Source organism: Leptonotus elevatus, unplaced genomic scaffold (assembly GCF_054856555.1).
Source record: "Leptonotus elevatus isolate MCC_2025b unplaced genomic scaffold, RoL_Lele_1.0 HiC_scaffold_24, whole genome shotgun sequence".
NCBI classification, from domain to species: Eukaryota; Metazoa; Chordata; class Actinopteri; order Syngnathiformes; family Syngnathidae; genus Leptonotus; species Leptonotus elevatus.
Genome location: NW_028233631.1, coordinates 538,528 through 610,616, shown reverse-complemented (window position 1 = coordinate 610,616; position 72,089 = coordinate 538,528).

Genomic DNA, 72,089 nt, shown 5'->3' with positions numbered 1-72,089 from the left:
TCATCTTCATTTTGCTAAAATACACTAATGACAGCAAAAAGTTTGAGTCTACAACATTTAGTTAAGGTGTGAGAGCCAAAATGAACTTTTTATGGCTTTAAATGCATTTTCAGCCTGATTGTACACTTCAGGTGAAAATGTCAAAATCTTCAAAATGAGCAAAAGCACAATGAAATTAATGCTTGAATCATCTTCATTTTGCTAACATACACTAATGACAGCAAAAAGTTTGAGTCTACAACATTTAGTTAAGGTGTGAGAGCCAAAATGAACTTTTTATGGCTTTAAATGCATTTTCAGCCTGATTGTACACTTCAGGTGAAAATGTCAAAATCTTCAAAATGAGCAAAAGCACAATGAAATTAATGCTTGAATCATCTTCATTTTGCTAACATACACTAATGACAGCAAAAAGTTTGAGTCTACAACATTTAGTTAAGGTGTGAGAGCCAAAATGAAAATTTTATTGCTTTAAACGCGTTTTCAGCCCCTAATTGTACACTTCAGGTGAAAATGTCAAAATCTTCAAAATGAGCAAAAGCACAATGAAATTAATGCTTGAATCATCTTCATTTTGCTAAAATACACTAATGACAGCAAAAAGTTTGAGTCTACAACATTTAGTTAAGGTGTGAGAGCCAAAATGAACTTTTTATTGCTTTAAACGCGTTTTCAGCCCCTAATTGTACACTTCAGGTGAAAATGTCAAAATCTTCAAAATGAGCAAAAGCACAATGAAATTAATGCTTGAATCATCTTCATTTTGCTAACATACACTAATGACAGCAAAAAGTTTGAGTCTACAACATTTAGTTAAGGTGTGAGAGCCAAAATGAACTTTTTATGGCTTTAAATTCATTTTCAGCCCGATTGTACACTTCAGGTGAAAATGTCAAAATCTTCAAAATGAGCAAAAGCACAATGAAATTAATGCTTGAATCATCTTCATTTTGCTAAAATATACTAATGACAGCAAAAAGTTTGAGTCTACAACATTTAGTTAAGGTGTGAGAGCCAAAATGAACTTTTTATTGCTTTAAACGCGTTTTCAGCCCCTAATTGTACACTTCAGGTGAAAATGTCAAAATCTTCAAAATGAGCAAAAGCACAATGAAATTAATGCTTGAATCATCATCATTTTGCTAAAATACACTAATGACAGCAAAAAGTTTGAGTCTACAACATTTAGTTAAGGTGTGAGAGCCAAAATGAAGTTTTTATTGCTTTAAATGCATTTTCAGCCCGATTGTACACTTCAGGTGAAAATGTCAAAATCTTCAAAATGAGCAAAAGCACAATGAAATTAATGCTTGAATCATCTTCATTTTGCTAAAATACACTAATGACAGCAAAAAGTTTGAGTCTACAACATTTAGTTAAGGTGTGAGAGCCAAAATGAACTTTTTATGGCTTTAAATGCATTTTCAGCCTGATTGTACACTTCAGGTGAAAATGTCAAAATCTTCAAAATGAGCAAAAGCACAATGAAATTAATGCTTGAATCATCTTCATTTTGCTAACATACACTAATGACAGCAAAAAGTTTGAGTCTACAACATTTAGTTAAGGTGTGAGAGCCAAAATTAACTTTTTATGGCTTTAAATGCATTTTCAGCCTGATTGTACACTTCAGGTGAAAATGTCAAAATCTTCAAAATTAGCAAAAGCACAATGAAATTAATGCTTGAATCATCTTCATTTTGCTAACATACACTAATGACAGCAAAAAGTTTGAGTCTACAACATTTAGTTAAGGTGTGAGAGCCAAAATGAACTTTTTATTGCTTTAAACGCGTTTTCAGCCCCTAATTGTACACTTCAGGTGAAAATGTCAAAATCTTCAAAATGAGCAAAAGCACAATGAAATTAATGCTTGAATCATCTTCATTTTGCTAAAATACACTAATGACAGCAAAAAGTTTGAATCTACAACATTTAGTTAAGGTGTGAGAGCCAAAATGAACTTTTTATTGCTTTAAACGCGTTTTCAGCCCCTAATTGTACACTTCAGGTGAAAATGTCAAAATCTTCAAAATGAGCAAAAGCACAATGAAATTAATGCTTGAATCATCTTCATTTTGCTAAAATACACTAATGACAGCAAAAAGTTTGAGTCTACAACATTTAGTTAAGGTGTGAGAGCCAAAATGAACTTTTTATGGCTTTAAATGCATTTTCAGCCTGATTGTACACTTCAGGTGAAAATGTCAAAATCTTCAAAATGAGCAAAAGCACAATGAAATTAATGCTTGAATCATCTTCATTTTGCTAACATACACTAATGACAGCAAAAAGTTTGAGTCTACAACATTTAGTTAAGGTGTGAGAGCCAAAATGAACTTTTTATGGCTTTAAATGCATTTTCAGCCCGATTGTACACTTCAGGTGAAAATGTCAAAATCTTCAAAATGAGCAAAAGCACAATAAAATTAATGCTTGAATCATCTTCATTTTGCTAAAATATACTAATGACAGCAAAAAGTTTGAGTCTACAACATTTAGTTAATTTGTGAGAGCCAAAATGAACTTTTTATGGCTTTAAATGCATTTTCAGCCTGATTGTACACTTCAGGTGAAAATGTCAAAATCTTCAAAATGAGCAAAAGCACAATGAAATTAATGCTTGAATCATCTTCATTTTGCTAACATACACTAATGACAGCAAAAAGTTTGAGTCTACAACATTTAGTTAAGGTGTGAGAGCCAAAATGAACTTTTTATTGCTTTAAACGCGTTTTCAGCCCCTAATTGTACACTTCAGGTGAAAATGTCAAAATCTTCAAAATGAGCAAAAGCACAATGAAATTAATGCTTGAATCATCTTCATTTTGCTAAAATACACTAATGACAGCAAAAAGTTTGAATCTACAACATTTAGTTAAGATGTGAGAGCCAAAATGAAGTTTTTATTGCTTTAAATGCATTTTCAGCCCGATTGTACACTTCAGGTGAAAATGTCAAAATCTTCAAAATGAGCAAAAGCACAATGAAATTAATGCTTGAATCATCTTCATTTTGCTAACATACACTAATGACAGCAAAAAGTTTGAGTCTACAACATTTAGTTAAGGTGTGAGAGCCAAAATGAACTTTTTATGGCTTTAAATGCATTTTCAGCCCGATTGTACACTTCAGGTGAAAATCTCAAAATCTTCAAAATGAGCAAAAGCACAATAAAATTAATGCTTGAATCATCTTCATTTTGCTAAAATATACTAATGACAGCAAAAAGTTTGAGTCTACAACATTTAGTTAAGGTGTGAGAGCCAAAATGAACTTTTTGTTGCTTTAAACGCGTTTTCAGCCCCTAATTGTACACTTCAGGTGAAAATGTCAAAATCTTCAAAATGAGCAAAAGCACAATGAAATTAATGCTTGAATCATCTTCATTTTGCTAAAATACACTAATGACAGCAAAAAGTTTGAGTCTACAACATTTAGTTAAGGTGTGAGAGCCAAAATGAACTTTTTATGGCTTTAAATGCATTTTCAGCCAGATTGTACACTTCAGGTGAAAATGTCAAAATCTTCAAAATGAGCAAAAGCACAATGAAATTAATGCTTGAATCATCTTCATTTTGCTAAAATACACTAATGACAGCAAAAAGTTTGAGTCTACAACATTTAGTTAAGGTGTGAGAGCCAAAATGAACTTTTTATGGCTTTAAATGCATTTTCAGCCTGATTGTACACTTCAGGTGAAAATGTCAAAATCTTCAAAATGAGCAAAAGCACAATGAAATTAATGCTTGAATCATCTTCATTTTGCTAACATACACTAATGACAGCAAAAAGTTTGAGTCTACAACATTTAGTTAAGGTGTGAGAGCCAAAATGAACTTTTTATGGCTTTAAATGCATTTTCAGCCCGATTGTAAACTTCAGGTGAAAATGTCAAAATCTTCAAAATGAGCAAAAGCACAATAAAATTAATGCTTGAATCATCTTCATTTTGCTAAAATATACTAATGACAGCAAAAAGTTTGAGTCTACAACATTTAGTTAAGGTGTGAGAGCCAAAATGAACTTTTTATTGCTTTAAACGCGTTTTCAGCCCCTAATTGTACACTTCAGGTGAAAATGTCAAAATCTTCAAAATGAGCAAAAGCACAATGAAATTAATGCTTGAATCATCTTCATTTTGCTAAAATACACTAATGACAGCAAAAAGTTTGAGTCTACAACATTTAGTTAAGGTGTGAGAGCCAAAATGAAAATTTTATTGCTTTAAACGCGTTTTCAGCCCCTAATTGTACACTTCAGGTGAAAATGTCAAAATCTTCTAAATGAGCAAAAGCACAATGAAATTAATGCTTGAATCATCTTCATTTTGCTAAAATACACTAATGACAGCAAAAAGTTTGAGTCTACAACATTTAGTTAAGGTGTGAGAGCCAAAATGAACTTTTTATGGCTTTAAATGAATTTTCAGCCCGATTGTACACTTCAGGTGAAAATGTCAAAATCTTCAAAATGAGCAAAAGCACAATGAAATTAATGCTTGAATCATCTTCATTTTGCTAAAATATACTAATGACAGCAAAAAGTTTGAGTTTACAACATTTAGTTAAGGTGTGAGAGCCAAAATGAACTTTTTATTGCTTTAAACGCGTTTTCAGCCCCTAATTGTACACTTCAGGTGAAAATGTCAAAATCTTCAAAATGAGCAAAAGCACAATGACATTAATGCTTGAATCATCTTCATTTTGCTAAAATACACTAATGACAGCAAAAAGTTTGAATCTACAACATTTAGTTAAGGTGTGAGAGCCAAAATGAACTTTTTATTGCTTTAAATGCATTTTCAGCCCGATTGTACACTTCAGGTGAAAATGTCAAAATCTTCAAAATGAGCAAAAGCACAATGAAATTAATGCTTGAATCATCTTCATTTTGCTAAAATACACTAATGACAGCAAAAAAGTTTGAGTCTACAACATTTAGTTAAGGTGTGAGAGCCAAAATGAACTTTTTATGGCTTTAAATGCATTTTCAGCCAGATTGTACACTTCAGGTGAAAATGTCAAAATCTTCAAAATGAGCAAAAGCACAATGAAATTAATGCTTGAATCATCTTCATTTTGCTAAAATACACTAATGACAGCAAAAAGTTTGAGTCTACAACATTTAGTTAAGGTGTGAGAGCCAAAATGAACTTTTTATGGCTTTAAATGCATTTTCAGCCCGATTGTACACTTCAGGTGAAAATGTCAAAATCTTCAAAATGAGCAAAAGCACAATGAAATTAATGCTTGAATCATCTTCATTTTGCTAACATACACTAATGACAGCAAAAAGTTTGAGTCTACAACATTTAGTTAAGGTGTGAGAGCCAAAATGAACTTTTTATGGCTTTAAATGCATTTTCAGCCCGATTGTACACTTCAGGTGAAAACGTCAAAATCTTCAAAATGAGCAAAAGCACAATAAAATTAATGCTTGAATCATCTTCATTTTGCTAAAATATACTAATGACAGCAAAAAGTTTGAGTCTACAACATTTAGTTAAGGTGTGAGAGCCAAAATGAACTTTTTATTGCTTTAAACGCGTTTTCAGCCCCTAATTGTACACTTCAGGTGAAAATGTCAAAATCTTCAAAATGAGCAAAAGCACAATGAAATTAATGCTTGAATCATCTTCATTTTGCTAAAATACACTAATGACAGCAAAAAGTTTGAGTCTACAACATTTAGTTAAGGTGTGAGAGCCAAAATGAACTTTTTATGGCTTTAAATGCATTTTCAGCTCGATTGTACACTTCAGGTGAAAATGTCAAAATCTTCAAAATGAGCAAAAGCACAATAAAATTAATGCTTGAATCATCTTCATTTTGCTAAAATATACTAATGACAGCAAAAAGTTTGAGTCTACAACATTTAGTTAAGGTGTGAGAGCCAAAATGAACTTTTTATTGCTTTAAACGCGTTTTCAGCCCCTAATTGTACACTTCAGGTGAAAATGTCAAAATCTTCAAAATGAGCAAAAGCACAATGAAATTAATGCTTGAATCATCTTCATTTTGCTAAAATACACTAATGACAGCAAAAAGTTTGAGTCTACAACATTTAGTTAAGGTGTGAGAGCCAAAATGAACTTTTTATGGCTTTAAAAGCATTTTCAGCCTGATTGTACACTTCAGGTGAAAATGTCAAAATCTTCAAAATGAGCAAAAGCACAATGAAATTAATGCTTGAATCATCTTCATTTTGCTAACATACACTAATGACAGCAAAAAGTTTGCGTCTACAACATTTAGTTAAGGTGTGAGAGCCAAAATGAACTTTTTATGGCTTTAAATGCATTTTCAGCCCGATTGTACACTTCAGGTGAAAATGTCAAAATCTTCAAAATGAGCAAAAGCACAATAAAATTAATGCTTGAATCATCTTCATTTTGCTAAAATATACTAATGACAGCAAAAAGTTTGAGTCTACAACATTTAGTTAAGGTGTGAGAGCCAAAATGAACTTTTTATTGCTTTAAACGCGTTTTCAGCCCCTAATTGTACACTTCAGGTGAAAAATGTCAAAATCTTCAAAATGAGCAAAAGCACAATGAAATTAATGCTTGAATCATCTTCATTTTGCTAAAATACACTAATGACAGCAAAAAGTTTGAGTCTACAACATTTAGTTAAGGTGTGAGAGCCAAAATGAACTTTTTATTGCTTTAAATGCATTTTCAGCCCGATTGTACACTTCAGGTGGAAATGTCAAAATCTTCAAAATGAGCAAAAGCACAATGAAATTAATGCTTGAATCATCTTCATTTTGCTAAAATACACTAATGACAGCAAAAAGTTTGAGTCTACAACATTTAGTTAAGGTGTGAGAGCCAAAATGAACTTTTTATGGCTTTAAATGCATTTTCAGCCCGATTGTACACTTCAGGTGAAAATGTCAAAATCTTCAAAATGAGCAAAAGCACAATGAAATTAATGCTTGAATCATCTTCATTTTGCTAACATACACTAATGACAGCAAAAAGTTTGAGTCTACAACATTTAGTTAAGGTGTGAGAGCCAAAATGAACTTTTTATGGCTTTAAATGCATTTTCAGCCCGATTGTACACTTCAGGTGAAAATGTCAAAATCTTCAAAATGAGCAAAAGCACAATGAAATTAATGCTTGAATCATCTTCATTTTGCTAAAATACACTAATGACAGCAAAAAGTTTGAGTCTACAACATTTAGTTAAGGTGTGAGAGCCAAAATGAACTTTTTATGGCTTTAAATGCATTTTCAGCCTGATTGTACACTTCAGGTGAAAATGTCAAAATCTTCAAAATGAGCAAAAGCACAATGAAATTAATGCTTGAATCATCTTCATTTTGCTAACATACACTAATGACAGCAAAAAGTTTGAGTCTACAACATTTAGTTAAGGTGTGAGAGCCAAAATGAACTTTTTATGGCTTTAAATGCATTTTCAGCCCGATTGTACACTTCAGGTGAAAATGTCAAAATCTTCAAAATGAGCAAAAGCACAATAAAATTAATGCTTGAATCATCTTCATTTTGCTAAAATATACTAATGACAGCAAAAAGTTTGAGTCTACAACATTTAGTTAAGGTGTGAGAGCCAAAATGAACTTTTTATTGCTTTAAACGCGTTTTCAGCCCCTAATTGTACACTTCAGGTGAAAATGTCAAAATCTTCAAAATGAGCAAAAGCACAATGACATTAATGCTTGAATCATCTTCATTTTGCTAAAATACACTAATGACAGCAAAAAGTTTGAATCTACAACATTTAGTTAAGGTGTGAGAGCCAAAATGAACTTTTTATTGCTTTAAATGCATTTTCAGCCCGATTGTACACTTCAGGTGAAAATGTCAAAATCTTCAAAATGAGCAAAAGCACAATGAAATTAATGCTTGAATCATCTTCATTTTGCTAAAATACACTAATGACAGCAAAAAGTTTGAGTCTACAACATTTAGTTAAGGTGTGAGAGCCAAAATGAACTTTTTATGGCTTTAAATGCATTTTCAGCCCGATTGTACACTTCAGGTGAAAATGTCAAAATCTTCAAAATGAGCAAAAGCACAATGAAATTAATGCTTGAATCATCTACATTTTGCTAAAATACACTAATGACAGCAAAAAGTTTGAGTCTACAACATTTAGTTAAGGTGTGAATGCCAAAATGAACTTTTTATGGCTTTAAATGCATTTTCAGCCTGATTGTACACTTCAGGTGAAAATGTCAAAATCTTCAAAATGAGCAAAAGCACAATGAAATTAATGCTTGATTCATCTTCATTTTGCTAACATACACTAATGACAGCAAAAAGTTTGAGTCTACAACATTTAGTTAAGGTGTGAGAGCCAAAATGAACTTTTTATGGCTTTAAATGCATTTTCAGCCCGATTGTACACTTCAGGTGAAAATGTCAAAATCTTCAAAATGAGCAAAAGCACAATAAAATTAATGCTTGAATCATCTTCATTTTGCTAAAATATACTAATGACAGCAAAAAGTTTGAGTCTACAACATTTAGTTAAGGTGTGAGAGCCAAAATGAACTTTTTATTGCTTTAAACGCGTTTTCAGCCCCTAATTGTACACTTCAGGTGAAAATGTCAAAATCTTCAAAATGAGCAAAAGCACAATGAAATTAATGCTTGAATCATCTTCATTTTGCTAAAATACACTAATGACAGCAAAAAGTTTGAGTCTACAACATTTAGTTAAGGTGTGAGAGCCAAAATGAACTTTTTATGGCTTTAAATGCATTTTCAGCCCGATTGTACACTTCAGGTGAAAATGTCAAAATCTTCAAAATGAGCAAAAGCACAATGAAATTAATGCTTGAATCATCTTCATTTTGCTAAAATACACTAATGACACCAAAAAGTTTGAGTCTACAACATTTAGTTAAGGTGTGAGAGCCAAAATTAACTTTTTATGGCTTTAAATGCATTTTCAGCCCGATTGTACACTTCAGGTGGAAATGTCAAAATCTTCAAAATGAGCAAAAGCACAATGAAATTAATGCTTGAATCATCTTCATTTTGCTAAAATACACTAATGACAGCAAAAAGTTTGAGTCTACAACATTTAGTTAAGGTGTGAGAGCCAAAATGAACTTTTTATGGCTTTAAAAGCATTTTCAGCCTGATTGTACACTTCAGGTGAAAATGTCAAAATCTTCAAAATGAGCAAAAGCACAATGAAATTAATGCTTGAATCATCTTCATTTTGCTAACATACACTAATGACAGCAAAAAGTTTGAGTCTACAACATTTAGTTAAGGTGTGAGAGCCAAAATGAACTTTTTATGGCTTTAAATGCATTTTCAGCCTGATTGTATACTTCAGGTGAAAATGTCAAAATCTTCAAAATGAGCAAAAGCACAATGAAATTAATGCTTGAATCATCTTCATTTTGCTAACATACACTAATGACAGCAAAAAGTTTGAGTCTACAACATTTAGTTAATTTGTGAGAGCCAAAATGAACTTTTTATGGCTTTAAATGCATTTTCAGCCTGATTGTACACTTCAGGTGAAAATGTCAAAATCTTCAAAATGAGCAAAAGCACAATGAAATTAATGCTTGAATCATCTTCATTTTGCTAACATACACTAATGACAGCAAAAAGTTTGAGTCTACAACATTTAGTTAAGGTGTGAGAGCCAAAATGAACTTTTTATGGCTTTAAATGAATTTTCAGCCCGATTGTACACTTCAGGTGAAAATGTCAAAATCTTCAAAATGAGCAAAAGCACAATGAAATTAATGCTTGAATCATCTTCATTTTGCTAACATACACTAATGACAGCAAAAAGTTTGAGTCTACAACATTTAGTTAAGGTGTGAGAGCCAAAATGAACTTTTTATGGCTTTAAATGCATTTTCAGCCTGATTGTACACTTCAGGTGAAAATGTCAAAATCTTCAAAATGAGCAAAAGCACAATGAAATTAATGCTTGAATCATCTTCATTTTGCTAACATACACTAATGACAGCAAAAAGTTTGAGTCTACAACATTTAGTTAAGGTGTGAGAGCCAAAATGAAAATTTTATTGCTTTAAACGCGTTTTCAGCCCCTAATTGTACACTTCAGGTGAAAATGTCAAAATCTTCTAAATGAGCAAAAGCACAATGAAATTAATGCTTGAATCATCTTCATTTTGCTAAAATACACTAATGACAGCAAAAAGTTTGAGTCTACAACATTTAGTTAAGGTGTGAGAGCCAAAATGAACTTTTTATGGCTTTAAATGAATTTTCAGCCCGATTGTACACTTCAGGTGAAAATGTCAAAATCTTCAAAATGAGCAAAAGCACAATGAAATTAATGCTTGAATCATCTTCATTTTGCTAACATACACTAATGACAGCAAAAAGTTTGAGTCTACAACATTTAGTTAAGGTGTGAGAGCCAAAATGAACTTTTTATGGCTTTAAATGCATTTTCAGCCTGATTGTATACTTCAGGTGAAAATGTCAAAATCTTCAAAATGAGCAAAAGCACAATGAAATTAATGCTTGAATCATCTTCATTTTGCTAACATACACTAATGACAGCAAAAAGTTTGAGTCTACAACATTTAGTTAATTTGTGAGAGCCAAAATGAACTTTTTATGGCTTTAAATGCATTTTCAGCCTGATTGTACACTTCAGGTGAAAATGTCAAAATCTTCAAAATGAGCAAAAGCACAATGAAATTAATGCTTGAATCATCTTCATTTTGCTAACATACACTAATGACAGCAAAAAGTTTGAGTCTACAACATTTAGTTAAGGTGTGAGAGCCAAAATGAACTTTTTATGGCTTTAAATGAATTTTCAGCCCGATTGTACACTTCAGGTGAAAATGTCAAAATCTTCAAAATGAGCAAAAGCACAATGAAATTAATGCTTGAATCATCTTCATTTTGCTAACATACACTAATGACAGCAAAAAGTTTGAGTCTACAACATTTAGTTAAGGTGTGAGAGCCAAAATGAACTTTTTATGGCTTTAAATGCATTTTCAGCCTGATTGTACACTTCAGGTGAAAATGTCAAAATCTTCAAAATGAGCAAAAGCACAATGAAATTAATGCTTGAATCATCTTCATTTTGCTAACATACACTAATGACAGCAAAAAGTTTGAGTCTACAACATTTAGTTAAGGTGTGAGAGCCAAAATGAAAATTTTATTGCTTTAAACGCGTTTTCAGCCCCTAATTGTACACTTCAGGTGAAAATGTCAAAATCTTCTAAATGAGCAAAAGCACAATGAAATTAATGCTTGAATCATCTTCATTTTGCTAAAATACACTAATGACAGCAAAAAGTTTGAGTCTACAACATTTAGTTAAGGTGTGAGAGCCAAAATGAACTTTTTATGGCTTTAAATGAATTTTCAGCCCGATTGTACACTTCAGGTGAAAATGTCAAAATCTTCAAAATGAGCAAAAGCACAATGAAATTAATGCTTGAATCATCTTCATTTTGCTAAAATATACTAATGACAGCAAAAAGTTTGAGTTTACAACATTTAGTTAAGGTGTGAGAGCCAAAATGAACTTTTTATTGCTTTAAACGCGTTTTCAGCCCCTAATTGTACACTTCAGGTGAAAATGTCAAAATCTTCAAAATGAGCAAAAGCACAATGACATTAATGCTTGAATCATCTTCATTTTGCTAAAATACACTAATGACAGCAAAAAGTTTGAATCTACAACATTTAGTTAAGGTGTGAGAGCCAAAATGAACTTTTTATTGCTTTAAATGCATTTTCAGCCCGATTGTACACTTCAGGTGAAAATGTCAAAATCTTCAAAATGAGCAAAAGCACAATGAAATTAAGGCTTGAATCATCTTCATTTTGCTAAAATACACTAATGACAGCAAAAAAGTTTGAGTCTACAACATTTAGTTAAGGTGTGAGAGCCAAAATGAACTTTTTATGGCTTTAAATGCATTTTCAGCCCGATTGTACACTTCAGGTGAAAATGTCAAAATCTTCAAAATGAGCAAAAGCACAGTGAAATTAATGCTTGAATCATCTTCATTTTGCTAAAATACACTAATGACAGCAAAAAGTTTGAGTCTACAACATTTAGTTAAGGTGTGAGAGCCAAAATGAACTTTTTATGGCTTTAAATGCATTTTCAGCCTGATTGTACACTTCAGGTGAAAATGTCAAAATCTTCAAAAAGAGCAAAAGCACAATGAAATTAATGCTTGATTCATCTTCATTTTGCTAACATACACTAATGACAGCAAAAAGTTTGAGTCTACAACATTTAGTTAAGGTGTGAGAGCCAAAATGAACTTTTTATGGCTTTAAAAGCATTTTCAGCCTGATTGTACACTTCAGGTGAAAATGTCAAAATCTTCAAAATGAGCAAAAGCACAATGAAATTAATGCTTGAATCATCTTCATTTTGCTAACATACACTAATGACAGCAAAAAGTTTGAGTCTACAACATTTAGTTAAGGTGTGAGAGCCAAAATGAACTTTTTATGGCTTTAAATGCATTTTCAGCCTGATTGTATACTTCAGGTGAAAATGTCAAAATCTTCAAAATGAGCAAAAGCACAATGAAATTAATGCTTGAATCATCTTCATTTTGCTAACATACACTAATGACAGCAAAAAGTTTGAGTCTACAACATTTAGTTAATTTGTGAGAGCCAAAATGAACTTTTTATGGCTTTAAATGCATTTTCAGCCTGATTGTACACTTCAGGTGAAAATGTCAAAATCTTCAAAATGAGCAAAAGCACAATGAAATTAATGCTTGAATCATCTTCATTTTGCTAACATACACTAATGACAGCAAAAAGTTTGAGTCTACAACATTTAGTTAAGGTGTGAGAGCCAAAATGAACTTTTTATGGCTTTAAATGAATTTTCAGCCCGATTGTACACTTCAGGTGAAAATGTCAAAATCTTCAAAATGAGCAAAAGCACAATGAAATTAATGCTTGAATCATCTTCATTTTGCTAACATACACTAATGACAGCAAAAAGTTTGAGTCTACAACATTTAGTTAAGGTGTGAGAGCCAAAATGAACTTTTTATGGCTTTAAATGCATTTTCAGCCTGATTGTACACTTCAGGTGAAAATGTCAAAATCTTCAAAATGAGCAAAAGCACAATGAAATTAATGCTTGAATCATCTTCATTTTGCTAACATACACTAATGACAGCAAAAAGTTTGAGTCTACAACATTTAGTTAAGGTGTGAGAGCCAAAATGAAAATTTTATTGCTTTAAACGCGTTTTCAGCCCCTAATTGTACACTTCAGGTGAAAATGTCAAAATCTTCTAAATGAGCAAAAGCACAATGAAATTAATGCTTGAATCATCTTCATTTTGCTAAAATACACTAATGACAGCAAAAAGTTTGAGTCTACAACATTTAGTTAAGGTGTGAGAGCCAAAATGAACTTTTTATGGCTTTAAATGAATTTTCAGCCCGATTGTACACTTCAGGTGAAAATGTCAAAATCTTCAAAATGAGCAAAAGCACAATGAAATTAATGCTTGAATCATCTTCATTTTGCTAAAATATACTAATGACAGCAAAAAGTTTGAGTTTACAACATTTAGTTAAGGTGTGAGAGCCAAAATGAACTTTTTATTGCTTTAAACGCGTTTTCAGCCCCTAATTGTACACTTCAGGTGAAAATGTCAAAATCTTCAAAATGAGCAAAAGCACAATGACATTAATGCTTGAATCATCTTCATTTTGCTAAAATACACTAATGACAGCAAAAAGTTTGAATCTACAACATTTAGTTAAGGTGTGAGAGCCAAAATGAACTTTTTATTGCTTTAAATGCATTTTCAGCCCGATTGTACACTTCAGGTGAAAATGTCAAAATCTTCAAAATGAGCAAAAGCACAATGAAATTAAGGCTTGAATCATCTTCATTTTGCTAAAATACACTAATGACAGCAAAAAAGTTTGAGTCTACAACATTTAGTTAAGGTGTGAGAGCCAAAATGAACTTTTTATGGCTTTAAATGCATTTTCAGCCCGATTGTACACTTCAGGTGAAAATGTCAAAATCTTCAAAATGAGCAAAAGCACAGTGAAATTAATGCTTGAATCATCTTCATTTTGCTAAAATACACTAATGACAGCAAAAAGTTTGAGTCTACAACATTTAGTTAAGGTGTGAGAGCCAAAATGAACTTTTTATGGCTTTAAATGCATTTTCAGCCTGATTGTACACTTCAGGTGAAAATGTCAAAATCTTCAAAAAGAGCAAAAGCACAATGAAATTAATGCTTGATTCATCTTCATTTTGCTAACATACACTAATGACAGCAAAAAGTTTGAGTCTACAACATTTAGTTAAGGTGTGAGAGCCAAAATGAACTTTTTATGGCTTTAAATGCATTTTCAGCCCGATTGTACACTTCAGGGGAAAATGTCAAAATCTTCAAAATGAGCAAAAGCACAATAAAATTAATGCTTGAATCATCTTCATTTTGCTAAAATATACTAATGACAGCAAAAAGTTTGAGTCTACAACATTTAGTTAAGGTGTGAGAGCCAAAATGAACTTTTTATTGCTTTAAACGCGTTTTCAGCCCCTAATTGTACACTTCAGGTGAAAATGTCAAAATCTTCAAAATGAGCAAAAGCACAATGAAATTAATGCTTGAATCATCATCATTTTGCTAAAATACACTAATGACAGCAAAAAGTTTGAGTCTACAACATTTAGTTAAGGTGTGAGAGCCAAAATGAAGTTTTTATTGCTTTAAATGCATTTTCAGCCCGATTGTACACTTCAGGTGAAAATGTCAAAATCTTCAAAATGAGCAAAAGCACAATGAAATTAATGCTTGAATCATCTTCATTTTGCTAAAATACACTAATGACAGCAAAAAGTTTGAGTCTACAACATTTAGTTAAGGTGTGAGAGCCAAAATGAACTTTTTATGGCTTTAAATGCATTTTCAGCCTGATTGTACACTTCAGGTGAAAATGTCAAAATCTTCAAAATGAGCAAAAGCACAATGAAATTAATGCTTGAATCATCTTCATTTTGCTAACATACACTAATGACAGCAAAAAGTTTGAGTCTACAACATTTAGTTAAGGTGTGAGAGCCAAAATGAACTTTTTATGGCTTTAAATGCATTTTCAGCCTGATTGTACACTTCAGGTGAAAATGTCAAAATCTTCAAAATTAGCAAAAGCACAATGAAATTAATGCTTGAATCATCTTCATTTTGCTAACATACACTAATGACAGCAAAAAGTTTGAGTCTACAACATTTAGTTAAGGTGTGAGAGCCAAAATGAACTTTTTATTGCTTTAAACGCGTTTTCAGCCCCTAATTGTACACTTCAGGTGAAAATGTCAAAATCTTCAAAATGAGCAAAAGCACAATGAAATTAATGCTTGAATCATCTTCATTTTGCTAAAATACACTAATGACAGCAAAAAGTTTGAATCTACAACATTTAGTTAAGGTGTGAGAGCCAAAATGAACTTTTTATGGCTTTAAATGCATTTTCAGCCCGATTGTACACTTCAGGTGAAAATGTCAAAATCTTCAAAATGAGCAAAAGCACAATGAAATTAATGCTTGAATCATCTTCATTTTGCTAAAATACACTAATGACAGCAAAAAGTTTGAGTCTACAACATTTAGTTAAGGTGTGAGAGCCAAAATGAACTTTTTATGGCTTTAAATGCATTTTCAGCCCGATTGTACACTTCAGGTGAAAATGTCAAAATCTTCAAAATGAGCAAAAGCACAATGAAATTAATGCTTGAATCATCTTCATTTTGCTAAAATACACTAATGACAGCAAAAAGTTTGAGTCTACAACATTTAGTTAAGGTGTGAGAGCCAAAATGAACTTTTTATGGCTTTAAATGCATTTTCAGCCTGATTGTACACTTCAGGTGAAAATGTCAAAATCTTCAAAATGAGCAAAAGCACAATGAAATTAATGCTTGAATCATCTTCATTTTGCTAACATACACTAATGACAGCAAAAAGTTTGAGTCTACAACATTTAGTTAAGGTGTGAGAGCCAAAATGAACTTTTTATGGCTTTAAATGCATTTTCAGCCCGATTGTACACTTCAGGTGAAAATGTCAAAATCTTCAAAATTAGCAAAAGCACAATAAAATTAATGCTTGAATCATCTTCATTTTGCTAAAATATACTAATGACAGCAAAAAGTTTGAGTCTACAACATTTAGTTAAGGTGTGAGAGCCAAAATGAACTTTTTATTGCTTTAAACGCGTTTTCAGCCCCTAATTGTACACTTCAGGTGAAAATGTCAAAATCTTCAAAATGAGCAAAAGCACAATGAAATTAATGCTTGAATCATCTTCATTTTGCTAAAATACACTAATGACAGCAAAAAGTTTGAGTCTACAACATTTAGTTAAGGTGTGAGAGCCAAAATGAACTTTTTATGGCTTTAAATGCATTTTCAGCCTGATTGTACACTTCAGGTGAAAATGTCAAAATCTTCAAAATGAGCAAAAGCACAATGAAATTAATGCTTGAATCATCTTCATTTTGCTAACATACACTAATGACAGCAAAAAGTTTGAGTCTACAACATTTAGTTAAGGTGTGAGAGCCAAAATGAACTTTTTATTGCTTTAAACGCGTTTTCAGCCCCTAATTGTACACTTCAGGTGAAAATGTCAAAATCTTCAAAATGAGCAAAAGCACAATGAAATTAATGCTTGAATCATCTTCATTTTGCTAAAATACACTAATGACAGCAAAAAGTTTGAATCTACAACATTTAGTTAAGATGTGAGAGCCAAAATGAAGTTTTTATTGCTTTAAATGCATTTTCAGCCCGATTGTACACTTCAGGTGAAAATGTCAAAATCTTCAAAATGAGCAAAAGCACAATGAAATTAATGCTTGAATCATCTTCATTTTGCTAACATACACTAATGACAGCAAAAAGTTTGAGTCTACAACATTTAGTTAAGGTGTGAGAGCCAAAATGAACTTTTTATGGCTTTAAATGCATTTTCAGCCCGATTGTACACTTCAGGTGAAAATCTCAAAATCTTCAAAATGAGCAAAAGCACAATAAAATTAATGCTTGAATCATCTTCATTTTGCTAAAATATACTAATGACAGCAAAAAGTTTGAGTCTACAACATTTAGTTAAGGTGTGAGAGCCAAAATGAACTTTTTGTTGCTTTAAACGCGTTTTCAGCCCCTAATTGTACACTTCAGGTGAAAATGTCAAAATCTTCAAAATGAGCAAAAGCACAATGAAATTAATGCTTGAATCATCTTCATTTTGCTAAAATACACTAATGACAGCAAAAAGTTTGAGTCTACAACATTTAGTTAAGGTGTGAGAGCCAAAATGAACTTTTTATGGCTTTAAATGCATTTTCAGCCAGATTGTACACTTCAGGTGAAAATGTCAAAATCTTCAAAATGAGCAAAAGCACAATGAAATTAATGCTTGAATCATCTTCATTTTGCTAAAATACACTAATGACAGCAAAAAGTTTGAGTCTACAACATTTAGTTAAGGTGTGAGAGCCAAAATGAACTTTTTATGGCTTTAAATGCATTTTCAGCCTGATTGTACACTTCAGGTGAAAATGTCAAAATCTTCAAAATGAGCAAAAGCACAATGAAATTAATGCTTGAATCATCTTCATTTTGCTAACATACACTAATGACAGCAAAAAGTTTGAGTCTACAACATTTAGTTAAGGTGTGAGAGCCAAAATGAACTTTTTATGGCTTTAAATGCATTTTCAGCCCGATTGTAAACTTCAGGTGAAAATGTCAAAATCTTCAAAATGAGCAAAAGCACAATAAAATTAATGCTTGAATCATCTTCATTTTGCTAAAATATACTAATGACAGCAAAAAGTTTGAGTCTACAACATTTAGTTAAGGTGTGAGAGCCAAAATGAACTTTTTATTGCTTTAAACGCGTTTTCAGCCCCTAATTGTACACTTCAGGTGAAAATGTCAAAATCTTCAAAATGAGCAAAAGCACAATGAAATTAATGCTTGAATCATCTTCATTTTGCTAAAATACACTAATGACAGCAAAAAGTTTGAGTCTACAACATTTAGTTAAGGTGTGAGAGCCAAAATGAAAATTTTATTGCTTTAAACGCGTTTTCAGCCCCTAATTGTACACTTCAGGTGAAAATGTCAAAATCTTCTAAATGAGCAAAAGCACAATGAAATTAATGCTTGAATCATCTTCATTTTGCTAAAATACACTAATGACAGCAAAAAGTTTGAGTCTACAACATTTAGTTAAGGTGTGAGAGCCAAAATGAACTTTTTATGGCTTTAAATGAATTTTCAGCCCGATTGTACACTTCAGGTGAAAATGTCAAAATCTTCAAAATGAGCAAAAGCACAATGAAATTAATGCTTGAATCATCTTCATTTTGCTAAAATATACTAATGACAGCAAAAAGTTTGAGTTTACAACATTTAGTTAAGGTGTGAGAGCCAAAATGAACTTTTTATTGCTTTAAACGCGTTTTCAGCCCCTAATTGTACACTTCAGGTGAAAATGTCAAAATCTTCAAAATGAGCAAAAGCACAATGACATTAATGCTTGAATCATCTTCATTTTGCTAAAATACACTAATGACAGCAAAAAGTTTGAATCTACAACATTTAGTTAAGGTGTGAGAGCCAAAATGAACTTTTTATTGCTTTAAATGCATTTTCAGCCCGATTGTACACTTCAGGTGAAAATGTCAAAATCTTCAAAATGAGCAAAAGCACAATGAAATTAATGCTTGAATCATCTTCATTTTGCTAAAATACACTAATGACAGCAAAAAAGTTTGAGTCTACAACATTTAGTTAAGGTGTGAGAGCCAAAATGAACTTTTTATGGCTTTAAATGCATTTTCAGCCAGATTGTACACTTCAGGTGAAAATGTCAAAATCTTCAAAATGAGCAAAAGCACAATGAAATTAATGCTTGAATCATCTTCATTTTGCTAAAATACACTAATGACAGCAAAAAGTTTGAGTCTACAACATTTAGTTAAGGTGTGAGAGCCAAAATGAACTTTTTATGGCTTTAAATGCATTTTCAGCCCGATTGTACACTTCAGGTGAAAATGTCAAAATCTTCAAAATGAGCAAAAGCACAATGAAATTAATGCTTGAATCATCTTCATTTTGCTAACATACACTAATGACAGCAAAAAGTTTGAGTCTACAACATTTAGTTAAGGTGTGAGAGCCAAAATGAACTTTTTATGGCTTTAAATGCATTTTCAGCCCGATTGTACACTTCAGGTGAAAACGTCAAAATCTTCAAAATGAGCAAAAGCACAATAAAATTAATGCTTGAATCATCTTCATTTTGCTAAAATATACTAATGACAGCAAAAAGTTTGAGTCTACAACATTTAGTTAAGGTGTGAGAGCCAAAATGAACTTTTTATTGCTTTAAACGCGTTTTCAGCCCCTAATTGTACACTTCAGGTGAAAATGTCAAAATCTTCAAAATGAGCAAAAGCACAATGAAATTAATGCTTGAATCATCTTCATTTTGCTAAAATACACTAATGACAGCAAAAAGTTTGAGTCTACAACATTTAGTTAAGGTGTGAGAGCCAAAATGAACTTTTTATGGCTTTAAATGCATTTTCAGCTCGATTGTACACTTCAGGTGAAAATGTCAAAATCTTCAAAATGAGCAAAAGCACAATAAAATTAATGCTTGAATCATCTTCATTTTGCTAAAATATACTAATGACAGCAAAAAGTTTGAGTCTACAACATTTAGTTAAGGTGTGAGAGCCAAAATGAACTTTTTATTGCTTTAAACGCGTTTTCAGCCCCTAATTGTACACTTCAGGTGAAAATGTCAAAATCTTCAAAATGAGCAAAAGCACAATGAAATTAATGCTTGAATCATCTTCATTTTGCTAAAATACACTAATGACAGCAAAAAGTTTGAGTCTACAACATTTAGTTAAGGTGTGAGAGCCAAAATGAACTTTTTATGGCTTTAAAAGCATTTTCAGCCTGATTGTACACTTCAGGTGAAAATGTCAAAATCTTCAAAATGAGCAAAAGCACAATGAAATTAATGCTTGAATCATCTTCATTTTGCTAACATACACTAATGACAGCAAAAAGTTTGAGTCTACAACATTTAGTTAAGGTGTGAGAGCCAAAATGAACTTTTTATGGCTTTAAATGCATTTTCAGCCCGATTGTACACTTCAGGTGAAAATGTCAAAATCTTCAAAATGAGCAAAAGCACAATAAAATTAATGCTTGAATCATCTTCATTTTGCTAAAATATACTAATGACAGCAAAAAGTTTGAGTCTACAACATTTAGTTAAGGTGTGAGAGCCAAAATGAACTTTTTATTGCTTTAAACGCGTTTTCAGCCCCTAATTGTACACTTCAGGTGAAAAATGTCAAAATCTTCAAAATGAGCAAAAGCACAATGAAATTAATGCTTGAATCATCTTCATTTTGCTAAAATACACTAATGACAGCAAAAAGTTTGAGTCTACAACATTTAGTTAAGGTGTGAGAGCCAAAATGAACTTTTTATTGCTTTAAATGCATTTTCAGCCCGATTGTACACTTCAGGTGGAAATGTCAAAATCTTCAAAATGAGCAAAAGCACAATGAAATTAATGCTTGAATCATCTTCATTTTGCTAAAATACACTAATGACAGCAAAAAGTTTGAGTCTACAACATTTAGTTAAGGTGTGAGAGCCAAAATGAACTTTTTATGGCTTTAAATGCATTTTCAGCCCGATTGTACACTTCAGGTGAAAATGTCAAAATCTTCAAAATGAGCAAAAGCACAATGAAATTAATGCTTGAATCATCTTCATTTTGCTAACATACACTAATGACAGCAAAAAGTTTGAGTCTACAACATTTAGTTAAGGTGTGAGAGCCAAAATGAACTTTTTATGGCTTTAAATGCATTTTCAGCCCGATTGTACACTTCAGGTGAAAATGTCAAAATCTTCAAAATGAGCAAAAGCACAATGAAATTAATGCTTGAATCATCTTCATTTTGCTAAAATACACTAATGACAGCAAAAAGTTTGAGTCTACAACATTTAGTTAAGGTGTGAGAGCCAAAATGAACTTTTTATGGCTTTAAATGCATTTTCAGCCTGATTGTACACTTCAGGTGAAAATGTCAAAATCTTCAAAATGAGCAAAAGCACAATGAAATTAATGCTTGAATCATCTTCATTTTGCTAACATACACTAATGACAGCAAAAAGTTTGAGTCTACAACATTTAGTTAAGGTGTGAGAGCCAAAATGAACTTTTTATGGCTTTAAATGCATTTTCAGCCCGATTGTACACTTCAGGTGAAAATGTCAAAATCTTCAAAATGAGCAAAAGCACAATAAAATTAATGCTTGAATCATCTTCATTTTGCTAAAATATACTAATGACAGCAAAAAGTTTGAGTCTACAACATTTAGTTAAGGTGTGAGAGCCAAAATGAACTTTTTATTGCTTTAAACGCGTTTTCAGCCCCTAATTGTACACTTCAGGTGAAAATGTCAAAATCTTCAAAATGAGCAAAAGCACAATGACATTAATGCTTGAATCATCTTCATTTTGCTAAAATACACTAATGACAGCAAAAAGTTTGAATCTACAACATTTAGTTAAGGTGTGAGAGCCAAAATGAACTTTTTATTGCTTTAAATGCATTTTCAGCCCGATTGTACACTTCAGGTGAAAATGTCAAAATCTTCAAAATGAGCAAAAGCACAATGAAATTAATGCTTGAATCATCTTCATTTTGCTAAAATACACTAATGACAGCAAAAAGTTTGAGTCTACAACATTTAGTTAAGGTGTGAGAGCCAAAATGAACTTTTTATGGCTTTAAATGCATTTTCAGCCCGATTGTACACTTCAGGTGAAAATGTCAAAATCTTCAAAATGAGCAAAAGCACAATGAAATTAATGCTTGAATCATCTACATTTTGCTAAAATACACTAATGACAGCAAAAAGTTTGAGTCTACAACATTTAGTTAAGGTGTGAATGCCAAAATGAACTTTTTATGGCTTTAAATGCATTTTCAGCCTGATTGTACACTTCAGGTGAAAATGTCAAAATCTTCAAAATGAGCAAAAGCACAATGAAATTAATGCTTGATTCATCTTCATTTTGCTAACATACACTAATGACAGCAAAAAGTTTGAGTCTACAACATTTAGTTAAGGTGTGAGAGCCAAAATGAACTTTTTATGGCTTTAAATGCATTTTCAGCCCGATTGTACACTTCAGGTGAAAATGTCAAAATCTTCAAAATGAGCAAAAGCACAATAAAATTAATGCTTGAATCATCTTCATTTTGCTAAAATATACTAATGACAGCAAAAAGTTTGAGTCTACAACATTTAGTTAAGGTGTGAGAGCCAAAATGAACTTTTTATTGCTTTAAACGCGTTTTCAGCCCCTAATTGTACACTTCAGGTGAAAATGTCAAAATCTTCAAAATGAGCAAAAGCACAATGAAATTAATGCTTGAATCATCTTCATTTTGCTAAAATACACTAATGACAGCAAAAAGTTTGAGTCTACAACATTTAGTTAAGGTGTGAGAGCCAAAATGAACTTTTTATGGCTTTAAATGCATTTTCAGCCCGATTGTACACTTCAGGTGAAAATGTCAAAATCTTCAAAATGAGCAAAAGCACAATGAAATTAATGCTTGAATCATCTTCATTTTGCTAAAATACACTAATGACACCAAAAAGTTTGAGTCTACAACATTTAGTTAAGGTGTGAGAGCCAAAATTAACTTTTTATGGCTTTAAATGCATTTTCAGCCCGATTGTACACTTCAGGTGGAAATGTCAAAATCTTCAAAATGAGCAAAAGCACAATGAAATTAATGCTTGAATCATCTTCATTTTGCTAAAATACACTAATGACAGCAAAAAGTTTGAGTCTACAACATTTAGTTAAGGTGTGAGAGCCAAAATGAACTTTTTATGGCTTTAAAAGCATTTTCAGCCTGATTGTACACTTCAGGTGAAAATGTCAAAATCTTCAAAATGAGCAAAAGCACAATGAAATTAATGCTTGAATCATCTTCATTTTGCTAACATACACTAATGACAGCAAAAAGTTTGAGTCTACAACATTTAGTTAAGGTGTGAGAGCCAAAATGAACTTTTTATGGCTTTAAATGCATTTTCAGCCTGATTGTATACTTCAGGTGAAAATGTCAAAATCTTCAAAATGAGCAAAAGCACAATGAAATTAATGCTTGAATCATCTTCATTTTGCTAACATACACTAATGACAGCAAAAAGTTTGAGTCTACAACATTTAGTTAATTTGTGAGAGCCAAAATGAACTTTTTATGGCTTTAAATGCATTTTCAGCCTGATTGTACACTTCAGGTGAAAATGTCAAAATCTTCAAAATGAGCAAAAGCACAATGAAATTAATGCTTGAATCATCTTCATTTTGCTAACATACACTAATGACAGCAAAAAGTTTGAGTCTACAACATTTAGTTAAGGTGTGAGAGCCAAAATGAACTTTTTATGGCTTTAAATGAATTTTCAGCCCGATTGTACACTTCAGGTGAAAATGTCAAAATCTTCAAAATGAGCAAAAGCACAATGAAATTAATGCTTGAATCATCTTCATTTTGCTAACATACACTAATGACAGCAAAAAGTTTGAGTCTACAACATTTAGTTAAGGTGTGAGAGCCAAAATGAACTTTTTATGGCTTTAAATGCATTTTCAGCCTGATTGTACACTTCAGGTGAAAATGTCAAAATCTTCAAAATGAGCAAAAGCACAATGAAATTAATGCTTGAATCATCTTCATTTTGCTAACATACACTAATGACAGCAAAAAGTTTGAGTCTACAACATTTAGTTAAGGTGTGAGAGCCAAAATGAAAATTTTATTGCTTTAAACGCGTTTTCAGCCCCTAATTGTACACTTCAGGTGAAAATGTCAAAATCTTCTAAATGAGCAAAAGCACAATGAAATTAATGCTTGAATCATCTTCATTTTGCTAAAATACACTAATGACAGCAAAAAGTTTGAGTCTACAACATTTAGTTAAGGTGTGAGAGCCAAAATGAACTTTTTATGGCTTTAAATGAATTTTCAGCCCGATTGTACACTTCAGGTGAAAATGTCAAAATCTTCAAAATGAGCAAAAGCACAATGAAATTAATGCTTGAATCATCTTCATTTTGCTAAAATATACTAATGACAGCAAAAAGTTTGAGTTTACAACATTTAGTTAAGGTGTGAGAGCCAAAATGAACTTTTTATTGCTTTAAACGCGTTTTCAGCCCCTAATTGTACACTTCAGGTGAAAATGTCAAAATCTTCAAAATGAGCAAAAGCACAATGACATTAATGCTTGAATCATCTTCATTTTGCTAAAATACACTAATGACAGCAAAAAGTTTGAATCTACAACATTTAGTTAAGGTGTGAGAGCCAAAATGAACTTTTTATTGCTTTAAATGCATTTTCAGCCCGATTGTACACTTCAGGTGAAAATGTCAAAATCTTCAAAATGAGCAAAAGCACAATGAAATTAAGGCTTGAATCATCTTCATTTTGCTAAAATACACTAATGACAGCAAAAAAGTTTGAGTCTACAACATTTAGTTAAGGTGTGAGAGCCAAAATGAACTTTTTATGGCTTTAAATGCATTTTCAGCCCGATTGTACACTTCAGGTGAAAATGTCAAAATCTTCAAAATGAGCAAAAGCACAATGAAATTAATGCTTGAATCATCTTCATTTTGCTAAAATACACTAATGACAGCAAAAAGTTTGAGTCTACAACATTTAGTTAAGGTGTGAGAGCCAAAATGAACTTTTTATGGCTTTAAATGCATTTTCAGCCTGATTGTACACTTCAGGTGAAAATGTCAAAATCTTCAAAAAGAGCAAAAGCACAATGAAATTAATGCTTGATTCATCTTCATTTTGCTAACATACACTAATGACAGCAAAAAGTTTGAGTCTACAACATTTAGTTAAGGTGTGAGAGCCAAAATGAACTTTTTATGGCTTTAAATGCATTTTCAGCCCGATTGTACACTTCAGGGGAAAATGTCAAAATCTTCAAAATGAGCAAAAGCACAATAAAATTAATGCTTGAATCATCTTCATTTTGCTAAAATATACTAATGACAGCAAAAAGTTTGAGTCTACAACATTTAGTTAAGGTGTGAGAGCCAAAATGAACTTTTTATTGCTTTAAACGCGTTTTCAGCCCCTAATTGTACACTTCAGGTGAAAATGTCAAAATCTTCAAAATGAGCAAAAGCACAATGAAATTAATGCTTGAATCATCATCATTTTGCTAAAATACACTAATGACAGCAAAAAGTTTGAGTCTACAACATTTAGTTAAGGTGTGAGAGCCAAAATGAAGTTTTTATTGCTTTAAATGCATTTTCAGCCCGATTGTACACTTCAGGTGAAAATGTCAAAATCTTCAAAATGAGCAAAAGCACAATGAAATTAATGCTTGAATCATCTTCATTTTGCTAAAATACACTAATGACAGCAAAAAGTTTGAGTCTACAACATTTAGTTAAGGTGTGAGAGCCAAAATGAACTTTTTATGGCTTTAAATGCATTTTCAGCCTGATTGTACACTTCAGGTGAAAATGTCAAAATCTTCAAAATGAGCAAAAGCACAATGAAATTAATGCTTGAATCATCTTCATTTTGCTAACATACACTAATGACAGCAAAAAGTTTGAGTCTACAACATTTAGTTAAGGTGTGAGAGCCAAAATGAACTTTTTATGGCTTTAAATGCATTTTCAGCCTGATTGTACACTTCAGGTGAAAATGTCAAAATCTTCAAAATGAGCAAAAGCACAATGAAATTAATGCTTGAATCATCTTCATTTTGCTAACATACACTAATGACAGCAAAAAGTTTGAGTCTAAAACATTTAGTTAAGGTGTGAGAGCCAAAATGAAAATTTTATTGCTTTAAACGCGTTTTCAGCCCCTCATTGTACACTTCAGGTGAAAATGTCAAAATCTTCAAAATGAGCAAAAGCACAATGAAATTAATGCTTGAATCATCTTCATTTTGCTAAAATACACTAATGACAGCAAAAAGTTTGAGTCTACAACATTTAGTTAAGGTGTGAGAGCCAAAATGAACTTTTTATTGCTTTAAACGCGTTTTCAGCCCCTAATTGTACACTTCAGGTGAAAATGTCAAAATCTTCAAAATGAGCAAAAGCACAATGAAATTAATGCTTGAATCATCTTCATTTTGCTAACATACACTAATGACAGCAAAAAGTTTGAGTCTACAACATTTAGTTAAGGTGTGAGAGCCAAAATGAACTTTTTATGGCTTTAAATTCATTTTCAGCCCGATTGTACACTTCAGGTGAAAATGTCAAAATCTTCAAAATGAGCAAAAGCACAATAAAAATAATGCTTGAATCATCTTCATTTTGCTAAAATATACTAATGACAGCAAAAAGTTTGAGTCTACAACATTTAGTTAAGGTGTGAGAGCCAAAATGAACTTTTTATTGCTTTAAACGCGTTTTCAGCCCCTAATTGTACACTTCAGGTGAAAATGTCAAAATCTTCAAAATGAGCAAAAGCACAATGAAATTAATGCTTGAATCATCTTCATTTTGCTAAAATACACTAATGACAGCAAAAAGTTTGAGTCTACAACATTTAGTTAAGGTGTGAGAGCCAAAATGAACTTTTTATTGCTTTAAACGCGTTTTCAGCCCCTAATTGTACACTTCAGGTGAAAATGTCAAAATCTTCAAAATGAGCAAAAGCACAATGAAATTAATGCTTGAATCATCTTCATTTTGCTAAAATACACTAATGACAGCAAAAAGTTTGAGTCTACAACATTTAGTTAAGGTGTGAGAGCCAAAATGAACTTTTTATGGCTTTAAATGCATTTTCAGCCTGATTGTACACTTCAGGTGAAAATGTCAAAATCTTCAAAATGAGCAAAAGCACAATGAAATTAATGCTTGAATCATCTTCATTTTGCTAACATACACTAATGACAGCAAAAAGTTTGAGTCTACAACATTTAGTTAAGGTGTGAGAGCCAAAATGAACTTTTTATGGCTTTAAATGCATTTTCAGCCCGATTGTACACTTCAGGTGAAAATGTCAAAATCTTCAAAATGAGCAAAAGCACAATGAAATTAATGCTTGAATCATCTTCATTTTGCTAAAATACACTAATGACAGCAAAAAGTTTGAGTCTACAACATTTAGTTAAGGTGTGAGAGCCAAAATGAACTTTGTATGGCTTTAAATGCATTTTCAGCCTGATTGTACACTTCAGGTGAAAATGTCAAAATCTTCAAAATGAGCAAAAGCACAATGAAATTAATGCTTGAATCATCTTCATTTTGCTAACATACACTAATGACAGCAAAAAGTTTGAGTCTACAACATTTAGTTAAGGTGTGAGAGCCAAAATGAACTTTTTATGGCTTTAAATGCATTTTCAGCCCGATTGTACACTTCAGGTGAAAATGTCAAAATCTTCAAAATGAGCAAAAGCACAATAAAATTAATGCTTGAATCATCTTCATTTTGCTAAAATATACTAATGACAGCAAAAAGTTTGAGTCTACAACATTTAGTTAATTTGTGAGAGCCAAAATGAACTTTTTATGGCTTTAAATGCATTTTCAGCCTGATTGTACACTTCAGGTGAAAATGTCAAAATCTTCAAAATGAGCAAAAGCACAATGAAATTAATGCTTGAATCATCTTCATTTTGCTAACATACACTAATGACAGCAAAAAGTTTGAGTCTACAACATTTAGTTAAGGTGTGAGAGCCAAAATGAACTTTTTATTGCTTTAAACGCGTTTTCAGCCCCTAATTGTACACTTCAGGTGAAAATGTCAAAATCTTCAAAATGAGCAAAAGCACAATGAAATTAATGCTTGAATCATCTTCATTTTGCTAAAATACACTAATGACAGCAAAAAGTTTGAATCTACAACATTTAGTTAAGATGTGAGAGCCAAAATGAAGTTTTTATTGCTTTAAATGCATTTTCAGCCCGATTGTACACTTCAGGTGAAAATGTCAAAATCTTCAAAATGAGCAAAAGCACAATGAAATTAATGCTTGAATCATCTTCATTTTGCTAAAATACACTAATGACAGCAAAAAGTTTGAGTCTACAACATTTAGTTAAGGTGTGAGAGCCAAAATGAACTTTTTATGGCTTTAAATGCATTTTCAGCCTGATTGTACACTTCAGGTGAAAATGTCAAAATCTTCAAAATGAGCAAAAGCACAATGAAATTAATGCTTGAATCATCTTCATTTTGCTAAAATACACTAATGACAGCAAAAAGTTTGAGTCTACAACATTTAGTTAAGGTGTGAGAGCCAAAATGAACTTTTTATGGCTTTAAATGCATTTTCAGCCAGATTGTACACTTCAGGTGAAAATGTCAAAATCTTCAAAATGAGCAAAAGCACAATGAAATTAATGCTTGAATCATCTTCATTTTGCTAACATACACTAATGACAGCAAAAAGTTTGAGTCTACAACATTTAGTTAAGGTGTGAGAGCCAAAATGAAAATTTTATTGCTTTAAACGCGTTTTCAGCCCCTAATTGTACACTTCAGGTGAAAATGTCAAAATCTTCTAAATGAGCAAAAGCACAATGAAATTAATGCTTGAATCATCTTCATTTTGCTAAAATACACTAATGACAGCAAAAAGTTTGAGTCTACAACATTTAGTTAAGGTGTGAGAGCCAAAATGAACTTTTTATGGCTTTAAATGAATTTTCAGCCCGATTGTACACTTCAGGTGAAAATGTCAAAATCTTCAAAATGAGCAAAAGCACAATGAAATTAATGCTTGAATCATCTTCATTTTGCTAAAATATACTAATGACAGCAAAAAGTTTGAGTTTACAACATTTAGTTAAGGTGTGAGAGCCAAAATGAACTTTTTATTGCTTTAAACGCGTTTTCAGCCCCTAATTGTACACTTCAGGTGAAAATGTCAAAATCTTCAAAATGAGCAAAAGCACAATGACATTAATGCTTGAATCATCTTCATTTTGCTAAAATACACTAATGACAGCAAAAAGTTTGAATCTACAACATTTAGTTAAGGTGTGAGAGCCAAAATGAACTTTTTATTGCTTTAAATGCATTTTCAGCCCGATTGTACACTTCAGGTGAAAATGTCAAAATCTTCAAAATGAGCAAAAGCACAATGAAATTAAGGCTTGAATCATCTTCATTTTGCTAAAATACACTAATGACAGCAAAAAAGTTTGAGTCTACAACATTTAGTTAAGGTGTGAGAGCCAAAATGAACTTTTTATGGCTTTAAATGCATTTTCAGCCCGATTGTACACTTCAGGTGAAAATGTCAAAATCTTCAAAATGAGCAAAAGCACAATGAAATTAATGCTTGAATCATCTTCATTTTGCTAAAATACACTAATGACAGCAAAAAGTTTGAGTCTACAACATTTAGTTAAGGTGTGAGAGCCAAAATGAACTTTTTATGGCTTTAAATGCATTTTCAGCCTGATTGTACACTTCAGGTGAAAATGTCAAAATCTTCAAAAAGAGCAAAAGCACAATGAAATTAATGCTTGATTCATCTTCATTTTGCTAACATACACTAATGACAGCAAAAAGTTTGAGTCTACAACATTTAGTTAAGGTGTGAGAGCCAAAATGAACTTTTTATGGCTTTAAATGCATTTTCAGCCCGATTGTACACTTCAGGTGAAAATGTCAAAATCTTCAAAATGAGCAAAAGCACAATAAAATTAATGCTTGAATCATCTTCATTTTGCTAAAATATACTAATGACAGCAAAAAGTTTGAGTCTACAACATTTAGTTAAGGTGTGAGAGCCAAAATGAACTTTTTATTGCTTTAAACGCGTTTTCAGCCCCTAATTGTACACTTCAGGTGAAAATGTCAAAATCTTCAAAATGAGCAAAAGCACAATGAAATTAATGCTTGAATCATCATCATTTTGCTAAAATACACTAATGACAGCAAAAAGTTTGAGTCTACAACATTTAGTTAAGGTGTGAGAGCCAAAATGAACTTTTTATGGCTTTAAATGCATTTTCAGCCTGATTGTACACTTCAGGTGAAAATGTCAAAATCTTCAAAATGAGCAAAAGCACAATGAAATTAATGCTTGAATCATCTTCATTTTGCTAACATACACTAATGACAGCAAAAAGTTTGAGTCTACAACATTTAGTTAAGGTGTGAGAGCCAAAATGAACTTTTTATGGCTTTAAATGCATTTTCAGCCTGATTGTACACTTCAGGTGAAAATGTCAAAATCTTCAAAATGAGCAAAAGCACAATGAAATTAATGCTTGAATCATCTTCATTTTGCTAACATACACTAATGACAGCAAAAAGTTTGAGTCTACAACATTTAGTTAAGGTGTGAGAGCCAAAATGAAAATTTTATTGCTTTAAACGCGTTTTCAGCCCCTAATTGTACACTTCAGGTGAAAATGTCAAAATCTTCAAAATGAGCAAAAGCACAATGAAATTAATGCTTGAATCATCTTCATTTTGCTAAAATACACTAATGACAGCAAAAAGTTTGAGTCTACAACATTTAGTTAAGGTGTGAGAGCCAAAATGAACTTTTTATTGCTTTAAACGCGTTTTCAGCCCCTAATTGTACACTTCAGGTGAAAATGTCAAAATCTTCAAAATGAGCAAAAGCACAATGAAATTAATGCTTGAATCATCTTCATTTTGCTAACATACACTAATGACAGCAAAAAGTTTGAGTCTACAACATTTAGTTAAGGTGTGAGAGCCAAAATGAACTTTTTATGGCTTTAAATTCATTTTCAGCCCGATTGTACACTTCAGGTGAAAATGTCAAAATCTTCAAAATGAGCAAAAGCACAATAAAAATAATGCTTGAATCATCTTCATTTTGCTAAAATATACTAATGACAGCAAAAAGTTTGAGTCTACAACATTTAGTTAAGGTGTGAGAGCCAAAATGAACTTTTTATTGCTTTAAACGCGTTTTCAGCCCCTAATTGTACACTTCAGGTGAAAATGTCAAAATCTTCAAAATGAGCAAAAGCACAATGAAATTAATGCTTGAATCATCTTCATTTTGCTAAAATACACTAATGACAGCAAAAAGTTTGAGTCTACAACATTTAGTTAAGGTGTGAGAGCCAAAATGAACTTTTTATTGCTTTAAACGCGTTTTCAGCCCCTAATTGTACACTTCAGGTGAAAATGTCAAAATCTTCAAAATGAGCAAAAGCACAATGAAATTAATGCTTGAATCATCTTCATTTTGCTAAAATACACTAATGACAGCAAAAAGTTTGAGTCTACAACATTTAGTTAAGGTGTGAGAGCCAAAATGAACTTTTTATGGCTTTAAATGCATTTTCAGCCTGATTGTACACTTCAGGTGAAAATGTCAAAATCTTCAAAATGAGCAAAAGCACAATGAAATTAATGCTTGAATCATCTTCATTTTGCTAACATACACTAATGACAGCAAAAAGTTTGAGTCTACAACATTTAGTTAAGGTGTGAGAGCCAAAATGAACTTTTTATGGCTTTAAATGCATTTTCAGCCCGATTGTACACTTCAGGTGAAAATGTCAAAATCTTCAAAATGAGCAAAAGCACAATAAAATTAATGCTTGAATCATCTTCATTGTGCTAAAATATACTAATGACAGCAAAAAGTTTGAGTCTACAACATTTAGTTAAGGTGTGAGAGCCAAAATGAACTTTTTATTGCTTTAAACGCGTTTTCAGCCCCTAATTGTACACTTCAGGTGAAAATGTCAAAATCTTCAAAATGAGCAAAAGCACAATGAAATTAATGCTTGAATCATCTTCATTTTGCTAAAATACACTAATGACAGCAAAAAGTTTGAGTCTACAACATTTAGTTAAGGTGTGAGAGCCAAAATGAACTTTTTATGGCTTTAAATGCATTTTCAGCCTGATTGTACACTTCAGGTGAAAATGTCATAATCTTCAAAATGAGCAAAAGCACAATGAAATTAATGCTTGAATCATCTTCATTTTGCTAACATACACTAATGACAGCAAAAAGTTTGAGTCTACAACATTTAGTTAAGGTGTGAGAGCCAAAATGAACTTTTTATGGCTTTAAATGCATTTTCAGCCCGATTGTACACTTCAGGTGAAAATGTCAAAATCTTCAAAATGAGCAAAAGCACAATAAAATTAATGCTTGAATCATCTTCATTTTGCTAAAATACACTAATGACAGCAAAAAGTTTGAGTCTACAACATTTAGTTAAGGTGTGAGAGCCAAAATGAACTTTTTATGGCTTTAAATGCATTTTCAGCCTGATTGTACACTTCAGGTGAAAATGTCAAAATCTTCAAAATGAGCAAAAGCACAATGAAATTAATGCTTGAATCATCTTCATTTTGCTAACATACACTAATGACAGCAAAAAGTTTGAGTCTACAACATTTAGTTAAGGTGTGAGAGCCAAAATGAAAATTTTATTGCTTTAAACGCGTTTTCAGCCCCTAATTGTACACTTCAGGTGAAAATGTCAAAATCTTCAAAATGAGCAAAAGCACAATGAAATTAATGCTTGAATCATCTTCATTTTGCTAAAATACACTAATGACAGCAAAAAGTTTGAGTCTACAACATTTAGTTAAGGTGTGAGAGCCAAAATGAACTTTTTATGGCTTTAAATGCATTTTCAGCCCGATTGTACACTTCAGGTGAAAATGTCAAAATCTTCAAAATGAGCAAAAGCACAATAAAATTAATGCTTGAATCATCTTCATTTTACTAAAATATACTAATGACAGCAAAAAGTTTGAGTCTACAACATTTAGTTAAGGTGTGAGAGCCAAAATGAACTTTTTATTGCTTTAAATGCATTTTCAGCCCCTAATTGTACACTTCAGGTGAAAATGTCAAAATCTTCAAAATGAGCAAAAGCACAATGAAATTAATGCTTGAATCATCTTCATTTTGCTAAAATACACTAATGACAGCAAAAAGTTTGAGTCTACAACATTTAGTTAAGGTGTGAGAGCCAAAATGAACTTTTTATTGCTTTAAACGCGTTTTCAGCCCCTAATTGTACACTTCAGGTGAAAATGTCAAAATCTTCAAAATGAGCAAAAGCACAATGAAATTAATGCTTGAATCATCTTCATTTTGCTAAAATACACTAATGACAGCAAAAAGTTTGAGTCTACAACATTTAGTTAAGGTGTGAGAGCCAAAATGAACTTTTTATGGCTTTAAATGCATTTTCAGCCTGATTGTACACTTCAGGTGAAAATGTCAAAATCTTCAAAATGAGCAAAAGCACAATGAAATTAATGCTTGAATCATCTTCATTTTGCTAACATACACTAATGACAGCAAAAAGTTTGAGTCTACAACATTTAGTTAAGGTGTGAGAGCCAAAATGAACTTTTTATGGCTTTAAATGCATTTTCAGCCCGATTGTACACTTCAGGTGAAAATGTCAAAATCTTCAAAATGAGCAAAAGCACAATAAAATTAATGCTTGAATCATCTTCATTGTGCTAAAATATACTAATGACAGCAAAAAGTTTGAGTCTACAACATTTAGTTAAGGTGTGAGAGCCAAAATGAACTTTTTATTGCTTTAAACGCGTTTTCAGCCCCTAATTGTACACTTCAGGTGAAAATGTCAAAATCTTCAAAATGAGCAAAAGCACAATGAAATTAATGCTTGAATCATCTTCATTTTGCTAAAATACACTAATGACAGCAAAAAGTTTGAGTCTACAACATTTAGTTAAGGTGTGAGAGCCAAAATGAACTTTTTATGGCTTTAAATATATTTTCAGCCTGATTGTACACTTCAGGTGAAAATGTCATAATCTTCAAAATGAGCAAAAGCACAATGAAATTAATGCTTGAATCATCTTCATTTTGCTAACATACACTAATGACAGCAAAAAGTTTGAGTCTACAACATTTAGTTAAGGTGTGAGAGCCAAAATGAACTTTTTATGGCTTTAAATGCATTTTCAGCCCGATTGTACACTTCAGGTGAAAATGTCAAAATCTTCAAAATGAGCAAAAGCACAATAAAATTAATGCTTGAATCATCTTCATTTTGCTAAAATACACTAATGACAGCAAAAAGTTTGAGTCTACAACATTTAGTTAAGGTGTGAGAGCCAAAATGAACTTTTTATGGCTTTAAATGCATTTTCAGCCTGATTGTACACTTCAGGTGAAAATGTCAAAATCTTCAAAATGAGCAAAAGCACAATGAAATTAATGCTTGAATCATCTTCATTTTGCTAACATACACTAATGACAGCAAAAAGTTTGAGTCTACAACATTTAGTTAAGGTGTGAGAGCCAAAATGAAAATTTTATTGCTTTAAACGCGTTTTCAGCCCCTAATTGTACACTTCAGGTGAAAATGTCAAAATCTTCAAAATGAGCAAAAGCACAATGAAATTAATGCTTGAATCATCTTCATTTTGCTAAAATACACTAATGACAGCAAAAAGTTTGAGTCTACAACATTTAGTTAAGGTGTGAGAGCCAAAATGAACTTTTTATGGCTTTAAATGCATTTTCAGCCCGATTGTACACTTCAGGTGAAAATGTCAAAATCTTCAAAATGAGCAAAAGCACAATAAAATTAATGCTTGAATCATCTTCATTTTACTAAAATATACTAATGACAGCAAAAAGTTTGAGTCTACAACATTTAGTTAAGGTGTGAGAGCCAAAATGAACTTTTTATTGCTTTAAATGCATTTTCAGCCCGATTGTACACTTCAGGTGAAAATGTCAAAATCTTCAAAATGAGCAAAAGCACAATGAAATTAATGCTTGAATCATCTTCATTTTGCTAACATACACTAATGACAGCAAAAAGTTTGAGTCTACAACATTTAGTTAAGGTGTGAGAGCCAAAATGAACTTTTTATGGCTTTAAATGCATTTTCAGCCCGATTGTACACTTCAGGTGAAAATGTCAAAATCTTCAAAATGAGCAAAAGCACAATAAAATTAATGCTTGAATCATCTTCATTTTGCTAAAATATACTAATGACAGCAAAAAGTTTGAGTCTACAACATTTAGTTAAGGTGTGAGAGCCAAAATGAACTTTTTATTGCTTTAAACGCGTTTTCAGCCCCTAATTGTACACTTCAGGTGAAAATGTCAAAATCTTCAAAATGAGCAAAAGCACAATGAAATTAATGCTTGAATCATCTTCATTTTGCTAAAATACACTAATGACAGCAAAAAGTTTGAATCTACAACATTTAGTTAAGGTGTGAGAGCCAAAATGAACTTTTTATGGCTTTAAATGCATTTTCAGCCCGATTGTACACTTCAGGTGAAAATGTCAAAATCTTCAAAATGAGCAAAAGCACAATGAAATTAATGCTTGAATCATCTTCATTTTGCTAAAATACACTAATGACAGCAAAAAGTTTGAGTCTACAACATTTAGTTAAGGTGTGAGAGCCAAAATTAACTTTTTATGGCTTTAAATGCATTTTCAGCCCGATTGTACACTTCAGGTGAAAATGTCAAAATCTTCAAAATGAGCAAAAGCACAATGAAATTAATGCTTGAATCATCTTCATTTTGCTAAAATACACTAATGACAGCAAAAAGTTTGAGTCTACAACATTTAGTTAAGGTGTGAGAGCCAAAATGAACTTTTTATGGCTTTAAATGCATTTTCAGCCTGATTGTACACTTCAGGTGAAAATGTCAAAATCTTCAAAATTAGCAAAAGCACAATGAAATTAATGCTTGAATCATCTTCATTTTGCTAACATACACTAATGACAGCAAAAAGTTTGAGTCTACAACATTTAGTTAAGGTGTGAGAGCCAAAATGAACTTTTTATTGCTTTAAACGCGTTTTCAGCCCCTAATTGTACACTTCAGGTGAAAATGTCAAAATCTTCAAAATGAGCAAAAGCACAATGAAATTAATGCTTGAATCATCTTCATTTTGCTAAAATACACTAATGACAGCAAAAAGTTTGAATCTACAACATTTAGTTAAGGTGTGAGAGCCAAAATGAACTTTTTATGGCTTTAAATGCATTTTCAGCCCGATTGTACACTTCAGGTGAAAATGTCAAAATCTTCAAAATGAGCAAAAGCACAATGAAATTAATGCTTGAATCATCTTCATTTTGCTAAAATACACTAATGACAGCAAAAAGTTTGAGTCTACAACATTTAGTTAAGGTGTGAGAGCCAAAATGAACTTTTTATGGCTTTAAATGCATTTTCAGCCCGATTGTACACTTCAGGTGAAAATGTCAAAATCTTCAAAATGAGCAAAAGCACAATGAAATTAATGCTTGAATCATCTTCATTTTGCTAAAATACACTAATGACAGCAAAAAGTTTGAGTCTACAACATTTAGTTAAGGTGTGAGAGCCAAAATGAACTTTTTATGGCTTTAAATGCATTTTCAGCCTGATTGTACACTTCAGGTGAAAATGTCAAAATCTTCAAAATGAGCAAAAGCACAATGAAATTAATGCTTGAATCATCTTCATTTTGCTAACATACACTAATGACAGCAAAAAGTTTGAGTCTAAAACATTTAGTTAAGGTGTGAGAGCCAAAATGAAAATTTTATTGCTTTAAACGCGTTTTCAGCCCCTAATTGTACACTTCAGGTGAAAATGTCAAAATCTTCAAAATGAGCAAAAGCACAATGAAATTAATGCTTGAATCATCTTCATTTTACTAAAATATACTAATGACAGCAAAAAGTTTGAGTCTACAACATTTAGTTAAGGTGTGAGAGCCAAAATGAACTTTTTATTGCTTTAAATGCATTTTCAGCCCGATTGTACACTTCAGGTGAAAATGTCAAAATCTTCAAAATGAGCAAAAGCACAATGAAATTAATGCTTGAATCATCTTCATTTTGCTAACATACACTAATGACAGCAAAAAGTTTGAGTCTACAACATTTAGTTAAGGTGTGAGAGCCAAAATGAACTTTTTATGGCTTTAAATGCATTTTCAGCCCGATTGTACACTTCAGGTGAAAATGTCAAAATCTTCAAAATGAGCAAAAGCACAATGAAATTAATGCTTGAATCATCTTCATTTTGCTAAAATACACTAATGACAGCAAAAAGTTTGAATCTACAACATTTAGTTAAGGTGTGAGAGCCAAAATGAACTTTTTATGGCTTTAAATGCATTTTCAGCCCGATTGTACACTTCAGGTGAAAATGTCAAAATCTTCAAAATGAGCAAAAGCACAATGAAATTAATGCTTGAATCATCTTCATTTTGCTAAAATACACTAATGACAGCAAAAAGTTTGAGTCTACAACATTTAGTTAAGGTGTGAGAGCCAAAATGAACTTTTTATGGCTTTAAATGCATTTTCAGCCCGATTGTACACTTCAGGTGAAAATGTCAAAATCTTCAAAATGAGCAAAAGCACAATAAAATTAATGCTTGAATCATCTTCATTTTACTAAAATATACTAATGACAGCAAAAAGTTTGAGTCTACAACATTTAGTTAAGGTGTGAGAGCCAAAATGAACTTTTTATTGCTTTAAACGCGTTTTCAGCCCCTAATTGTACACTTCAGGTGAAAATGTCAAAATCTTCAAAATGAGCAAAAGCACAATGAAATTAATGCTTGAATCATCTTCATTTTGCTAAAATACACTAATGACAGCAAAAAGTTTGAATCTACAACATTTAGTTAAGGTGTGAGAGCCAAAATGAACTTTTTATGGCTTTAAATGCATTTTCAGCCCGATTGTACACTTCAGGTGAAAATGTCAAAATCTTCAAAATGAGCAAAAGCACAATGAAATTAATGCTTGAATCATCTTCATTTTGCTAAAATACACTAATGACAGCAAAAAGTTTGAGTCTACAACATTTAGTTAAGGTGTGAGAGCCAAAATGAACTTTTTATGGCTTTAAATGCATTTTCAGCCCGATTGTACACTTCAGGTGAAAATGTCAAAATCTTCAAAATGAGCAAAAGCACAATGAAATTAATGCTTGAATCATCTTCATTTTGCTAAAATACACTAATGACAGCAAAAAGTTTGAGTCTACAACATTTAGTTAAGGTGTGAGAGCCAAAATGAACTTTTTATGGCTTTAAATGCATTTTCAGCCTGATTGTACACTTCAGGTGAAAATGTCAAAATCTTCAAAATTAGCAAAAGCACAATGAAATTAATGCTTGAATCATCTTCATTTTGCTAACATACACTAATGACAGCAAAAAGTTTGAGTCTACAACATTTAGTTAAGGTGTGAGAGCCAAAATGAACTTTTTATTGCTTTAAACGCGTTTTCAGCCCCTAATTGTACACTTCAGGTGAAAATGTCAAAATCTTCAAAATGAGCAAAAGCACAATGAAATTAATGCTTGAATCATCTTCATTTTGCTAAAATACACTAATGACAGCAAAAAGTTTGAATCTACAACATTTAGTTAAGGTGTGAGAGCCAAAATGAACTTTTTATGGCTTTAAATGCATTTTCAGCCCGATTGTACACTTCAGGTGAAAATGTCAAAATCTTCAAAATGAGCAAAAGCACAATGAAATTAATGCTTGAATCATCTTCATTTTGCTAAAATACACTAATGACAGCAAAAAGTTTGAGTCTACAACATTTAGTTAAGGTGTGAGAGCCAAAATGAACTTTTTATGGCTTTAAATGCATTTTCAGCCCGATTGTACACTTCAGGTGAAAATGTCAAAATCTTCAAAATGAGCAAAAGCACAATGAAATTAATGCTTGAATCATCTTCATTTTGCTAAAATACACTAATGACAGCAAAAAGTTTGAGTCTACAACATTTAGTTAAGGTGTGAGAGCCAAAATGAACTTTTTATGGCTTTAAATGCATTTTCAGCCTGATTGTACACTTCAGGTGAAAATGTCAAAATCTTCAAAATGAGCAAAAGCACAATGAAATTAATGCTTGAATCATCTTCATTTTGCTAACATACACTAATGACAGCAAAAAGTTTGAGTCTACAACATTTAGTTAAGGTGTGAGAGCCAAAATGAAAATTTTATTGCTTTAAACGCGTTTTCAGCCCCTAATTGTACACTTCAGGTGAAAATGTCAAAATCTTCAAAATGAGCAAAAGCACAATGAAATTAATGCTTGAATCATCTTCATTTTACTAAAATATACTAATGACAGCAAAAAGTTTGAGTCTACAACATTTAGTTAAGGTGTGAGAGCCAAAATGAACTTTTTATTGCTTTAAATGCATTTTCAGCCCGATTGTACACTTCAGGTGAAAATGTCAAAATCTTCAAAATGAGCAAAAGCACAATGAAATTAATGCTTGAATCATCTTCATTTTGCTAACATACACTAATGACAGCAAAAAGTTTGAGTCTACAACATTTAGTTAAGGTGTGAGAGCCAAAATGAACTTTTTATGGCTTTAAATGCATTTTCAGCCCGATTGTACACTTCAGGTGAAAATGTCAAAATCTTCAAAATGAGCAAAAGCACAATGAAATTAATGCTTGAATCATCTTCATTTTGCTAAAATACACTAATGACAGCAAAAAGTTTGAATCTACAACATTTAGTTAAGGTGTGAGAGCCAAAATGAACTTTTTATGGCTTTAAATGCATTTTCAGCCCGATTGTACACTTCAGGTGAAAATGTCAAAATCTTCAAAATGAGCAAAAGCACAATGAAATTAATGCTTGAATCATCTTCATTTTGCTAAAATACACTAATGACAGCAAAAAGTTTGAGTCTACAACATTTAGTTAAGGTGTGAGAGCCAAAATGAACTTTTTATGGCTTTAAATGCATTTTCAGCCCGATTGTACACTTCAGGTGAAAATGTCAAAATCTTCAAAATGAGCAAAAGCACAATGAAATTAATGCTTGAATCATCTTCATTTTGCTAAAATACACTAATGACAGCAAAAAGTTTTAGTCTACAACATTTAGTTAAGGTGTGAGAGCCAAAATGAACTTTTTATGGCTTTAAATGCATTTTCAGCCTGATTGTACACTTCAGGTGAAAATGTCAAAATCTTCAAAATGAGCAAAAGCACAATGAAATTAATGCTTGAATCATCTTCATTTTGCTAACATACACTAATGACAGCAAAAAGTTTGAGTCTACAACATTTAGTTAAGGTGTGAGAGCCAAAATGAACTTTTTATGGCTTTAAATGCATTTTCAGCCCGATTGTACACTTCAGGTGAAAATGTCAAAATCTTCAAAATGAGCAAAAGCACAATAAAATTAATGCTTGAATCATCTTCATTTTGCTAAAATATACTAATGACAGCAAAAAGTTTGAGTCTACAACATTTAGTTAAGGTGTGAGAGCCAAAATGAACTTTTTATTGCTTTAAACGCGTTTTCAGCCCCTAATTGTACACTTCAGGTGAAAATGTCAAAATCTTCAAAATGAGCAAAAGCACAATGAAATTAATGCTTGAATCATCTTCATTTTGCTAAAATACACTAATGACAGCAAAAAGTTTGAGTCTACAACATTTAGTTAAGGTGTGAGAGCCAAAATGAACTTTTTATGGCTTTAAATGCATTTTCAGCCTGATTGTACACTTCAGGTGAAAATGTCATAATCTTCAAAATGAGCAAAAGCACAATGAAATTAATGCTTGAATCATCTTCATTTTGCTAACATACACTAATGACAGCAAAAAGTTTGAGTCTACAACATTTAGTTAAGGTGTGAGAGCCAAAATGAACTTTTTATGGCTTTAAATGCATTTTCAGCCCGATTGTACACTTCAGGTGAAAATCTCAAAATCTTCAAAATGAGCAAAAGCACAATAAAATTAATGCTTGAATCATCTTCATTTTGCTAAAATATACTAATGACAGCAAAAAGTTTGAGTCTACAACATTTAGTTAAGGTGTGAGAGCCAAAATGAACTTTTTATTGCTTTAAACGCGTTTTCAGCCCCTAATTGTACACTTCAGGTGAAAATGTCAAAATCTTCAAAATGAGCAAAAGCACAATGAAATTAATGCTTGAATCATCTTCATTTTGCTAAAATACACTAATGACAGCAAAAAGTTTGAATCTACAACATTTAGTTAAGATGTGAGAGCCAAAATGAAGTTTTTATTGCTTTAAATGCATTTTCAGCCCGATTGTACACTTCAGGTGAAAATGTCAAAATCTTCAAAATGAGCAAAAGCACAATGAAATTAATGCTTGAATCATCTTCATTTTGCTAACATACACTAATGACAGCAAAAAGTTTGAGTCTACAACATTTAGTTAAGGTGTGAGAGCCAAAATGAACTTTTTATGGCTTTAAATGCATTTTCAGCCCGATTGTACACTTCAGGTGAAAATCTCAAAATCTTCAAAATGAGCAAAAGCACAATAAAATTAATGCTTGAATCATCTTCATTTTGCTAAAATATACTAATGACAGCAAAAAGTTTGAGTCTACAACATTTAGTTAAGGTGTGAGAGCCAAAATGAACTTTTTGTTGCTTTAAACGCGTTTTCAGCCCCTAATTGTACACTTCAGGTGAAAATGTCAAAATCTTCAAAATGAGCAAAAGCACAATGAAATTAATGCTTGAATCATCTTCATTTTGCTAAAATACACTAATGACAGCAAAAAGTTTGAGTCTACAACATTTAGTTAAGGTGTGAGAGCCAAAATGAACTTTTTATGGCTTTAAATGCATTTTCAGCCAGATTGTACACTTCAGGTGAAAATGTCAAAATCTTCAAAATGAGCAAAAGCACAATGAAATTAATGCTTGAATCATCTTCATTTTGCTAAAATACACTAATGACAGCAAAAAGTTTGAGTCTACAACATTTAGTTAAGGTGTGAGAGCCAAAATGAACTTTTTATGGCTTTAAATGCATTTTCAGCCTGATTGTACACTTCAGGTGAAAATGTCAAAATCTTCAAAATGAGCAAAAGCACAATGAAATTAATGCTTGAATCATCTTCATTTTGCTAACATACACTAATGACAGCAAAAAGTTTGAGTCTACAACATTTAGTTAAGGTGTGAGAGCCAAAATGAACTTTTTATGGCTTTAAATGCATTTTCAGCCCGATTGTAAACTTCAGGTGAAAATGTCAAAATCTTCAAAATGAGCAAAAGCACAATAAAATTAATGCTTGAATCATCTTCATTTTGCTAAAATATACTAATGACAGCAAAAAGTTTGAGTCTACAACATTTAGTTAAGGTGTGAGAGCCAAAATGAACTTTTTATTGCTTTAAACGCGTTTTCAGCCCCTAATTGTACACTTCAGGTGAAAATGTCAAAATCTTCAAAATGAGCAAAAGCACAATGAAATTAATGCTTGAATCATCTTCATTTTGCTAAAATACACTAATGACAGCAAAAAGTTTGAGTCTACAACATTTAGTTAAGGTGTGAGAGCCAAAATGAAAATTTTATTGCTTTAAACGCGTTTTCAGCCCCTAATTGTACACTTCAGGTGAAAATGTCAAAATCTTCTAAATGAGCAAAAGCACAATGAAATTAATGCTTGAATCATCTTCATTTTGCTAAAATACACTAATGACAGCAAAAAGTTTGAGTCTACAACATTTAGTTAAGGTGTGAGAGCCAAAATGAACTTTTTATGGCTTTAAATGAATTTTCAGCCCGATTGTACACTTCAGGTGAAAATGTCAAAATCTTCAAAATGAGCAAAAGCACAATGAAATTAATGCTTGAATCATCTTCATTTTGCTAAAATATACTAATGACAGCAAAAAGTTTGAGTTTACAACATTTAGTTAAGGTGTGAGAGCCAAAATGAACTTTTTATTGCTTTAAACGCGTTTTCAGCCCCTAATTGTACACTTCAGGTGAAAATGTCAAAATCTTCAAAATGAGCAAAAGCACAATGACATTAATGCTTGAATCATCTTCATTTTGCTAAAATACACTAATGACAGCAAAAAGTTTGAATCTACAACATTTAGTTAAGGTGTGAGAGCCAAAATGAACTTTTTATTGCTTTAAATGCATTTTCAGCCCGATTGTACACTTCAGGTGAAAATGTCAAAATCTTCAAAATGAGCAAAAGCACAATGAAATTAATGCTTGAATCATCTTCATTTTGCTAAAATACACTAATGACAGCAAAAAAGTTTGAGTCTACAACATTTAGTTAAGGTGTGAGAGCCAAAATGAACTTTTTATGGCTTTAAATGCATTTTCAGCCCGATTGTACACTTCAGGTGAAAATGTCAAAATCTTCAAAATGAGCAAAAGCACAATGAAATTAATGCTTGAATCATCTTCATTTTGCTAAAATACACTAATGACAGCAAAAAGTTTGAGTCTACAACATTTAGTTAAGGTGTGAGAGCCAAAATGAACTTTTTATGGCTTTAAATGCATTTTCAGCCTGATTGTACACTTCAGGTGAAAATGTCAAAATCTTCAAAAAGAGCAAAAGCACAATGAAATTAATGCTTGATTCATCTTCATTTTGCTAACATACACTAATGACAGCAAAAAGTTTGAGTCTACAACATTTAGTTAAGGTGTGAGAGCCAAAATGAACTTTTTATGGCTTTAAATGCATTTTCAGCCCGATTGTACACTTCAGGTGAAAATGTCAAAATCTTCAAAATGAGCAAAAGCACAATAAAATTAATGCTTGAATCATCTTCATTTTGCTAAAATATACTAATGACAGCAAAAAGTTTGAGTCTACAACATTTAGTTAAGGTGTGAGAGCCAAAATGAACTTTTTATTGCTTTAAACGCGTTTTCAGCCCCTAATTGTACACTTCAGGTGAAAATGTCAAAATCTTCAAAATGAGCAAAAGCACAATGAAATTAATGCTTGAATCATCATCATTTTGCTAAAATACACTAATGACAGCAAAAAGTTTGAGTCTACAACATTTAGTTAAGGTGTGAGAGCCAAAATGAACTTTTTATGGCTTTAAATGCATTTTCAGCCTGATTGTACACTTCAGGTGAAAATGTCAAAATCTTCAAAATGAGCAAAAGCACAATGAAATTAATGCTTGAATCATCTTCATTTTGCTAAAATACACTAATGACAGCAAAAAGTTTGAGTCTACAACATTTAGTTAAGGTGTGAGAGCCAAAATGAACTTTTTATGGCTTTAAATGCATTTTCAGCCTGATTGTACACTTCAGGTGAAAATGTCAAAATCTTCAAAATGAGCAAAAGCACAATGAAATTAATGCTTGAATCATCTTCATTTTGCTAACATACACTAATGACAGCAAAAAGTTTGAGTCTACAACATTTAGTTAAGGTGTGAGAGCCAAAATGAACTTTTTATGGCTTTAAATGCATTTTCAGCCCGATTGTACACTTCAGGTGAAAATGTCAAAATCTTCAAAATGAGCAAAAGCACAATAAAATTAATGCTTGAATCATCTTCATTGTGCTAAAATATACTAATGACAGCAAAAAGTTTGAGTCTACAACATTTAGTTAAGGTGTGAGAGCCAAAATGAACTTTTTATTGCTTTAAACGCGTTTTCAGCCCCTAATTGTACACTTCAGGTGAAAATGTCAAAATCTTCAAAATGAGCAAAAGCACAATGAAATTAATGCTTGAATCATCTTCATTTTGCTAAAATACACTAATGACAGCAAAAAGTTTGAGTCTACAACATTTAGTTAAGGTGTGAGAGCCAAAATGAACTTTTTATGGCTTTAAATGCATTTTCAGCCTGATTGTACACTTCAGGTGAAAATGTCAAAATCTTCAAAAAGAGCAAAAGCACAATGAAATTAATGCTTGATTCATCTTCATTTTGCTAACATACACTAATGACAGCAAAAAGTTTGAGTCTACAACATTTAGTTAAGGTGTGAGAGCCAAAATGAACTTTTTATGGCTTTAAATGCATTTTCAGCCCGATTGTACACTTCAGGTGAAAATGTCAAAATCTTCAAAATGAGCAAAAGCACAATAAAATTAATGCTTGAATCATCTTCATTTTGCTAAAATATACTAATGACAGCAAAAAGTTTGAGTCTACAACATTTAGTTAAGGTGTGAGAGCCAAAATGAACTTTTTATTGCTTTAAACGCGTTTTCAGCCCCTAATTGTACACTTCAGGTGAAAATGTCAAAATCTTCAAAATGAGCAAAAGCACAATGAAATTAATGCTTGAATCATCATCATTTTGCTAAAATACACTAATGACAGCAAAAAGTTTGAGTCTACAACATTTAGTTAAGGTGTGAGAGCCAAAATGAACTTTTTATGGCTTTAAATGCATTTTCAGCCCGATTGTACACTTCAGGTGAAAATGTCAAAATCTTCAAAATGAGCAAAAGCACAATGAAATTAATGCTTGAATCATCTTCATTTTGCTAACATACACTAATGACAGCAAAAAGTTTGAGTCTACAACATTTAGTTAAGGTGTGAGAGCCAAAATGAACTTTTTATGGCTTTAAATGCATTTTCAGCCTGATTGTACACTTCAGGTGAAAATGTCAAAATCTTCAAAATGAGCAAAAGCACAATGAAATTAATGCTTGAATCATCTTCATTTTGCTAACATACACTAATGACAGCAAAAAGTTTGAGTCTACAACATTTAGTTAAGGTGTGAGAGCCAAAATGAAAATTTTATTGCTTTAAACGCGTTTTCAGCCCCTAATTGTACACTTCAGGTGAAAATGTCAAAATCTTCAAAATGAGCAAAAGCACAATGAAATTAATGCTTGAATCATCTTCATTTTGCTAAAATACACTAATGACAGCAAAAAGTTTGAGTCTACAACATTTAGTTAAGGTGTGAGAGCCAAAATGAACTTTTTATTGCTTTAAACGCGTTTTCAGCCCCTAATTGTACACTTCAGGTGAAAATGTCAAAATCTTCAAAATGAGCAAAAGCACAATGAAATTAATGCTTGAATCATCTTCATTTTGCTAACATACACTAATGACAGCAAAAAGTTTGAGTCTACAACATTTAGTTAAGGTGTGAGAGCCAAAATGAACTTTTTATGGCTTTAAATTCATTTTCAGCCCGATTGTACACTTCAGGTGAAAATGTCAAAATCTTCAAAATGAGCAAAAGCACAATAAAAATAATGCTTGAATCATCTTCATTTTGCTAAAATATACTAATGACAGCAAAAAGTTTGAGTCTACAACATTTAGTTAAGGTGTGAGAGCCAAAATGAACTTTTTATTGCTTTAAACGCGTTTTCAGCCCCTAATTGTACACTTCAGGTGAAAATGTCAAAATCTTCAAAATGAGCAAAAGCACAATGAAATTAATGCTTGAATCATCTTCATTTTGCTAAAATACACTAATGACAGCAAAAAGTTTGAGTCTACAACATTTAGTTAAGGTGTGAGAGCCAAAATGAACTTTTTATTGCTTTAAACGCGTTTTCAGCCCCTAATTGTACACTTCAGGTGAAAATGTCAAAATCTTCAAAATGAGCAAAAGCACAATGAAATTAATGCTTGAATCATCTTCATTTTGCTAAAATACACTAATGACAGCAAAAAGTTTGAGTCTACAACATTTAGTTAAGGTGTGAGAGCCAAAATGAACTTTTTATGGCTTTAAATGCATTTTCAGCCTGATTGTACACTTCAGGTGAAAATGTCAAAATCTTCAAAATGAGCAAAAGCACAATGAAATTAATGCTTGAATCATCTTCATTTTGCTAACATACACTAATGACAGCAAAAAGTTTGAGTCTACAACATTTAGTTAAGGTGTGAGAGCCAAAATGAACTTTTTATGGCTTTAAATGCATTTTCAGCCCGATTGTACACTTCAGGTGAAAATGTCAAAATCTTCAAAATGAGCAAAAGCACAATAAAATTAATGCTTGAATCATCTTCATTGTGCTAAAATATACTAATGACAGCAAAAAGTTTGAGTCTACAACATTTAGTTAAGGTGTGAGAGCCAAAATGAACTTTTTATTGCTTTAAACGCGTTTTCAGCCCCTAATTGTACACTTCAGGTGAAAATGTCAAAATCTTCAAAATGAGCAAAAGCACAATGAAATTAATGCTTGAATCATCTTCATTTTGCTAAAATACACTAATGACAGCAAAAAGTTTGAGTCTACAACATTTAGTTAAGGTGTGAGAGCCAAAATGAACTTTTTATGGCTTTAAATGCATTTTCAGCCCGATTGTACACTTCAGGTGAAAATGTCAAAATCTTCAAAATGAGCAAAAGCACAATGAAATTAATGCTTCAATCATCTTCATTTTGCTAACATACACTAATGACAGCAAAAAGTTTGAGTCTACAACATTTAGTTAAGGTGTGAGAGCCAAAATGAACTTTTTATGGCTTTAAATGCATTTTCAGCCCGATTGTACACTTCAGGTGAAAATGTCAAAATCTTCAAAATGAGCAAAAGCACAATAAAATTAATGCTTGAATCATCTTCATTTTGCTAAAATACACTAATGACAGAAAAAAGTTTGAGTCTACAACATTTAGTTAAGGTGTGAGAGCCAAAATGAAAATTTTATTGCTTTAAACGCGTTTTCAGCCCCTAATTGTACACTTCAGGTGAAAATGTCAAAATCTTCAAAATGAGCAAAAGCACAATGAAATTAATGCTTGAATCATCTTCATTTTGCTAAAATACACTAATGACAGCAAAAAGTTTGAGTCTACAACATTTAGTTAAGGTGTGAGAGCCAAAATGAACTTTTTATGGCTTTAAATGCATTTTCAGCCCGATTGTACACTTCAGGTGAAAATGTCAAAATCTTCAAAATGAGCAAAAGCACAATAAAATTAATGCTTGAATCATCTTCATTTTACTAAAATATACTAATGACAGCAAAAAGTTTGAGTCTACAACATTTAGTTAAGGTGTGAGAGCCAAAATGAACTTTTTATTGCTTTAAATGCATTTTCAACCCGATTGTACACTTCAGGTGAAAATGTCAAAATCTTCAAAATGAGCAAAAGCACAATGAAATTAATGCTTGAATCATCTTCATTTTGCTAACATACACTAATGACAGCAAAAAGTTTGAGTCTACAACATTTAGTTAAGGTGTGAGAGCCAAAATGAACTTTTTATGGCTTTAAATGCATTTTCAGCCCGATTGTACACTTCAGGTGAAAATGTCAAAATCTTCAAAATGAGCAAAAGCACAATAAAATTAATGCTTGAATCATCTTCATTTTGCTAAAATATACTAATGACAGCAAAAAGTTTGAGTCTACAACATTTAGTTAAGGTGTGAGAGCCAAAATGAACTTCTTATTGCTTTAAACGCGTTTTCAGCCCCTAATTGTACACTTCAGGTGAAAATGTCAAAATCTTCAAAATGAGCAAAAGCACAATGAAATTAATGCTTGAATCATCTTCATTTTGCTAACATACACTAATGACAGCAAAAAGTTTGAGTCTACAACATTTAGTTAAGGTGTGAGAGCCAAAATGAACTTTTTATGGCTTTAAATGCATTTTCAGCCTGATTGTACACTTCAGGTGAAAATGTCAAAATCTTCAAAATGAGCAAAAGCACAATGAAATTAATGCTTGAATCATCTTCATTTTGCTAACATACACTAATGACAGCAAAAAGTTTGAGTCTACAACATTTAGTTAAGGTGTGAGAGCCAAAATGAACTTTTTATGGCTTTAAATGCATTTTCAGCCCGATTGTACACTTCAGGTGAAAATGTCAAAATCTTCAAAATGAGCAAAAGCACAATGAAATTAATGCTTGAATCATCTTCATTTTGCTAAAATACACTAATGACAGCAAAAAGTTTGAGTCTACAACATTTAGTTAAGGTGTGAGAGCCAAAATGAACTTTTTATGGCTTTAAATGCATTTTCAGCCCGATTGTACACTTCAGGTGAAAATGTCAAAATCTTCAAAATGAGCAAAAGCACAATGAAATTAATGCTTGAATCATCTTCATTTTGCTAAAATACACTAATGACAGCAACAAGTTTGAGTCTACAACATTTAGTTAAGGTGTGAGAGCCAAAATGAACTTTTTATGGCTTTAAATGCATTTTCAGCCCGATTGTACACTTCAGGTGAAAATGTCAAAATCTTCAAAATGAGCAAAAGCACAATAAAATTAATGCTTGAATCGTCTTCATTTTGCTAAAATATACTAATGACAGCAAAAAGTTTGAGTCTACAACATTTAGTTAAGGTGTGAGAGCCAAAATGAACTTTTTATTGCTTTAAACGCGTTTTCAGCCCCTAATTGTACACTTCAGGTGAAAATGTCAAAATCTTCAAAATGAGCAAAAGCACAATGAAATTAATGCTTGAATCATCTTCATTTTGCTAAAATACACTAATGACAGCAAAAAGTTTGAGTCTACAACATTTAGTTAAGGTGTGAGAGCCTAAATGAACTTTTTATGGCTTTAAATGCATTTTCAGCCTGATTGTACACTTCAGGTGAAAATGTCAAAATCTTCAAAATGAGCAAAAGCACAATGAAATTAATGCTTGAATCATCTTCATTTTGCTAACATACACTAATGACAGCAAAAAGTTTGAGTCTACAACATTTAGTTTAGGTGTGAGAGCCAAAATGAACTTTTTATGGCTTTAAAAGCATTTTCAGCCCGATTGTACACTTCAGGTGAAAATGTCAAAATCTTCAAAATGAGCAAAAGCACAATGAAATTAATGCTTGAATCATCTTCATTTTGCTAAAATACACTAATGACAGCAAAAAGTTTGAGTCTACAACATTTAGTTAAGGTGTGAGAGCCTAAATGAACTTTTTATGGCTTTAAATGCATTTTCAGCCTGATTGTACACTTCAGGTGAAAATGTCAAAATCTTCAAAATGAGCAAAAGCACAATGAAATTAATGCTTGAATCATCTTCATTTTGCTAACATACACTAATGACAGCAAAAAGTTTGAGTCTACAACATTTAGTTTAGGTGTGAGAGCCAAAATGAACTTTTTATGGCTTTAAATGCATTTTCAGCCCGATTGTACACTTCAGGTGAAAATGTCAAAATCTTCAAAATGAGCAAAAGCACAATGAAATTAATGCTTGAATCATCTTCATTTTGCTAAAATACACTAATGACAGCAAAAAGTTTGAGTCTACAACATTTAGTTAAGGTGTGAGAGCCAAAATGAACTTTTTATGGCTTTAAATGCATTTTCAGCCTGATTGTACACTTCAGGTGAAAATGTCAAAATCTTCAAAATGAGCAAAAGCACAATGAAATTAATGCTTGAATCATCTTCATTTTGCTAAAATACACTAATGACAGCAAAAAGTTTGAGTCTACAACATTTAGTTAAGGTGTGAGAGCCAAAATGAACTTTTTATGGCTTTAAATGCATTTTCAGCCCGATTGTACACTTCAGGTGAAAATGTCAAAATCTTCAAAATGAGCAAAAGCACAATAAAATTAATGCTTGAATCATGTTCATTTTGCTAAAATATACTAATGACAGCAAAAAGTTTGAGTCTACAACATTTAGTTAAGGTGTGAGAGCCAAAATGAACTTTTTATTGCTTTAAACGCGTTTTCAGCCCCTAATTGTACACTTCAGGTGAAAATGTCAAAATCTTCAAAATGAGCAAAAGCACAATGAAATTAATGCTTGAATCATCTTCATTTTGCTAAAATACACTAATGACAGCAAAAAGTTTGAGTCTACAACATTTAGTTAAGGTGTGAGAGCCAAAATGAACTTTTTATGGCTTTAAATGCATTTTCAGCCTGATTGTACACTTCAGGTGAAAATGTCAAAATCTTCAAAATGAGCAAAAGCACAATGAAATTAATGCTTGAATCATCTTCATTTTGCTAACATACACTAATGACAGCAAAAAGTTTGAGTCTACAACATTTAGTTAAGGTGTGAAGCCAAAATGAACTTTTTATGGCTTTAAATGCATTTTCAGCCCGATTGTACACTTCAGGTGAAAATGTCAAAATCTTCAAAATGAGCAAAAGCACAATGAAATTAATGCTTGAATCATCTTCATTTTGCTAAAATACACTAATGACAGCAAAAAGTTTGAGTCTACAACATTTAGTTAAGGTGTGAGAGCCAAAATGAACTTTTTATGGCTTTAAATGCATTTTCAGCCTGATTGTACACTTCAGGTGAAAATGTCAAAATCTTCAAAATGAGCAAAAGCACAATGAAATTAATGCTTGAATCATCTTCATTTTGCTAAAATACACTAATGACAGCAAAAAGTTTGAGTCTACAACATTTAGTTAAGGTGTGAGAGCCAAAATGAACTTTTTATGGCTTTAAATGCATTTTCAGCCCGATTGTACACTTCAGGTGAAAATGTCAAAATCTTCAAAATGAGCAAAAGCACAATAAAATTAATGCTTGAATCATGTTCATTTTGCTAAAATATACTAATGACAGCAAAAAGTTTGAGTCTACAACATTTAGTTAAGGTGTGAGAGCCAAAATGAACTTTTTATTGCTTTAAACGCGTTTTCAGCCCCTAATTGTACACTTCAGGTGAAAATGTCAAAATCTTCAAAATGAGCAAAAGCACAATGAAATTAATGCTTGAATCATCTTCATTTTGCTAAAATACACTAATGACAGCAAAAAGTTTGAGTCTACAACATTTAGTTAAGGTGTGAGAGCCAAAATGAACTTTTTATGGCTTTAAATGCATTTTCAGCCTGATTGTACACTTCAGGTGAAAATGTCAAAATCTTCAAAATGAGCAAAAGCACAATGAAATTAATGCTTGAATCATCTTCATTTTGCTAACATACACTAATGACAGCAAAAAGTTTGAGTCTACAACATTTAGTTAAGGTGTGAAGCCAAAATGAACTTTTTATGGCTTTAAATGCATTTTCAGCCCGATTGTACACTTCAGGTGAAAATGTCAAAATCTTCAAAATGAGCAAAAGCACAATGAAATTAATGCTTGAATCATCTTCATTTTGCTAAAATACACTAATGACAGCAAAAAGTTTGAGTCTACAACATTTAGTTAAGGTGTGAGAGCCAAAATGAACTTTTTATGGCTTTAAATGCATTTTCAGCCTGATTGTACACTTCAGGTGAAAATGTCAAAATCTTCAAAATGAGCAAAAGCACAATGAAATTAATGCTTGAATCATCTTCATTTTGCTAACATACACTAATGACAGCAAAAAGTTTGAGTCTACAACATTTAGTTAAGGTGTGAGAGCCAAAATGAACTTTTTATGGCTTTAAATGCATTTTCAGCCTGATTGTACACTTCAGGTGAAAATGTCAAAATCTTCAAAATGAGCAAAAGCACAATGAAATTAATGCTTGAATCATCTTCATTTTGCTAAAATATACTAATGACAGCAAAAAGTTTGAGTCTACAACATTTAGTTAAGGTGTGAGAGCCAAAATGAACTTTTTATTGCTTTAAACGCGTTTTCAGCCCCTAATTGTACACTTCAGGTGAAAATGTCAAAATCTTCAAAATGAGCAAAAGCACAATGAAATTAATGCTTGAATCATCTTCATTTTGCTAAAATACACTAATGACAGCAAAAAGTTTGAGTCTACAACATTTAGTTAAGGTGTGAGAGCAAAAATGAACTTTTTATGGCTTTAAATGCATTTTCAGCCTGATTGTACACTTCAGGTGAAAATGTCAAAATCTTCAAAATGAGCAAAAGCACAATGAAATTAATGCTTGAATCATCTTCATTTTGCTAACATACACTAATGACAGCAAAAAGTTTGAGTCTACAACATTTAGTTAAGGTGTGAGAGCCAAAATGAACTTTTTATGGCTTTAAATGCATTTTCAGCCTGATTGTACACCTCAGGTGAAAATGTCAAAATCTTCAAAATGAGCAAAAGCACAATGAAATTAATGCTTGAATCATCTTCATTTTGCTAAAATACACTAATGACAGCAAAAAGTTTGAGTCTACAACATTTAGTTAAGGTGTGAGAGCCAAAATGAACTTTTTATGGCTTTAAATGCATTTTCAGCCTGATTGTACACTTCAGGTGAAAATGTCAAAATCTTCAAAATGAGCAAAAACACAATGAAATTAATGCTTGAATCATCTTCATTTTGCTAACATACACTAATGACAGCAAAAAGTTTGAGTCTACAACATTTAGTTAAGGTGTGAGAGCCAAAATGAACTTTTTATGGCTTTAAATGCATTTTCAGCCTGATTGTACACTTCAGGTGAAAATGTCAAAATCTTCAAAATGAGCAAAAGCACAATGAAATTAATGCTTGAATCATCTTCATTTTGCTAAAATACACTAATGACAGCAAAAAGTTTGAGTCTACAACATTTAGTTAAGGTGTGAGAGCCAACATGAACTTTTTATGGCTTTAAATGCATTTTCAGCCTGATTGTACACTTCAGGTGAAAATGTCAAAATCTTCAAAATGAGCAAAAGCACAATGAAATTAATGCTTGAATCATCTTCATTTTGCTAACATACACTAATGACAGCAAAAAGTTTGAGTCTACAACATTTAGTTAAGGTGTGAGAGCCAAAATGAACTTTTTATGGCTTTAAATGCATTTTCAGCCCGATTGTACACTTCAGGTGAAAATGTCAAAATCTTCAAAATGAGCAAAAGCACAATAAAATTAATGCTTGAATCATCTTCATTTTGCTAAAATATACTAATGACAGCAAAAAGTTTGTGTCTACAACATTTAGTTAAGGTGTGAGAGCCAAAATGAACTTTTTATTGCTTTAAACGCGTTTTCAGCCCCTAATTGTACACTTCAGGTGAAAATGTCAAAATTTTCAAAATGAGCAAAAGCACAATGAAATTAATGCTTGAATCATCTTCATTTTGCTAACATACACTAATGACAGCAAAAAGTTTGAGTCTACAACATTTAGTTAAGGTGTGAGAGCCAAAATGAACTTTTTATGGCTTTAAATGCATTTTCAGCCCGATTGTACACTTCAGGTGAAAATGTCAAAATCTTCAAAATGAGCAAAAGCACAATGAAATTAATGCTTGAATCATCTTCATTTTGCTAAAATACACTAATGACAGCAAAAAGTTTGAGTCTACAACATTTAGTTAAGGTGTGAGAGCCAAAATGAACTTTTTATGGCTTTAAATGCATTTTCAGCCCGATTGTACACTTCAGGTGAAAATGTCAAAATCTTCAAAATGAGCAAAAGCACAATGAAATTAATGCTTGAATCATCTTCATTTTGCTAAAATACACTAATGACAGCAAAAAGTTTTAGTCTACAACATTTAGTTAAGGTGTGAGAGCCAAAATGAACTTTTTATGGCTTTAAATGCATTTTCAGCCTGATTGTACACTTCAGGTGAAAATGTCAAAATCTTCAAAATGAGCAAAAGCACAATGAAATTAATGCTTGAATCATCTTCATTTTGCTAACATACACTAATGACAGCAAAAAGTTTGAGTCTACAACATTTAGTTAAGGTGTGAGAGCCAAAATGAACTTTTTATGGCTTTAAATGCATTTTCAGCCCGATTGTACACTTCAGGTGGAAATGTCAAAATCTTCAAAATGAGCAAAAGCACAATGAAATTAATGCTTGAATCATCTTCATTTTGCTAAAATACACTAATGACAGCAAAAAGTTTGAGTCTACAACATTTAGTTAAGGTGTGAGAGCCAAAATGAACTTTTTATTGCTTTAAACGCGTTTTCAGCCCCTAATTGTACACTTCAGGTGAAAATGTCAAAATCTTCAAAATGAGCAAAAGCACAATGAAATTAATGCTTGAATCATCTTCATTTTGCTAAAATACACTAATGACAGCAAAAAGTTTGAGTCTACAACATTTAGTTAAGGTGTGAGAGCCAAAATGAACTTTTTATTGCTTTAAACGCGTTTTCAGCCCCTAATTGTACACTTCAGGTGAAAATGTCAAAATCTTCAAAATGAGCAAAAGCACAATGAAATTAATGCTTGAATCATCTTCATTTTGCTAACATACACTAATGACAGCAAAAAGTTTGAGTCTACAACATTTAGTTAAGGTGTGAGAGCCAAAATGAACTTTTTATGGCTTTAAATGCATTTTCAGCCCGATTGTACACTTCAGGTGAAAATGTCAAAATCTTCAAAATGAGCAAAAGCACAATAAAATTAATGCTTGAATCATCTTCATTTTGCTAAAATACACTAATGACAGCAAAAAGTTTGAGTCTACAACATTTAGTTAAGGTGTGAGAGCCAAAATGAACTTTTTATGGCTTTAAATGCATTTTCAGCCTGATTGTACACTTCAGGTGAAAATGTCAAAATCTTCAAAATGAGCAAAAGCACAATGAAATTAATGCTTGAATCATCTTCATTTTGCTAACATACACTAATGACAGCAAAAAGTTTGAGTCTACAACATTTAGTTAAGGTGTGAGAGCCAAAATGAACTTTTTATGGCTTTAAATGCATTTTCAGCCCGATTGTACACTTCAGGTGAAAATGTCAAAATCTTCAAAATGAGCAAAAGCACAATAAAATTAATGCTTGAATCATCTTCATTTTGCTAAAATATACTAATGACAGCAAAAAGTTTGAGTCTACAACATTTAGTTAAGGTGTGAGAGCCAAAATGAACTTTTTATTGCTTTAAACGCGTTTTCAGCCCCTAATTGTACACTTCAGGTGAAAATGTCAAAATCTTCAAAATGAGCAAAAGCACAATGAAATTAATGCTTGAATCATCTTCATTTTGCTAAAATACACTAATGACAGCAAAAAGTTTGAGTCTACAACATTTAGTTAAGGTGTGAGAGCCAAAATGAACTTTTTATGGCTTTAAATGCATTTTCAGCCTGATTGTACACTTCAGGTGAAAATGTCAAAATCTTCAAAATGAGCAAAAGCACAATGAAATTAATGCTTGAATCATCTTCATTTTGCTAAAATACACTAATGACAGCAAAAAGTTTGAGTCTACAACATTTAGTTAAGGTGTGAGAGCCAAAATGAACTTTTTATGGCTTTAAATGCATTTTCAGCCCGATTGTACACTTCAGGTGGAAATGTCAAAATCTTCAAAATGAGCAAAAGCACAATGAAATTAATGCTTGAATCATCTTCATTTTGCTAAAATACACTAATGACAGCAAAAAGTTTGAGTCTACAACATTTAGTTAAGGTGTGAGAGCCAAAATGAACTTTTTATGGCTTTAAATGCATTTTCAGCCTGATTGTACACTTCAGGTGAAAATGTCAAAATCTTCAAAATGAGCAAAAGCACAATGAAATTAATGCTTGAATCATCTTCATTTTGCTAACATACACTAATGACAGCAAAAAGTTTGAGTCTACAACATTTAGTTAAGGTGTGAGAGCCAAAATGAACTTTTTATGGCTTTAAATTCATTTTCAGCCCGATTGTACACTTCAGGTGAAAATGTCAAAATCTTCAAAATGAGCAAAAGCACAATAAAATTAATGCTTGAATCATCTTCATTTTGCTAAAATATACTAATGACAGCAAAAAGTTTGAGTCTACAACATTTAGTTAAGGTGTGAGAGCCAAAATGAACTTTTTATTGCTTTAAACGCGTTTTCAGCCCCTAATTGTACACTTCAGGTGAAAATGTCAAAATCTTCAAAATGAGCAAAAGCACAATGAAATTAATGCTTGAATCATCTTCATTTTGCTAAAATACACTAATGACAGCAAAAAGTTTGAGTCTACAACATTTAGTTAAGGTGTGAGAGCCAAAATGAACTTTTTATTGCTTTAAACGCGTTTTCAGCCCCTAATTGTACACTTCAGGTGAAAATGTCAAAATCTTCAAAATGAGCAAAAGCACAATGAAATTAATGCTTGAATCATCTTCATTTTGCTAAAATACACTAATGACAGCAAAAAGTTTGAGTCTACAACATTTAGTTAAGGTGTGAGAGCCAAAATGAACTTTTTATTGCTTTAAACGCGTTTTCAGCCCCTAATTGTACACTTCAGGTGAAAATGTCAAAATCTTCAAAATGAGCAAAAGCACAATGAAATTAATGCTTGAATCATCTTCATTTTGCTAAAATACACTAATGACAGCAAAAAGTTTGAGTCTACAACATTTAGTTAAGGTGTGAGAGCCAAAATGAACTTTTTATTGCTTTAAACGCGTTTTCAGCCCCTAATTGTACACTTCAGGTGAAAATGTCAAAATCTTCAAAATGAGCAAAAGCACAATGAAATTAATGCTTGAATCATCTTCATTTTGCTAAAATACACTAATGACAGCAAAAAGTTTGAGTCTACAACATTTAGTTAAGGTGTGAGAGCCAAAATGAACTTTTTATGGCTTTAAATGCATTTTCAGCCTGATTGTACACTTCAGGTGAAAAATGTCAAAATCTTCAAAATGAGCAAAAGCACAATGAAATTAATGCTTGAATCATCTTCATTTTGCTAACATACACTAATGACAGCAAAAAGTTTGAGTCTACAACATTTAGTTAAGGTGTGAGAGCCAAAATGAACTTTTTATGGCTTTAAATGCATTTTCAGCCCGATTGTACACTTCAGGTGAAAATGTCAAAATCTTCAAAATGAGCAAAAGCACAATGAAATTAATGCTTGAATCATCTTCATTTTGCTAAAATACACTAATGACAGCAAAAAGTTTGAGTCTACAACATTTAGTTAAGGTGTGAGAGCCAAAATGAACTTTTTATGGCTTTAAATGCATTTTCAGCCCGATTGTACACTTCAGGTGAAAATGTCAAAATCTTCAAAATGAGCAAAAGCACAATGAAATTAATGCTTCAATCATCTTCATTTTGCTAACATACACTAATGACAGCAAAAAGTTTGAGTCTACAACATTTAGTTAAGGTGTGAGAGCCAAAATGAACTTTTTATGGCTTTAAATGCATTTTCAGCCTGATTGTACACTTCAGGTGAAAATGTCAAAATCTTCAAAATGAGCAAAAGCACAATGAAATTAATGCTTGAATCATCTTCATTTTGCTAACATACACTAATGACAGCAAAAAGTTTGAGTCTACAACATTTAGTTAAGGTGTGAGAGCCAAAATGAACTTTTTATGGCTTTAAATGCATTTTCAGCCCGATTGTACACTTCAGGTGAAAATGTCAAAATCTTCAAAATGAGCAAAAGCACAATAAAATTAATGCTTGAATCATCTTCATTTTGCTAAAATACACCAATGACAGCAAAAAGTTTGAGTCTACAACATTTAGTTAAGGTGTGAGAGCCAAAATGAACTTTTTATGGCTTTAAATGCATTTTCAGCCTGATTGTACACTTCAGGTGAAAATGTCAAAATCTTCAAAATGAGCAAAAGCACAATGAAATTAATGCTTGAATCATCTTCATTTTGCTAACATACACTAATGACAGCAAAAAGTTTGAGTCTACAACATTTAGTTAAGGTGTGAGAGCCAAAATGAAAATTTTATTGCTTTAAACGCGTTTTCAGCCCCTAATTGTACACTTCAGGTGAAAATGTCAAAATCTTCAAAATGAGCAAAAGCACAATGAAATTAATGCTTGAATCATCTTCATTTTGCTAACATACACTAATGACAGCAAAAGGTTTGAGTCTACAACATTTAGTTAAGGTGTGAGAGCCAAAATGAACTTTTTATGGCTTTAAATTCATTTTCAGCCCGATTGTACACTTCAGGTGAAAATGTCAAAATCTTCAAAATGAGCAAAAGCACAATAAAATTAATGCTTGAATCATCTTCATTTTGCTAAAATATACTAATGACAGCAAAAAGTTTGAGTCTACAACATTTAGTTAAGGTGTGAGAGCCAAAATGAACTTTTTATTGCTTTAAACGCGTTTTCAGCCCCTAATTGTACACTTCAGGTGAAAATGTCAAAATCTTCAAAATGAGCAAAAGCACAATGAAATTAATGCTTGAATCATCTTCATTTTGCTAAAATACACTAATGACAGCAAAAAGTTTGAGTCTACAACATTTAGTTAAGGTGTGAGAGCCAAAATGAACTTTTTATTGCTTTAAACGCGTTTTCAGCCCCTAATTGTACACTTCAGGTGAAAATGTCAAAATCTTCAAAATGAGCAAAAGCACAATGAAATTAATGCTTGAATCATCTTCATTTTGCTAACATACACTAATGACAGCAAAAAGTTTGAGTCTACAACATTTAGTTAAGGTGTGAGAGCCAAAATGAACTTTTTATGGCTTTAAATGCATTTTCAGCCTGATTGTACACTTCAGGTGAAAATGTCATAATCTTCAAAATGAGCAAAAGCACAATGAAATTAATGCTTGAATCATCTTCATTTTGCTAACATACACTAATGACAGCAAAAAGTTTGAGTCTACAACATTTAGTTAAGGTGTGAGAGCCAAAATGAACTTTTTATGGCTTTAAATGCATTTTCAGCCCGATTGTACACTTCAGGTGAAAATGTCAAAATCTTCAAAATGAGCAAAAGCACAATAAAATTAATGCTTGAATCATCTTCATTTTGCTAAAATACACTAATGACAGCAAAAAGTTTGAGTCTACAACATTTAGTTAAGGTGTGAGAGCCAAAATGAACTTTTTATGGCTTTAAATGCATTTTCAGCCTGATTGTACACTTCAGGTGAAAATGTCAAAATCTTCAAAATGAGCAAAAGCACAATGAAATTAATGCTTGAATCATCTTCATTTTGCTAACATACACTAATGACAGCAAAAAGTTTGAGTCTACAACATTTAGTTAAGGTGTGAGAGCCAAAATGAAAATTTTATTGCTTTAAACGCGTTTTCAGCCCCTAATTGTACACTTCAGGTGAAAATGTCAAAATCTTCAAAATGAGCAAAAGCACAATGAAATTAATGCTTGAATCATCTTCATTTTGCTAACATACACTAATGACAGCAAAAAGTTTGAGTCTACAACATTTAGTTAAGGTGTGAGAGCCAAAATGAACTTTTTATGGCTTTAAATTCATTTTCAGCCCGATTGTACACTTCAGGTGAAAATGTCAAAATCTTCAAAATGAGCAAAAGCACAATAAAATTAATGCTTGAATCATCTTCATTTTGCTAAAATATACTAATGACAGCAAAAAGTTTGAGTCTACAACATTTAGTTAAGGTGTGAGAGCCAAAATGAACTTTTTATTGCTTTAAACGCGTTTTCAGCCCCTAATTGTACACTTCAGGTGAAAATGTCAAAATCTTCAAAATGAGCAAAAGCACAATGAAATTAATGCTTGAATCATCTTCATTTTGCTAAAATACACTAATGACAGCAAAAAGTTTGAGTCTACAACATTTAGTTAAGGTGTGAGAGCCAAAATGAACTTTTTATTGCTTTAAACGCGTTTTCAGCCCCTAATTGTACACTTCAGGTGAAAATGTCAAAATCTTCAAAATGAGCAAAAGCACAATGAAATTAATGCTTGAATCATCTTCATTTTGCTAACAAAAACTAATGACAGCAAAAAGTTTGAGTCTACAACATTTAGTTAAGGTGTGAGAGCCATAATGAACTTTTTATGGCTTTAAATTCATTTTCAGCCCGATTGTACACTTCAGGTGAAAATGTCAAAATCTTCAAAATGAGCAAAAGCACAATAAAATTAATGCTTGAATCATCTTCATTTTGCTAAAATATACTAATGACAGCAAAAAGTTTGAGTCTACAACATTTAGTTAAGGTGTGAGAGCCAAAATGAACTTTTTATTGCTTTAAACGCGTTTTCAGCCCCTAATTGTACACTTCAGGTGAAAATGTCAAAATCTTCAAAATGAGCAAAAGCACAATGAAATTAATGCTTGAATCATCTTCATTTTGCTAAAATACACTAATGACAGCAAAAAGTTTGAGTCTACAACATTTAGTTAAGGTGTGAGAGCCAAAATGAACTTTTTATTGCTTTAAACGCGTTTTCAGCCCCTAATTGTACACTTCAGGTGAAAATGTCAAAATCTTCAAAATGAGCAAAAGCACAATGAAATTAATGCTTGAATCATCTTCATTTTGCTAACAAAAACTAATGACAGCAAAAAGTTTGAGTCTACAACATTTAGTTAAGGTGTGAGAGCCATAATGAACTTTTTATGGCTTTAAATGCATTTTCAGCCCGATTGTACACTTCAGGTGAAAATGTCAAAATCTACAAAATGAGCAAAAGCACAATAAAATTAATGCTTGAATCATCTTCATTGTGCTAAAATATACTAATGACAGCAAAAAGTTTGAGTCTACAACATTTAGTTAAGGTGTGAGAGCCAAAATGAACTTTTTATTGCTTTAAACGCGTTTTCAGCCCCTAATTGTACACTTCAGGTGAAAATTTCAAAATCTTCAAAATGAGCAAAAGCACAATGAAATTAATGCTTGAATCATCTTCATTTTGCTAAAATACACTAATGACAGCAAAAAGTTTGAGTCTACAACATTTAGTTAAGGTGTGAGAGCCAAAATGAACTTTTTATGGCTTTAAATGCATTTTCAGCCTGATTGTACACTTCAGGTGAAAATGTCATAATCTTCAAAATGAGCAAAAGCACAATGAAATTAATGCTTGAATCATCTTCATTTTGCTAAAATACACTAATGACAGCAACAAGTTTGAGTCTACAACATTTAGTTAAGGTGTGAGAGCCAAAATGAACTTTTTATGGCTTTAAATGCATTTTCAGCCTGATTGTACACTTCAGGTGAAAATGTCAAAATCTTCAAAATGAGCAAAAGCACAATGAAATTAATGCTTGAATCATCTTCATTTTGCTAACATACACTAATGACAGCAAAAAGTTTGAGTCTACAACATTTAGTTAAGGTGTGAGAGCCAAAATGAAAATTTTATTGCTTTAAACGCGTTTTCAGCCCCTAATTGTACACTTCAGGTGAAAATGTCAAAATCTTCAAAATGAGCAAAAGCACAATGAAATTAATGCTTGAATCATCTTCATTTTGCTAAAATACACTAATGACAGCAAAAAGTTTGAGTCTACAACATTTAGTTAAGGTGTGAGAGCCAAAATGAACTTTTTATGGCTTTAAATGCATTTTCAGCCCGATTGTACACTTCAGGTGAAAATGTCAAAATCTTCAAAATGAGCAAAAGCACAATAAAATTAATGCTTGAATCATCTTCATTTTACTAAAATATACTAATGACAGCAAAAAGTTTGAGTCTACAACATTTAGTTAAGGTGTGAGAGCCAAAATGAACTTTTTATTGCTTTAAATGCATTTTCAGCCCGATTGTACACTTCAGGTGAAAATGTCAAAATCTTCAAAATGAGCAAAAGCACAATGAAATTAATGCTTGAATCATCTTCATTTTGCTAACATACACTAATGACAGCAAAAAGTTTGAGTCTACAACATTTAGTTAAGGTGTGAGAGCCAAAATGAACTTTTTATGGCTTTAAATGCTTTTTCAGCCCGATTGTACACTTCAGGTGAAAATGTCAAAATCTTCAAAATGAGCAAAAGCACAATAAAATTAATGCTTGAATCATCTTCATTTTGCTAAAATATACTAATGACAGCAAAAAGTTTGAGTCTACAACATTTAGTTAAGGTGTGAGAGCCAAAATGAACTTTTTATTGCTTTAAACGCGTTTTCAGCCCCTAATTGTACACTTCAGGTGAAAATGTCAAAATCTTCAAAATGAGCAAAAGCACAATGAAATTAATGCTTGAATCATCTTCATTTTGCTAAAATACACTAATGACAGCAAAAAGTTTGAATCTACAACATTTAGTTAAGGTGTGAGAGCCAAAATGAACTTTTTATTGCTTTAAATGCATTTTCAGCCCGATTGTACACTTCAGGTGAAAATGTCAAAATCTTCAAAATGAGCAAAAGCACAATGAAATTAATGCTTGAATCATCTTCATTTTGCTAAAATACACTAATGACAGCAAAAAGTTTGAGTCTACAACATTTAGTTAAGGTGTGAGAGCCAAAATGAACTTTTTATGGCTTTAAATGCATTTTCAGCCCGATTGTACACTTCAGGTGAAAATGTCATAATCTTCAAAATGAGCAAAAGCACAATGAAATTAATGCTTGAATCATCTTCATTTTGCTAAAATACACTAATGACAGCAAAAAGTTTGAGTCTACAACATTTAGTTAAGGTGTGAGAGCCAAAATGAACTTTTTATGGCTTTAAATGCATTTTCAGCCTGATTGTACACTTCAGGTGAAAATGTCAAAATCTTCAAAATGAGCAAAAGCACAATGAAATTAATGCTTGAATCATCTTCATTTTGCTAACATACACTAATGACAGCAAAAAGTTTGAGTCTACAACATTTAGTTAAGGTGTGAGAGCCAAAATGAACTTTTTATGGCTTTAAATGCATTTTCAGCCTGATTGTACACTTCAGGTGAAAATGTCATAATCTTTAAAATGAGCAAAAGCACAATGAAATTAATGCTTGAATCATCTTCATTTTGCTAACATACACTAATGACAGCAAAAAGTTTGAGTCTACAACATTTAGTTAAGGTGTGAGAGCCAAAATGAAAATTTTATTGCTTTAAACGCGTTTTCAGCCCCTAATTGTACACTTCAGGTGAAAATGTCAAAATCTTCAAAATGAGCAAAAGCACAATGAAATTAATGCTTGAATCATCTTCATTTTGCTAAAATACACTAATGACAGCAAAAAGTTTGAGTCTACAACATTTAGTTAAGGTGTGAGAGCCAAAATGAACTTTTTATGGCTTTAAATTTATTTTCAGCCTGATTGTACACTTCAGGTGAAAATGTCAAAATCTTCAAAATGAGCAAAAGCACAATGAAATTAATGCTTGAATCATCTTCATTTTGCTAACATACACTAATGACAGCAAAAAGTTTGAGTCTACAACATTTAGTTAAGGTGTGAGAGCCAAAATGAACTTTTTATGGCTTTAAATGCATTTTCAGCCCGATTGTACACTTCAGGTGAAAATGTCAAAATCTTCAAAATGAGCAAAAGCACAATAAAATTAATGCTTGAATCATCTTCATTTTGCTAAAATATACTAATGACAGCAAAAAGTTTGAGTCTACAACATTTAGTTAAGGTGTGAGAGCCAAAATGAACTTTTTATTGCTTTAAACGCGTTTTCAGCCCCTAATTGTACACTTCAGGTGAAAATGTCAAAATCTTCAAAATGAGCAAAAGCACAATGAAATTAATGCTTGAATCATCTTCATTTTGCTAACATACACTAATGACAGCAAAAAGTTTGAGTCTACAACATTTAGTTAAGGTGTGAGAGCCAAAATGAACTTTTTATGGCTTTAAATGCATTTTCAGCCCGATTGTACACTTCAGGTGAAAATGTCAAAATCTTCAAAATGAGCAAAAGCACAATGAAATTAATGCTTGAATCATCTTCATTTTGCTAAAATACACTAATGACAGCAAAAAGTTTGAGTCTACAACATTTAGTTAAGGTGTGAGAGCCAAAATGAACTTTTTATGGCTTTAAATGCATTTTCAGCCTGATTGTACACTTCAGGTGAAAATGTCAAAATCTTCAAAATGAGCAAAAGCACAATGAAATTAATGCTTGAATCATCTTCATTTTGCTAACATACACTAATGACAGCAAAAAGTTTGAGTCTACAACATTTAGTTAAGGTGTGAGAGCCAAAATGAACTTTTTATGGCTTTAAATGCATTTTCAGCCCGATTGTACACTTCAGGTGAAAATGTCAAAATCTTCAAAATGAGCAAAAGCACAATAAAATTAATGCTTGAATCATCTTCATTTTGCTAAAATATACTAATGACAGCAAAAAGTTTGAGTCTACAACATTTAGTTAAGGTGTGAGAGCCAAAATGAACTTTTTATTGCTTTAAACGCGTTTTCAGCCCCTAATTGTACACTTCAGGTGAAAATGTCAAAATCTTCAAAATGAGCAAAAGCACAATGAAATTAATGCTTGAATCATCTTCATTTTGCTAAAATACACTAATGACAGCAAAAAGTTTGAGTCTACAACATTTAGTTAAGGTGTGAGAGCCAAAATGAACTTTTTATGGCTTTAAATGCATTTTCAGCCTGATTGTACACTTCAGGTGAAAATGTCATAATCTTCAAAATGAGCAAAAGCACAATGAAATTAATGCTTGAATCATCTTCATTTTGCTAACATACACTAATGACAGCAAAAAGTTTGAGTCTACAACATTTAGTTAGGGTATGAGAGCCAAAATGAACTTTTTATGGCTTTAAATGCATTTTCAGCCCGATTGTACACTTAAGGTGAAAATGTCAAAATCTTCAAAATGAGCAAAAGCACAATAAAATTAATGCTTGAATCATCTTCATTTTGCTAAAATACACTAATGACAGCAAAAAGTTTGAGTCTACAACATTTAGTTAAGGTGTGAGAGCCAAAATGAACTTTTTATGTCTTTAAATGCATTTTCAGCCCGATTGTACACTTCAGGTGAAAATGTCAAAATCTTCAAAATGAGCAAAAGCACAATAAAATTAATGCTTGAATCATGTTCATTTTGCTAAAATATACTAATGACAGCAAAAAGTTTGAGTCTACAACATTTAGTTAAGGTGTGAGAGCCAAAATGAACTTTTTATTGCTTTAAACGCGTTTTCAGCCCCTAATTGTACACTTCAGGTGAAAATGTCAAAATCTTCAAAATGAGCAAAAGCACAATGAAATTAATGCTTGAATCATCTTCATTTTGCTAAAATACACTAATGACAGCAAAAAGTTTGAGTCTACAACATTTAGTTAAGGTGTGAGAGCCAAAATGAACTTTTTATGGCTTTAAATGCATTTTCAGCCTGATTGTACACTTCAGGTGAAAATGTCAAAATCTTCAAAATGAGCAAAAGCACAATGAAATTAATGCTTGAATCATCTTCATTTTGCTAACATACACTAATGACAGCAAAAAGTTTGAGTCTACAACATTTAGTTAAGGTGTGAAGCCAAAATGAACTTTTTATGGCTTTAAATGCATTTTCAGCCCGATTGTACACTTCAGGTGAAAATGTCAAAATCTTCAAAATGAGCAAAAGCACAATGAAATTAATGCTTGAATCATCTTCATTTTGCTAAAATACACTAATGACAGCAAAAAGTTTGAGTCTACAACATTTAGTTAAGGTGTGAGAGCCAAAATGAACTTTTTATGGCTTTAAATGCATTTTCAGCCTGATTGTACACTTCAGGTGAAAATGTCAAAATCTTCAAAATGAGCAAAAGCACAATGAAATTAATGCTTGAATCATCTTCATTTTGCTAACATACACTAATGACAGCAAAAAGTTTGAGTCTACAACATTTAGTTAAGGTGTGAGAGCCAAAATGAACTTTTTATGGCTTTAAATGCATTTTCAGCCTGATTGTACACTTCAGGTGAAAATGTCAAAATCTTCAAAATGAGCAAAAGCACAATGAAATTAATGCTTGAATCATCTTCATTTTGCTAAAATATACTAATGACAGCAAAAAGTTTGAGTCTACAACATTTAGTTAAGGTGTGAGAGCCAAAATGAACTTTTTATTGCTTTAAACGCGTTTTCAGCCCCTAATTGTACACTTCAGGTGAAAATGTCAAAATCTTCAAAATGAGCAAAAGCACAATGAAATTAATGCTTGAATCATCTTCATTTTGCTAAAATACACTAATGACAGCAAAAAGTTTGAGTCTACAACATTTAGTTAAGGTGTGAGAGCAAAAATGAACTTTTTATGGCTTTAAATGCATTTTCAGCCTGATTGTACACTTCAGGTGAAAATGTCAAAATCTTCAAAATGAGCAAAAGCACAATGAAATTAATGCTTGAATCATCTTCATTTTGCTAACATACACTAATGACAGCAAAAAGTTTGAGTCTACAACATTTAGTTAAGGTGTGAGAGCCAAAATGAACTTTTTATGGCTTTAAATGCATTTTCAGCCTGATTGTACACCTCAGGTGAAAATGTCAAAATCTTCAAAATGAGCAAAAGCACAATGAAATTAATGCTTGAATCATCTTCATTTTGCTAAAATACACTAATGACAGCAAAAAGTTTGAGTCTACAACATTTAGTTAAGGTGTGAGAGCCAAAATGAACTTTTTATGGCTTTAAATGCATTTTCAGCCTGATTGTACACTTCAGGTGAAAATGTCAAAATCTTCAAAATGAGCAAAAACACAATGAAATTAATGCTTGAATCATCTTCATTTTGCTAACATACACTAATGACAGCAAAAAGTTTGAGTCTACAACATTTAGTTAAGGTGTGAGAGCCAAAATGAACTTTTTATGGCTTTAAATGCATTTTCAGCCTGATTGTACACTTCAGGTGAAAATGTCAAAATCTTCAAAATGAGCAAAAGCACAATGAAATTAATGCTTGAATCATCTTCATTTTGCTAACATACACTAATGACAGCAAAAAGTTTGAGTCTACAACATTTAGTTAAGGTGTGAGAGCCAAAATGAACTTTTTATGGCTTTAAATGCATTTTCAGCCTGATTGTACACCTCAGGTGAAAATGTCAAAATCTTCAAAATGAGCAAAAGCACAATGAAATTAATGCTTGAATCATCTTCATTTTGCTAAAATACACTAATGACAGCAAAAAGTTTGAGTCTACAACATTTAGTTAAGGTGTGAGAGCCAAAATGAACTTTTTATGGCTTTAAATGCATTTTCAGCCTGATTGTACACTTCAGGTGAAAATGTCAAAATCTTCAAAATGAGCAAAAGCACAATGAAATTAATGCTTGAATCATCTTCATTTTGCTAACATACACTAATGACAGCAAAAAGTTTGAGTCTACAACATTTAGTTAAGGTGTGAAGCCAAAATGAACTTTTTATGGCTTTAAATGCATTTTCAGCCCGATTGTACACTTCAGGTGAAAATGTCAAAATCTTCAAAATGAGCAAAAGCACAATGAAATTAATGCTTGAATCATCTTCATTTTGCTAAAATACACTAATGACAGCAAAAAGTTTGAGTCTACAACATTTAGTTAAGGTGTGAGAGCCAAAATGAACTTTTTATGGCTTTAAATGCATTTTCAGCCTGATTGTACACTTCAGGTGAAAATGTCAAAATCTTCAAAATGAGCAAAAGCACAATGAAATTAATGCTTGAATCATCTTCATTTTGCTAACATACACTAATGACAGCAAAAAGTTTGAGTCTACAACATTTAGTTAAGGTGTGAGAGCCAAAATGAACTTTTTATGGCTTTAAATGCATTTTCAGCCTGATTGTACACTTCAGGTGAAAATGTCAAAATCTTCAAAATGAGCAAAAGCACAATGAAATTAATGCTTGAATCATCTTCATTTTGCTAAAATATACTAATGACAGCAAAAAGTTTGAGTCTACAACATTTAGTTAAGGTGTGAGAGCCAAAATGAACTTTTTATTGCTTTAAACGCGTTTTCAGCCCCTAATTGTACACTTCAGGTGAAAATGTCAAAATCTTCAAAATGAGCAAAAGCACAATGAAATTAATGCTTGAATCATCTTCATTTTGCTAAAATACACTAATGACAGCAAAAAGTTTGAGTCTACAACATTTAGTTAAGGTGTGAGAGCAAAAATGAACTTTTTATGGCTTTAAATGCATTTTCAGCCTGATTGTACACTTCAGGTGAAAATGTCAAAATCTTCAAAATGAGCAAAAGCACAATGAAATTAATGCTTGAATCATCTTCATTTTGCTAACATACACTAATGACAGCAAAAAGTTTGAGTCTACAACATTTAGTTAAGGTGTGAGAGCCAAAATGAACTTTTTATGGCTTTAAATGCATTTTCAGCCTGATTGTACACTTCAGGTGAAAATGTCAAAATCTTCAAAATGAGCAAAAACACAATGAAATTAATGCTTGAATCATCTTCATTTTGCTAACATACACTAATGACAGCAAAAAGTTTGAGTCTACAACATTTAGTTAAGGTGTGAGAGCCAAAATGAACTTTTTATGGCTTTAAATGCATTTTCAGCCTGATTGTACACTTCAGGTGAAAATGTCAAAATCTTCAAAATGAGCAAAAGCACAATGAAATTAATGCTTGAATCATCTTCATTTTGCTAAAATACACTAATGACAGCAAAAAGTTTGAGTCTACAACATTTAGTTAAGGTGTGAGAGCCAACATGAACTTTTTATGGCTTTAAATGCATTTTCAGCCTGATTGTACACTTCAGGTGAAAATGTCAAAATCTTCAAAATGAGCAAAAGCACAATGAAATTAATGCTTGAATCATCTTCATTTTGCTAACATACACTAATGACAGCAAAAAGTTTGAGTCTACAACATTTAGTTAAGGTGTGAGAGCCAAAATGAACTTTTTATGGCTTTAAATGCATTTTCAGCCCGATTGTACACTTCAGGTGAAAATGTCAAAATCTTCAAAATGAGCAAAAGCACAATAAAATTAATGCTTGAATCATCTTCATTTTGCTAAAATATACTAATGACAGCAAAAAGTTTGAGTCTACAACATTTAGTTAAGGTGTGAGAGCCAAAATGAACTTTTTATTGCTTTAAACGCGTTTTCAGCCCCTAATTGTACACTTCAGGTGAAAATGTCAAAATTTTCAAAATGAGCAAAAGCACAATGAAATTAATGCTTGAATCATCTTCATTTTGCTAACATACACTAATGACAGCAAAAAGTTTGAGTCTACAACATTTAGTTAAGGTGTGAGAGCCAAAATGAACTTTTTATGGCTTTAAATGCATTTTCAGCCCGATTGTACACTTCAGGTGAAAATGTCAAAATCTTCAAAATGAGCAAAAGCACAATGAAATTAATGCTTGAATCATCTTCATTTTGCTAAAATACACTAATGACAGCAAAAAGTTTGAGTCTACAACATTTAGTTAAGGTGTGAGAGCCAAAATGAACTTTTTATGGCTTTAAATGCATTTTCAGCCCGATTGTACACTTCAGGTGAAAATGTCAAAATCTTCAAAATGAGCAAAAGCACAATGAAATTAATGCTTGAATCATCTTCATTTTGCTAAAATACACTAATGACAGCAAAAAGTTTTAGTCTACAACATTTAGTTAAGGTGTGAGAGCCAAAATGAACTTTTTATGGCTTTAAATGCATTTTCAGCCTGATTGTACACTTCAGGTGAAAATGTCAAAATCTTCAAAATGAGCAAAAGCACAATGAAATTAATGCTTGAATCATCTTCATTTTGCTAACATACACTAATGACAGCAAAAAGTTTGAGTCTACAACATTTAGTTAAGGTGTGAGAGCCAAAATGAACTTTTTATGGCTTTAAATGCATTTTCAGCCCGATTGTACACTTCAGGTGGAAATGTCAAAATCTTCAAAATGAGCAAAAGCACAATGAAATTAATGCTTGAATCATCTTCATTTTGCTAAAATACACTAATGACAGCAAAAAGTTTGAGTCTACAACATTTAGTTAAGGTGTGAGAGCCAAAATGAACTTTTTATTGCTTTAAACGCGTTTTCAGCCCCTAATTGTACACTTCAGGTGAAAATGTCAAAATCTTCAAAATGAGCAAAAGCACAATGAAATTAATGCTTGAATCATCTTCATTTTGCTAAAATACACTAATGACAGCAAAAAGTTTGAGTCTACAACATTTAGTTAAGGTGTGAGAGCCAAAATGAACTTTTTATTGCTTTAAACGCGTTTTCAGCCCCTAATTGTACACTTCAGGTGAAAATGTCAAAATCTTCAAAATGAGCAAAAGCACAATGAAATTAATGCTTGAATCATCTTCATTTTGCTAACATACACTAATGACAGCAAAAAGTTTGAGTCTACAACATTTAGTTAAGGTGTGAGAGCCAAAATGAACTTTTTATGGCTTTAAATGCATTTTCAGCCCGATTGTACACTTCAGGTGAAAATGTCAAAATCTTCAAAATGAGCAAAAGCACAATAAAATTAATGCTTGAATCATCTTCATTTTGCTAAAATACACTAATGACAGCAAAAAGTTTGAGTCTACAACATTTAGTTAAGGTGTGAGAGCCAAAATGAACTTTTTATGGCTTTAAATGCATTTTCAGCCTGATTGTACACTTCAGGTGAAAATGTCAAAATCTTCAAAATGAGCAAAAGCACAATGAAATTAATGCTTGAATCATCTTCATTTTGCTAACATACACTAATGACAGCAAAAAGTTTGAGTCTACAACATTTAGTTAAGGTGTGAGAGCCAAAATGAACTTTTTATGGCTTTAAATGCATTTTCAGCCCGATTGTACACTTCAGGTGAAAATGTCAAAATCTTCAAAATGAGCAAAAGCACAATAAAATTAATGCTTGAATCATCTTCATTTTGCTAAAATATACTAATGACAGCAAAAAGTTTGAGTCTACAACATTTAGTTAAGGTGTGAGAGCCAAAATGAACTTTTTATTGCTTTAAACGCGTTTTCAGCCCCTAATTGTACACTTCAGGTGAAAATGTCAAAATCTTCAAAATGAGCAAAAGCACAATGAAATTAATGCTTGAATCATCTTCATTTTGCTAAAATACACTAATGACAGCAAAAAGTTTGAGTCTACAACATTTAGTTAAGGTGTGAGAGCCAAAATGAACTTTTTATGGCTTTAAATGCATTTTCAGCCTGATTGTACACTTCAGGTGAAAATGTCAAAATCTTCAAAATGAGCAAAAGCACAATGAAATTAATGCTTGAATCATCTTCATTTTGCTAAAATACACTAATGACAGCAAAAAGTTTGAGTCTACAACATTTAGTTAAGGTGTGAGAGCCAAAATGAACTTTTTATGGCTTTAAATGCATTTTCAGCCCGATTGTACACTTCAGGTGGAAATGTCAAAATCTTCAAAATGAGCAAAAGCACAATGAAATTAATGCTTGAATCATCTTCATTTTGCTAAAATACACTAATGACAGCAAAAAGTTTGAGTCTACAACATTTAGTTAAGGTGTGAGAGCCAAAATGAACTTTTTATGGCTTTAAATGCATTTTCAGCCTGATTGTACACTTCAGGTGAAAATGTCAAAATCTTCAAAATGAGCAAAAGCACAATGAAATTAATGCTTGAATCATCTTCATTTTGCTAACATACACTAATGACAGCAAAAAGTTTGAGTCTACAACAT